The sequence below is a fragment of the Cheilinus undulatus genome, linkage group 6 (assembly GCF_018320785.1).
Source record: "Cheilinus undulatus linkage group 6, ASM1832078v1, whole genome shotgun sequence".
NCBI lineage: Eukaryota > Metazoa > Chordata > Actinopteri > Labriformes > Labridae > Cheilinus > Cheilinus undulatus.
Window position 1 is genome coordinate 28,835,734 of NC_054870.1, and position 72,089 is coordinate 28,907,822.

General features: G+C 39.4%; 1 protein-coding gene across 2 annotated transcripts; it reads right to left on the reverse strand.

The window, feature by feature from the left end:
• Positions 1 to 630: 630 nt before the first annotated feature.
• atl2 (atlastin GTPase 2) lies at positions 631 to 25,488 on the reverse strand. Of its 2 annotated transcripts, none has more exons than XM_041789445.1 (14): positions 25,319 to 25,488; positions 15,827 to 15,993; positions 15,061 to 15,273; positions 9,952 to 10,083; positions 9,747 to 9,851; positions 9,599 to 9,649; positions 9,453 to 9,509; positions 8,620 to 8,712; positions 8,266 to 8,404; positions 5,984 to 6,111; positions 5,762 to 5,818; positions 5,602 to 5,673; positions 4,795 to 5,226; positions 631 to 2,536 (listed from the first exon to the last, which is right to left on the reverse strand). In XM_041789445.1, exons 1-14 carry the CDS (start codon positions 25,389 to 25,391, stop codon positions 2,417 to 2,419), a joined length of 1,839 nt encoding a protein of 612 aa, XP_041645379.1. In that variant the 5' UTR covers positions 25,392 to 25,488; the 3' UTR covers positions 631 to 2,416. The 2 variants fall into 2 exon arrangements, with proteins under 2 accessions (XP_041645379.1, XP_041645378.1); XM_041789444.1 differs by having other exon boundaries at positions 9,952 to 10,086.
• Positions 25,489 to 72,089: the final 46,601 nt, after the last annotated feature.

Below are 72,089 nucleotides of genomic sequence, written 5' to 3' on the forward strand. Positions count from 1 at the left end.
AGGAAACTGTCATTCTGACAAATAAGCTGAAATTATTAGGGTATTAACTTAAGAATCATTTTTAACAAGAAGTGTCTTTAGAACCATTTCTCAGGTAGATGTTCATACAGATTACAATGTGCAAAAGAAAGACATTAAAGTAGGATTTAATTGAACAATATATTCACACCATCCTCTTATTACTTCTCAAAATAACACATTTAATCAAACTGTGGACTAAATCTACATTTGCCCCATGATGCTGATATTCAGTTGTGTCTCCTTCTGCTGGATAACAGTCTGCAGTCCTTTGTTGTAATTTTAGACAAGTCTCACACACATCTCCTGAGGAATCCCAGCCCATTTTTCTTTGGCCAATCTCTTAAACTCCTCCAGATTTGTCGATCTTCTGGCAGAGACCTTGGTTTCCGGTTCACCCCACAAATTTTCAATGGGATTGCAGTCAGGGCTTTGTGCAGGCCAGTCAGTAACGTTCACTTTGCTCTTCTGAAGGTAGTTCTTTACCAGGAGCCACATATGTTTTGAGTTGTCATAATAATTTGGTCCTCATCTGCATGTAGAAAACTTACATAAAGATAAAAATGTTTTGAAGTTCACAAACAAAAACAGACACCAAAATGAGTCCAAAGAATTGTTTGGATGATTTTATTCTTCAGGTATACATTTTATTCAAAAATAAATTATCAGTGATATCTTTAAAAGGCAGACAAACATCATCTCAACCCACTCGTCACAATCAGAAGTTCCTATTATAAACCGAGTATTCACATCACGTTTCTATTAACATCAGTCCTCATGAGAGGGCCAAACTAGTGTAAACCCTACAGCAGCAACTTATCTTAAACCAAAGACTGTTATGCTGATCAAAACAAGAAAAAAAACAGCCTTTGTCATCTGATCTCTATAAAACGCATACAAAGTTTATTTAAATATTTAATCCAACATACACATGCCCAATTTGTTGTGTTAACACAGAAAAGAGAGAGGCTGTACAGTAAGAGACATCTGAGGTGAGAAATGATGTGGATGGAATCAATACAGAAGATCTCAGCAGCTAATGAAGCTGTCAGTGAACACGGTGCCTCCTGCTGAAGAGATTATTAAACTGGTGAAGGCAGGAGGATAAAACATCACATGTCAGTTTATGAGACAAAGGACATTTACAGATATGCTTTAAAATACTTTGTTGCAGGGGTGGATAAGAAGAGTACAATTCTTTCAAGTCTGCCAGTTTATCATGAAGCTGAGACTGAGAACAGGGAGAGAACAGACAGGCTGGCTCTCTGAAAAAGGTAAAATCTACCCTACAGTACCTTCATTAGTAACCTGCTTGTTTAATTTAGATAAACTATCTCAATGAAAAAAATGACTCAGCAGATCAAAATCTAGCTTTTAGACTCTAATTTGTGCATATATTTCACAAACGGACTTTAATGTGTTAAAAATTAAACTTCAAACATACTTGAGGTCCATTTTTAACAGCTTAAGTCTAGCTGTTTGCTATTCCCTCCACATGAAGTGCATCAATCTTCTCATCTAACACCCTGCAAGGAAACAAAGATTGGGGTTTTCATGGTGTGAAACTTTCCTTAAATTCTTATATCTCTAAAACAGCAGAAGCTAAAGGCTCCTAAAGAAAGAGAAGAGAGCTAACGCTTCTTTAATGAAGGCAGCTGAAGAGAAAAATGTCTTAACATGAGAGGCGTGGCTTTAAAAGCTTGCAGCTAACATTATAACCGAGGGACACCATGAAGAGGGCTGGACACTGGCAGGTCCATTATGAGACACTAAAGGCCTGATCACCTTAAAAAGCATGACAGTTTCAAATTTAAAACAAACACCAGCTGAGAGGCCTCAGATCTCTGAGATAGTTTTAAAGGGAGAGACGTTTCTGAGTCGCTTAGTCACTTGTGCTTTAAAGAAACAAACACAAGAAAGGTAAACTGAACCATCTGGCCTTTGAGACAAAACAATTAAACACACAAAAATCAGATTTTAGTTTGCATTCATTGTTGTTACAGCTGTTCACTGCTGTGTCAGTTTTCCCTGAATTACAGCTTGATATTCAAACATGTCAGCGTGTCTACAGTACGCACTACAGCACAACATGTGTCTATCACAGCATGGCACACTGGAGGAGGTGACAGTCTTTTAGCTCCTGCTTTGGCTTCTCTGCTCGCTCCTCTCATGAACATGCAGTTTCTGCTCTGAGGCACTGGGGGGCAATGAAGAGCAGCAACAGACAGCAAGCCCACAGGTCCATTACAGCAAATAAAGAGGGGGCAGCGATGTGAAGGTGGAGTTTAGGAGGAGGGAAAAAGCTTTGGTGTTGAATGAGTTCCACAGCTGAAGGACTGAACACAGAGTGTGTGGGCAGGAGACAGGACGAGACGAAGAGGGAGGAGGAGGAGGAGCGTCATTGAGTCTTTAACTTGGTGTGCTTTGAGCCCTGTTCTGTCAAGCTGGCTTTAATGGAGTTAACCACCGTCTGTCTGACGTTGTCTTCCATATAATGTTCGCTTAATGGCTTCAACACCTACAGGAGAGGAAAAAAAACAATGACTGTCAGAATAATTCCAGGTAATCAGTACTAAAAAACATCTATAAAAACGGACAGAGAAACTGAAAGAAAGCAGGTTAGAAGAGAATCACTTTAAAGGTAAAATAAAGAACAAAACTGAAAGAAATCTTGAACATGCTGACCACAAAAACACATCTCCAACACAAAAATTAAAAACCAAACAAAACCTCTTCAACTGAAAAAACAAAGAAGAGAAAATCAACCATCAAAGGTAGTCAAAGAACCATTTAGTTGGACATCTGGTCCCAGAAATCCTGAGGTCGATCCGGCCTGTCACTGTTCAGATGCATTAAGAGGGACTGGTAAAATCGAAGAATCCATGCCATTTGGTTCAAAACTATTAAAAAAGCGAGCAAGCTGCAGAGGTTTCTATATGAAAGAGAAGTTTAACAGTCTAAATTCGCCAGCAGCAGCTAGTAACTCCTCTTGTAATTGTTGTTGAGAGGAGTCAGCACTCTGAGGCCAAGCGTTGCTCCTGACGGGAGTGAAGGGAGAACAGAGACGGGCCATGCCAGGTGCCTCCTAACAGGCTCCGAAAGCTTGGCAAAGACCTGAGAGAAAGCAAGGGAGGAATGGAAGAGTTAAACAGGGAGTAAGACAGGGAGACAGATGAAGAAAAGAAGAAAAATAAGACAAATGACCAAAAGTTTAGTGGCAGAAGAAAGGTAAAGAGAAGAATTACAGGGTTCTGTGTCTTGAAGCAGGCAAACAGAAGGAATACAGAGTGAGGTGAAGGAGGTAAGAAAGTAAAAAAGAAAAGAAATGAGGAAGGATGTCGACAACGGAAGGCTGAAGATCAGAAAAGTGACACCTCTCACCTTTCCAACCATCCTCTGTAGAGCACGAGGAAAGAGGGAGGAGGAGAGACAAAGGTAGGGGAGGAAGGGAGACGTCAGAGGAGACACAGAGACTGTGTTCACGGTAAAACAACATTTAAGGAACACACACACTTTGATTTCACATTTGCTCTCTGCATTTCAATCAGTCTCTCAAAAACACAAAACAAAGAGAAGGAAGAACATAAACAGAAAAATAAGAGTTTCAGTGTGGAGGAGGAGGAGCTGGAAAAAATGGTGTTTCTTTTAGATTTATGAGAAATGGTGGGACGTGAAGACAGAAGAAAAACTAAGTGGGCAAAAACTAAAATCAAAAAAAGGAATCATGTTAAACAGCTTAAAATAAAAGATCACCTGAGAATATCAAACTTAAAATCATCAGAAATAAACAGCTGATGAAAGTTAATGAAAAAAGTCACTCACTCATACACTAATTATAACTTTATTTTCAAAAGCTATGCTAACAAAACTTATCCATGTTTTTTCTAAAGTAAACCACTAATCAAGTCAGATCATATTTTATATCTGCAGTGAGGCTTTAGCTCACCTTGACACATGAAATAGCATAACCATATAAACCAGCAGGAAAACCAAGAAGAGTTAGATATAGCTCAACAGTCACATGACCATGATAGCTCGGACGGGGGGGCAGGAAAACACCAATTGGAAATCACTGGGAATAAACACCAGACTTTGCACCTGAGTTTAAACGTTCTGGAGAGATATAAATGTCAGGCACTATCTGTAGACTGGCAAAAATGTATGCTTCAGATCACAATTTACTCTGTAGATATCTGTCTTATGGTCCCTGAGATATTGTAAACAACGCAACCGCTACCGCCTGGGACTGTCAGCGAGGGTTTGAAGGGTTAAATATTGCATTTATCTAGTGGTAAAACACAAACAACAGAACAAACTCTACTCACAAGTTTTTACAAATTTCAACACTCTGGTCATGATTTCTGCTAGCTGAATGATTGGAGTCTTAATTTTCATGAAAAGTAATTTCCCATAGCAACACTGTCGGACTCTGCTCCTGCAAACTTTATCCACATATATATTTTTTTACCCATGTCTGCTGCCATTTCTCTGTAAGCTTTTTAAATTTTCACCTTTATGTGTCACTACTTTGGTCTTTTCCTGATTAGACTGGCTGGCACAGCTATAAACACTAAACTTTTAATTTGCATTTTGACAGCACATCTATCTGCAGAAATCACTTCCTGCCTCAGATCTGGAGTTCTATGGGTGACATGAAGTCATCTGCAAACCTCCTACGATACATCCCCTTACACTGCTTATAATGACTTATTTTCTGCTACATAATCTCACACACATGAACACACACTCTCCCCTCCTGTCACTTTCACTACCCACCTGTTCCCAGAGTGTTTCGGCCACCAGGTCTATCATTGTCCCAACCTCCCGGAACTCTCCAGAATATTTCACGTATGCCCAGGCGCAGAGGGCCAGCAGAGCCACGCCCATCACCAGGTTAGCCAGCGCAGCTAAGGTGCTCAGACCGATGAAGCCTGTCACCCCGGAAACAATGTAGGTGACAAACATGACTGCGAAAAGTGTTGCTGGCGTGCGTGCTGCATAGAAGATGTTTTTGCCATCATTGTGTTTGGAGAAGTTGACATAGGCCTCGTCAAGCTCCGCCTCCAGTTGGCTCTGGTAGCGCTGGCAGAACTCCTCACCGCCCATTTTCTTCACTGAGCGGAAGTAACGTACTGAGTGCTCACGAAACTCCCCATGGCAGCGCTCTAGGTCCGATGGGGCGATGTATGGCTTGTCCCCACCACAGACCTGAAGGAAAGGAAAAATGGCTGACGATTTAATACCTTATTACTCCAACATGATGCCACTCTGCCATGTTTTGCAGACTTCATTTGATATTATTAAAGGGCTTTACAGCTTTTAGGATAGTCAAAAATTATCACCACTGCTAAATCATTAGTTTGTGTTTTTGTCAACTCTAGGCACCACCTGTAGAAAAATTCAACCTCTTCTTTCATTGCTGGGTTTGTCCCGTGCATGTGTTTAGGTGCAGTGTTTTTATAAAGGAGGCATCATCCTGCTCTCAGCCAACAGGATCACTTTTCAAGAATAAATCCAATAGTGATACCTGGTGGTCTCAAACAGAAGAAATTATTTATAACTACAACAGAAGCGTGTGTTTACCTGCTCCATGCTCTTGCTGTACATGTCTTTGGCTCCTGCCACCGCGGTTAGGTTGTTGGCTTCTGCAGTCGCCTGACAGAGAGACACAATGTTATTCAAAGATAGTATAGATCAACTAAAGAGAGATAAGATTTAAGTGCAGAAAACATCAGAGACTAACCTGCAGCATGGACTTTGGGTGAGGCAGTTCCTCCCCTTGGTAGATTTTTATGTAAGCCTGCAGGAAGATCAGAAACAAAGGCTATTATCATCTTCAATCTTCTGTCAGCTAACAAACCCTAAAGCTTTTGTTATTTTACACTTCTATAGCAAGATTTGATATCTCTATAGTCTAACTAGTGTGGTGTGAGAACCACCTGACTTTAACAAAATCATTGTCAACCTTGAAGTACTCCAGGAGATCTCTGCAGGTCACTTTGCTCCCTCCGATCTCTTTCTCTACCAGTCGCGCTGGAGACAGCAGGAGAGGCACCAGCTTGGTCAGATGTTTCTTGAAGTCTCCATCGATGTCTGAAACATAAACATACACCCTGATTGTCCTCTGAGGATGACAACTTAGGGGACTTTCACTCCTAACCTGTTTGGTTCAATAGAAATGAAATGAAGTTCATTTGCAGCACTAGTTCGGTTCGTTTGTGCTGGCGTGAAAGCTGACCACCAGACTCTGGTGCGGATCAAACAAGTGGACCAAGACCACGGTGTTGTTTGTTTGTGGTGAGAACACTAACCAACCTTGATCTGGCCTAACTCAGGAAACATTGAACTGTTTTGGATTACATTAGCTGCTGTAGCCAGAGAATGTGTTAAAAAGACAGAGCCGAAGTGCTTCAAAGAAATGTTATTTTTCTTTGCTGTCTATGAGAAATATCACAAAGGCAATGGACATCAATCATTTACAATGCATAAACTTCACCAAGATTTATATTTATTGGTTTACTTTTGTATAAAAAAGGCTATCTGAGATGAAGTAATGAACGGGCACTGTGTTTGGTCTGCCTCTTTGACACACACAATGACAGACGCACACACAGACTGTCCGTTGTGCTGAAGTGCTCGTACTCTCAGAGCTCTGTACCTCTTCAGAGGGTCAGATGTCTCTGTATTTTGAGGCATCATTCCTAGAAAGGCTACGAACACTTGATTCGTTGATGTATTAACAGAGAAATAACGCAATTTGTGAGAAATTAATAAATCAACACTAATGTGACCTCTGCTCGCTCCGACACACTTTGACAGCCCGAATGCGCACACGGTGCAGTTAAGCATGTTCATTATGGCCCTCCCAGCCTAGGGTCCTCCCAGTCACAGTTTTTGCAGGAGAGACCGAAGCGAGAGGAGATAATTGGACCTGTTGATCTCTGATGATGGCGAAGCAACGCTGGAATCATTATTCAACCTCATTTATTTCATATCTGAGACATTTGGTGAAAATAGAATGACGGACAACATTTAAGCTCATAAAAAATGTGACCAAATTTCATTTTAGACATGTTTTCTGCACTTACCTATTAATTTATCCATATATATCACTACTTTTGTGAAGCTAAGACTTTAGTAAACCTATTTCAAGCTACAAAAAGTTAATCTACGAGTGAATGTGTGTTTTCACATGAGATTCAAAACTGGGCAACAAATTCAGTAAAAATAACTCTTTACACAGTCCTCTAGGACAAAAAAGGGCCTCAGTAAGCATAAAGCTGAGATAGTCTTGAAAATGTTGATATAAAAAACTTGGGTATTGTGTTATTTTCAAGTACCTTAAAAAGGTGGATTAAATAAAAAAAAGTAAAAATTGAGAAAATACCCTTAGACCACATAGGGTTAGTAAGTATAAATATATAGTTGGTTATTACCAACATTATTGGCGTTGATTAAGATCATTTTAATATGTAGTATTAGACAAGGTTCGCTCCTCATGCAGTTTTTTTCATTAGTCGTTTTTGCACAGAGATTCCGCAATAAAGGCAAAAAGGAATGCCAGTCTCTGTTCTGCAACGAGCAATTCACACAAAGGTGTCACAGAGCCATGCACGCCCGAGCTTACACACACACCCTGGTGTCCTGTAATCAGATGGCAGCCGCTGCCTGAGCTGCTGCCGCTCGATTAAACCGCGCTGGTTTTTAAATTTCCCGTTTATGGAGACAGCAGCGCACACTCACCGTTGCGGAGTGCCGTGACGTCCTTTCACACTCGTTGCTGAAAAGTCTGTTACAGCTCTGATACTACCTTTCGATACAGATCAGAGGTGGGGCGAGATTGACCCCCATTGCTGAACGGTCGCTTTCATACAGAATGGCGTTGTGGAACCAAGGCGTAACAGACACGGAAAAGAGAAGCAGTGAGAAAGTGGCTACAGATTCAAGATGTATTTGTGACGCTGAAATATTTATTTCAAATGTATTTATCTCAGGTCGAAGTGTAAAAGTTAGGTGTATTCACAACCCGCAATAAACTGACCAATCAGACAGTATTTTCCTCACACATCACAGGTTTTGGTCTGCCTATAAATGCCCACATGTGAACACAGACCAAAGTTGACATCAAATAAATAATACAACAAATTGGTCCTTGATTCAGACCAGATCAACCAAACTAGAGGCCTGAAAAGGTTAATCTAAATCTATCAAACCTTATCATTTTACTTGTTTTATCTTCTCTCTCACCTTTCAGCCTGCCGTCAAAGTATGGGTTAGTGGCCACCTTGAGGCCAGGATGGGGCAGCAGGAAGCATCCGATGTTGGAGAAGCAGGAGTGGATGTGCTTCCTCACATTCTGCAGCTCCTCATGTTGGTTCTGTTTCACCTGTGTCAGCAGAAAATAATGTATTCCAGCTTCTTATCATTGATTGATGATTTACTGATCAAACATGACATGCACAGTAAATTTGCTCACACATGAACAGACGTTGGCATTTCGTGTTTGTACTTTTTGAAGAGTGATGGGTTGTCTAACAGGCGTTACAGGTGTACATGCGGCTGTAAAAGAGAGCTTTAACTTGATTTAGAGACTATTCTCACCTGTAGACGTCTCTCCAAGAAGTGGTTGCCTCCTTCCAGTCCATATTTGTGTTCATACGGATAACTCCAGTCACGAATCAGGAACATCAAGGACTAAAACACAACACCACAGACACACAATCAGACATGCAGTATTAGAAGTATATATGGGAAGAGTCAGAATCTGTTCTATTCACATGTAAGGCTGCCTTTAAGGGAGAAGGGGGTAAAGCTTTCTTGGGCCAAAAGTAGTTCAGGATAGCAAAGACATGGTCCATCTTAAATTCAAACAACAATAACCATTACGTAATACAGCAACAAAAACATACTATTAATGTATCATTGCTTCTTTCAGAATGTAGATCGCCTCTTATTAAGATGGTAGGAGCCTTTATTTTAGTAATATTTATGTTGTCAGCAGCACACTGAAATCAACGGTTCCAAAAATAAGTTGAGCGTGTCAATCCAAACAGAGACCTGTAGCAAACATTTGCCGTTTGCTGACTGGAGCCAGGCCAAGGAGGAGAATGTTAGCTAGAACGCTAGCTCTAACACCGCTGATATATTAAATGACATCTGGGGAGGGCCCTTTCACTCAGTCTGTCAGGGGGCCCACCATTTCGGTGAGCAGTGCTGTTCATATGTGGGTTCTTTCCTTTCGAAACTATGCATCAAAAAATGACTGGATGTGAAACCAAATATTACTTTTTCTTCTCTAATTTTTCTTATAGGTTTGGGTTTAATAATCGGATTTTTTTTTTTTTTTTTTTTACAGTGTGTAGGTATTAGAGTACCGAATAGTAAAAAATGAATGTTTTAGAAGAGTTTTTTTCTTTTTAGTCAGCAATGAGCACCTGGAAAGGTTTCTGGTAGATCTCTTCCATCGCCAGCCGTCCATATTCGGTGAAGAGCTGAACACGAGAGAAAAATAAACCCTGGTCAGAATGAAAAAGTTTCTGTGACAGGCTTTGGTGCAGCAGAAAGAAGAAAAAAAACCAACCTGCAGGTGCTGCAGGTCGTCCTCCTGAATGTTCTGGGAGAGATTGTACACCTGAAAACATTAAAAAATAAAAGAGCAAAACATGAGACTTAAATGTCCACTTTTATAAGAGTGAAGAGAAGGGAATTTTCCACCTGTGAGTTCTCACCTGCACAGAGCTGGTCATTGTGCTGAGGGCGAACACCGTAGCACAGTCCTTTATGGTGGACTGGCTGTCGAATGCTCCCTGGGTGTCAACGAGGAGCACGGCCACCTAAAGAGAACAGAAGAGGTTTCAGAAAGTGTAACACACTCCCAAATTCAGCATATAAAGTAAGATAAATAGGTTGAATTAGTTTGGATGGCTTTGATACCTTGCTGCCATCAGGCTTGTCGACCACAAAGACTTCACTCCAGATCTGAATTCCTGTGGTCTCCCTCTCACAGCCTCCTCTCCAGGTGAAGCCTGTCAGCGGCTCATCATCACCTCCGATCCATGACTCACTCTGCTGAAGAGAGGAGGGGGGTGGAGGATGGGATGAAAAATGGGAGGAAGAAGGGAGGATCGGTAGGGCAAGATAAGGGGAGAATTTATAAGGATAGAGTTTTCAGCTGAGGTGCATGAGGCATGGAGGAGGCAGAGATTGTGGTGGATAAATTATTTTACAAGAGACAGGAGGAATAAAAAAAGATAAAGCACTTAGTGGAAGAAAATCCTTGTCAAGAGCAACCGTCTTTATTTAGAGTTTAAGTGATGCATCTTTTTGTTGCTTTGTCAAGTTGTGTTTGTCTGAAAACCTCAATGTTTCCAAACTCTGATCGGCTGATTCTCATTTCAAATTGTCGATTAATACTCCAGCAAGTCCACATTTGACAAACCTTATATAACGATCCTACTGTCTATCAGTGATAGATTGACACAGAAAGTCAGTTATCTGAAATGATCATCAGACTGTGGTCAAAGTCTGTATTCTTGGCTTCTTTTTAGTTTGCTGATCTGTAGTTTTTAATCATTTGCAGGTTACAGTTGAATCATGATCAACATGTGTTAAACTAGGATTTGGTGACAAACATTTCAATAGATTAGGACATTTTTTAAAAATCAAAATCTATATTCTCTCTTAAACTTTCTCCTTGGCTCCCCTTGGACTCTGTAAGTACAGAACAGACTGACCAGAAACATCACATCAGAATGAGAAGAATTTAGTTCACCTGCACACCTGCGTGCTTTTTCCTCCTCTTTTAACAGGTGTAAACACACACTTGCATTTAAGCAGGTATGCAGTGAAGAGCAGAGGCAACTCTGACTACTCAGTGCTTCTCTCAAAGACAATAACTGGGTGACCCACCAGGTATATTTAGCTACTATTTCAGCATTTTTTTTGTCTTTATTCACACAAGATTGCCATCCATGAACAATGAACTAGTGGACAATCTGTTATTCTCTGTACTCTTCATGTATATGCTGCAGTCATGTCATTAACAATGCTCTTTTACAAGAGCTTTGATCCACAAGAAAAATCTTAACATATGCTATCTAGGTATATGAAATCAATCAATCAATCAATTGACTTTGATTTGTAGAGCCCTTTACAACACATTAAGTGACCAAAGTGCTTTCCAATAAAATCCAAACATATGAGTAGGAATAATAAAACAATATAAAACAATATAAAAATCAATAAAAACTACAATAAAACAAATACAAGTAATGTGTCACCAATGAATGTTAAAAGCCAGTTTGAAAAAATAGGTTTTAAGTCTGGATTTAAAAAGACCAAAGTCTGTGATAGTTCTCATGTCGGGGGGCAGCTTATTCCATAGTCTGGGCCCCGCCACAGAAAAGGCCCGGTCACGCCAGTGTTTGTATCTGGCTCTGGGCACTTCCAGCAGGAGCTGGAAAGTTATCAAAAGATAATCATCAGGTATAGAGCTCAACAGTGCCTGCCCAGCTCTGGTTCCTGAAGTAAATTCACCATTCAAATCCTCCACTGATATTTTGCAAAACCCTTACATTAACACGATAGTGCATCAGCCAAGCCAACCAGCTACTGATATACTTGTGACTTTCAAACATTTGATTTGATGCAAAAGCAGTAGAGAAAGGGGTCAAGGTGCAACACTATTAACACATTTTTCACAAGGATGAAGGAATTATATATCCTAAAATACATTGCAATTCCTTTTATTCATTTTGGGGATAGTCTTTAAACTTTCATGTACCTGTTTTCTACAACTATCTTTATTGTAGTTTTTACATTTGAAATGATAAATTTGGAATATAGTGTAGTTTAATTTTTACTATAGCGGCATAAATGGTTGTCAATCATCGTTCGTGGACACGGTAGACATTGTCTACATCGCTGGGTCACTCCAGGACTGTGGGAAGTGTACCATTTTTGGCCGATATAACTGATAGACACTGTTTATTTTTTTAAGGTACAGTGTGTAATATTTAGCTTTGTAGCCTTTAGCAGAAAACACTGTGCAAAAATGTCCCCCTGTGGTACTGTAGAAACATGCAAAATGCAAAAATCCAAGACACGGCAGAGTCCTTGGAAAGGACCTCCCCATGTATAAATAAAGGGCTTAATTTAAGTTACTAAAGACAAAACAATTTCACATGTATAAATTTTTATGTCCCATTTTTACCATCTTTGCTCAGCTAACTGCTAGTAGGCTAAATATTACACAAAGTACCTTTAAAAAGAGGTTGATAACTTGTGTATTTGAGTCTTCTGCAGGAGACTCTCCGGTAGGTCTTCGCAGGTCTAACTTGGATATTCCTGATTGTGCGGCAAACAATAAAACCTGCCTTTGAGAACATTAATGGGATTATTAGTTTCCATGCTGCTGAGCTCTTAAGAGACAACGGGAGGAGGAAGGTCAGGCCAGGCTGAGATGGAAATGTGTGGTGAGCAGAATTGTTTGTTAACAAACGCTAAAATAATGTCAACATTAAGGCCTTGTAAACAAAATACATAATCTTACCGTTTATAAATAGGGTCATGTATACTATTTAACTATCCAGTTTGTTGAATGAAAAGCTATGAATAAATGACAAATGTAAACTTTGTACTTAATATTGATATAGTATGATATAATACAGTACAACTTCTGTTAAGTCCTAATTCTGATGATAATGCCAGTCACATAAATCGGTCAAGAGTTTTCAATTAACTGATGATAATTTATGTTTGAAAAATCAAAGATTTCACTGGGACTATTATTGACTAAGTCTACAGAATGGGCACCAAGAATAATCAGTGAATAATTCCCAGTGAAAACTGAAGAGGTTATTTGGTTAAAATGCCCATCACTACCGTCCATCCCTTATCTCTTCAGCTTATTTGTGGCACATGAATAGGGGGATAGAGGGCAGACTTCTCTGTATGACACCGATTAAAATGCAGCTTCCAGATTAGTGCTGCTGCAGCACAAGACTTCAATTTTAGACTGAACTCTGTAGACACTGCAGCTCAGAGCAAAGATAAATTGTTCATCTAGACAGTCTGCTCTTCTTCATAACCCCTCATCATAAAATATTTGCTCAAATCTGACATCAAACTCAAACAGGTGAACATAAAAGCCACATTATGACCTTGTTTGTTCTTCTGCCGTGAGGGAGTAAAACCACGGACCCCAAACAGGAAAAGTACATACAGGCCTCACAGGCAAATAGCTGATTTGCAATGGAAAGTGTGCATAGCCCCCGATTACTTCTACATTAAATCTGTGCTTAATACTGTGAGAACAAATAGAGCTATATTGAGCTATTTTGTAAGAACAAATAGCTCAATAACATCAGCTGCTGTGTACATCTGTCTTTAAAAAACAGAATCTGAAGAAATAGAAAGAGTGATAACATGAGCACGTGCTGATCTGGTCAGACCTGCATGAAAGCTCATGTTTATGCTGTCAAACAGCTGTGAGACAGACAGAACATGCCTTTGTCTGTCCTTAAGCCGTGTGCATGTGTTAAAGAGGGTTAGTCTAAGTGTGTGTGTAAGCTGATCCTGGCTGCTTCTGTGTCCGGCTGCTGTCATAACACTTGAAGGACTAGTTGTTGATACTTTATCAGAGTAAGCAGGAATAATAAAGTCGATAATGTGAGTGTATTTATGCGGTCTCTGTAGTTAGGACATTACGTATACTCAGGATTTTTTAAAAAGAAGAGAAAAGCTACAGGAAAATAAAGAGTATTAAACTCAATCTTTCTAATTAAACCAATCAAACTAAAGTGTTCTCACTCAACTTAAGCCACCCTTAAACTGTGTGAGTAAGTGTCTCAGTATGAGATCAAACAGGAAACACTGGTCTTTGCCCGTCACATTCAGGCACACATGCCTGTGCTGGTTGTAATGTCATCTGCAGCACTATTTCATACTTCAATCCTGCTTCCAAAATCTGTTGCACAATATTAACAGAAAGATGAGCTGTTATATGTAAATCTAGAGTGTGTAAACATGCTCAGCAAGGCTTTCTAAGTTAGCTGGAGTGTGAACAATTTCAATCAGGGGTCACAGCGCCACTGAACTCAATATGGAAGTAGATTGGCTCAGATCACCTCAAACATTGGTTTCACAGGTTTCAGTAAGTTTGTTGTTTCAGCATCACCCCTATGGGTAAGATGGGAGAAGTCAGTAGTGTTCTGTTAACCCATGCAGGTTGCAGAGGTGTTACGGTGGTTGACCTGCTGTTGTTGTCATTATTAGTAGGGGACATGCTTCCTCTTGTGGATGAGGATTGAGCTGTATCAGACTGACTGAATGAATGACTGAAGTCATCAGCTTCACTGTTAATAATACACCTACCATTTATAATAAAAAGTACAGAAAGTTTCAGCAACATTATTTCTAACTGGGTGTGATTTTATCCCTTATTTTAAAAGGTTTGATCATCATTTGGTAGTGACAGGCAAAAATAGTTCAAAAGCTTGCACATCCCAAAGAGTTAAGTCCTGGGTGCTGAACCAAGGTAAGTCACAGGAAAAATTGAAGAATTCAAGTCTGCACATCAGAAGCTGCTTCAAAGCTTGTTTAATGAAGATTACCACATATGCCACACATGCAACGTTTCTGGCCCTAGCCCCTCATTGGACATGACTGATATCGGGGTAGCGCCTGAAACATCACATATGTGGTGATTGTACACACACAAGGCCTTATTTATGCCACTGCTATCTTAGCAGAGTGATATGTGAAAGACAACAGCTCACTGTGAGTCTAGTAATCAGACATTTTTTTTGTCTAACACTAAAGAGCAACCATATAATAAGCCAAACTTCGCCTGTTTGTGTTAGTTAAGGGGCAAAAAAAACCATACAGTGGTAAAATTTTTTTAGGCTATACGGCTCAGCCCTGTTATCAAGCATCAAATACTGAGTACTTGACCTCATGTCCTAACACTAGACTGAAGAACTTTCTCCTCCTCTGCCCTTTTAAGTTCATAAACTGAAAGAAAATTACAGATTATTATCTCACCTGATTGTGCATGTAGCGTAGCATGAAGTCCAGCAGGAAGGACTTGCCTTTGCGAAAGGCCCCAGCAACAGAAACGACCACCACATTCAGGTCCTTCACGTGATCTTGCAGCAGGATCTTCTCCAGCGCTGCGGCGTCCAGCTCAAAGCTGTGCTCATCCTCATTGGCTAGGACGATCTGGACAGGTCTGGCTTTTTCCTCCTCGAACCAAGGCTGAGGACATGAGTTGGCAATTAAATGAGGGCCTTCCTTGGCAGAGAGCCAGGTGATTAAATTGTGATGACACAGGTTTCAAAGGAGAATGGTATTAAAAGTCTGAGATTAGCCAACAAAGTGCCAGGGAGAAAATTAAGTTAAATTTAGGAGCCTGGAATAAATGAAAGACTCTTATAAAGTAAAGAGCTGCAATGCTTTCTTCACTGTCAAGGTAGCACTATCATCACTATCATGATGATAATATAACGGCTTTTAAACATTTCTTTCAGTTATCCTTTATGCTGGGAGTTTAAACATTTATAGCTAGTCTGTCTTCAGGATTCATGTGATCAGTAATGCCGTTAGAGCTAAAACAACAAAAGTTTTTTTTAAAGGAAATATCTAACTGTACAACTAATCCTAAATCCAAAGCTATGAGTACAACATATTTTCATATTTATTTTAGTATTACTAGTGATTGCAGACAAAAAAGAGTGTCTACATGTCATCAATATTACTAATCATATTTATGGTACAGATTATTGTGATTAGGACAGAAAATATGACAAACCTCTTCTTCTTGAATCTCTTCCTCCAGTGGGGGGGTGAAGGTGGCATTGATTCCTGAGTTAGGGGTCTGGATTCTGGGAAGCAGTTCATCCTCCAGGTCCTCAGCCTTGGCTAAAGGAGGTATCTTCTTATGACAAAAAATGGGGTCCTCTTCTACACCACTCAAGCCTTTACAGTAAGAAGAGGGGGAAAGATTAAATTACACAGGTTAGATAACATCCGGTTGTATGTTAGTGCACAGACAAAGGGTGTAAAGGGAGAAGATGCAGACAGAGGAAGGGAAGTAACTACATTTTAAGAAGCAGTTTTCATGGTAGATGTATTTCTGCTTCACAAGAGGCTAGGTATTGTTTTGAAAGGTTCAACAAAAAGAAAACTACCACATAAGTGGTTAAAATGTAGACAGGGATCTTTCCAGCATCCTGTGCTGGACTAAATACTGTTATCCACTCTGGTCCACACATCTAGGTCAAGCTTGAAAATAACCATGTGCAAAAAAATTACAAAGGGCCAGAGATAGGACATAAAAAGGAGGTTGAGAGGACAGAGTATTCTCATTTTTCTTCTCAGTCATTTTGGCATTACTGTGGAAGTTTGTGTTAAATCTAAAGCACATGTTTCCTGTTAAACCGCAGGATTCCTGTCTTCATGCCACAGAGCCTCAGCTGCTACACAGGCAATGTGCTGAACCCTGAACAAGAATGCATACAGATGAGGAAAGTGTTTGCATTTTTGTCAGGTTGCAAAAATATTTTTCTCTACACTGCAGATTTTTTTGATTGATTGCTTTGTCAGGAACTTCCACACCTCAGACTGTATTCCACTTTGGTTTCCTTTTAAATTTTGTACTATTAAGTTGGAGGTTCTGAGTTTAACCAAAGATCCCTCTCTTTTCTTATCCTATTTTACGGCAGTAGTCTCCTGTAATCCATAGACTTGGTTTTCTGTGATTATTTTTTGTTTTATTTTAAATGACCAGGATGTTTAGAAAGTAAAGTACTGGTTAAAAAATGCATAGACTGAACAAATATTTTAGCACCAAATTGTTCAGAGTAAGTTTGTATAATTTATACTTTGCTACCTCCTCTGCTCTCTGTAAGAGATATAAACAAAACTTCCAGACAAAGATCATGAAAAATGTCAGAATTTGATGGCCTTTGAATATCACCACTGTTCCCTCCCTGCATTATTGTTAACTATGACTAAAATATGACTCAAGATCGGTAGGGCTTTTTTTCAAACTTTTATACTTTTTGATATCATGATCATAAAGATGTTAACTATTAAAGTACAGTAACGGCAGCTTAGAGAAAAGCTGCATAAAGAGAAACCAAATTAAGACATACTGAAGTCTATTCATTAACATTAACGCTGTCTTTTATATGTACGCTGTACAAAGAAACTAGATTTCTACATTTTGGAAAAACTTTAAAAATAGATTTACATGTAGGCTGCCATTTGTGATCAATGCACTCCGGGTATATGAAGTCATGTGGCTGCATTGTTCTTCATCCCACATCTTTCTCATCTTACCCACCCTGACCTACAGTACGTTACGGTAATTTCTTCCATATTGCACTTATACCCAAAACTGAACTTGTTTTGAAATTTAAAAGGTTTTCAGGACAACTCTCCATAGGAAGAATAAAACATTCACATGACACTGTTACCCAGAGTGCATTGTATGACAATGGCAGGATATATGTGAATTGATTTTTTTCTATTTGGTCAAAATGTAAACTCTGTTGTGTTTCACTGTAAAACATAGATATCACTAGAGCTGGGCAATTAATCGAAAAATAATCTAAGCTGACATTTAGAGCCTCTAACTCACATAAATCTGCCATGTCAATTATTGCACTTCTTTTGCTGTTTTCTTGAAATTTTACTTTTTATGAAAATCATTTTCATCTCAGCTGACGTCTGTTTTGATTTCAAATATTTCAATAAATAACCATAAATTGTTAATCTGTGTCTGTTCCTTTCAGATGTTTGTTTTAAAATTATACAAATATTTACAGAACAAACAGAGTCGGAAGTAGGGGGTTGGAATAATCGTTCATTAATCATAACCAAGGTTAAAAGTTTAATTAATTGTGATTTTGATTTTTGCCGTAGTCGCCAAGCCCTACATATAACAGACATCATTTCATTTGGAGGCAAAATGCTTTTATATGCAGGATTCCTTTTGAAAATGCCTTTCACACAGATTTTGGTTCTCTTCTCCCATCTGATTCCTGCACGGATATACAGATCACTAATAAAGAGCAAGATTATCATTTTTTAAATTTTTATTTAACCTTTATTTAACCAGATAAAAATCATTGAGATCGTGATCTCTTTCACAAGGCTGACCTTTCCAAGAGGTCAGCAGCACACGTCATAATAAATAATACATATTCGAGAGACAGATAATAAACAATAAGTTAAAATGAACAATAATTAAGAATTAGAGCAACGTCACATTTTAAAGTGCAGGAATAGGTGTCACAATAATGATTTAAAAACACAAGCACTGTTCCATGGACTCGCGTTGTCTGTCATTTAAGATAGAGCGAAAGTTTTCCAGTGAGATGAGTTCAGACAGTCTGGAGAGAATTCCATACAGAGGGGGCCGCAAAACTGAACGCTCTTTTCCCCTGTTCAGTCCTGACACGAGGAACAAGAAGGTGGAAAACATCACAGGAACGCAAAGCATAGTGGCTTTTAGTTCTTTGAAGAAGAGTTCATAAATAAGTAGGAACCAAGCCAAGAAGATCAGAGTGAGCCAGTGAGTGTATCTGCGAGCACTCAGAGAGGGCCAGCCAGATTTGGCATAGAGTTCACAGTGATGTGTGAGGCGACTACAACCTGTGACAAACCTCAGCGCACAGTGATAGACAGTATTCAAAGACTGTAGACATTTGGCTGAAGCAGTCATGTAAGACGACACACCTTCAAGTGAAAACTCACAGTGGCCAAATACCTGGTTCACAGTCCACTGAACAAGTATGACAACATGTATTAAGTATTAGTCATTCACTTATTTACTTATTTTGTATACCAGTAATAGCCATTTAAGTTTCTGTACCACAAACACAAACTTAATACGTGATGTCACATTCGATGTGCAGACACACAGGGACACTCGCGACCTCGCAGATGCGTCAAGCATGTAACAGGCTTTACAATGTAAGATGAAGCTAAATGTAAAGTTACTTTTTAATTCAGCCTCTCATTTAACACTTTCAATACCTACAAATCAATGAGTCTCTAGGTCTGTGTTTGTGTGAGAGAGCAACATGTTTGAAAGTGACTAACATCTCTCAGACAAGCTTGACGCTGAAGTGACATTTTTGATTTAAGTGTTGCTAAACAGTATGGCAGGAAGTGCACAGCTAATAATGCATAACCAACACATTGCTCACTACTACAGAAACACTGGCAGTGCAAAGCAATGAGCACACTAATCAGATTTCCATTTCCAATGGGGAAAAGACTTTTCTACAAATGCATTGTAAAGTTTCAAATAGACACCAAGAAGTCAGCTAATACACCAACAATGCACTGTAAACAATGCAGATGTTTCATTTGCTGCAACTACAAACCCAAAACCTGGACTGGTTTGAGTCCTGGGCTCTACGATAATAACAGCTAGTACTGACCCCTGTCGAAGTCCTGCTCTATGTCAAGACAAAGGGAGAGCAGTTTTGAAAATGTTAGAGGACATTTAAAGATAGACCCAAGAGAGCTGCAAAGTATCCTATCTCAAATCCATCAGCAATCTCCCATCATTTTCTGACAACGCTCTTCTGGAAACAGATGCATAATTCTCAGTAATTCTGATAAAGCCAGAGGTCAGCATACTTCAGGGGCTCTTACATGTGCAACATGAACACTGTCATTTCATTGTCCATAACATATAAGAGGAGTGCTGCTCATCTTTTCAGTCTGAGTTCAACAGCAGAATCTAAGTTGTGGCCTAGAGCAGCTCACTTGTGCTCATTGCTGTGGAATAAGTCATAAAAGGACACAAATACCAATGTGATTTACCCACAATTAAGAATAAAGTTTGTCAGAAAAACAATGTCACGATGTAGATTTGTATAAAGTAAAAAGTATGGATGTGCAATAATATGGATGTGTTGCTTGTAGTCCAGTGAGAAGTTTCCACAGTCAGTGATGATTTGGGCTGCCATGGCATCTGCTGGTGTTGGTCCACTTTGTTTTCTGAAGTCCACAGTCAATGCAGCCATCTACCAGGACATTTTAGAGCACTTCATGCTTCCCTCTGCTGACAAGCACCATGGAGATGCTGATTTCCTTTTCCAGCATGACTTGGCACCTGCCCACACTGCCAAAGGTACCAAAAGCTGGTTCAGTGACCATGGTGTTACTGTGCTTGATTGGCCAGCAAACTGGCCTGACCTGAACCCCGTAGAGAATCTATGGGGTATTGTCAAGAGGAAGATGACAGACACCAGACCCAACAATGCAGATGACCTGAAGGCCGCTATCAAAGCAACCTGGGCTTCCATTACACCTGAGCAGTGCCACAGGCTGATCGCCTCCAAGCCACACTGCATTGATGCAGTAATTCATGCAAAAGGAGGCCCAACCAAGTATTGAAGGCATAGAAATGAACATACTTTTCAGAAGCCTGACATTTCTGTTGAAAATATCCCTTTTTATTGATCCTATGTAATATTCTAATTTTCTGAGACACTGAAATTTGGGTTTTCTTATCTGTAAGCCATGTGTAATGAGTCTATATAATATATGGGTTTCACTTTCAGAAAAGAGTGACAAAAAATATTGAACTTTTTCATGATATTCTAATTTTTTGAGACACACCTGTAATATCACTCATGTTTTTCAAAAAACAAAGAACTATTCTGACTTTATAACTGCTTTTATAGTTAACTTTTTTTTTAGTTAAACATTTGTGTACGAAGTACAACATACACAAACAACTGACATAGGTTTTCCCCTTCTCCCTTGAAATGAATTAAAGTATCTTGACAAGTGGTCCAATCTGACATTTCAATCAACAAAACAAGAATTCAGCTGACTCATGTCAAATCAGACATAAAACCAAATAATAACAGGCTGTCATGCTTAACAAATGGAGATGCTTGGGGGTCTTTTGTTTTGCTGCTTAAGTCAGAAATAAAGAGACCTGATGTTTTACATAAAGATTAAAAATATGCACTGACATAAGTTATATCAGAAATAGGTTAAAAATGTAAAGACCACCGTAATCTGTGGCTAAACTCCAGTTCCTAATGTTGATCAGACTGAATGAAACCACATCAAACAGAGCAGGCCAGGGACATGTCTATGAGACTAGCAGTGGATCAGGAGACTGTCAGACTGATTTTGTTATTATAATGTTGCGCTTTTTGGCTCTGGCAAACTTTCTGCAGTTTCCAATGCCTGCTGATTCAGCACTCTGCCTGATATTAGCCGTTGGCTCGGTCCTAATGCCTGCGGCTGGCTAGCAGCTGCTACCACTGTGTTTTAACATAGTTAGGATAATGACTTTTGTGACTTAAGATTTGTTGAGGACTTCTTTCCACTCTTCAGGACCTTTGCAGGGCAAATTCTACAAACAAATACTGAATAACTCCGCCAGTACCGCCGTGTTGTTAACCTCTTTTAGCCTCTTTGCACTAAGGCTGCTACCTCTTCTTCTCTGGTGCTTAACAGCGGGTCTTTTACTGCAACGCCACCTGCTGTTTTGGAATGTGTATTCTGGTGAGAAAGAAAACAAACGCCTTTATTATCGGTTGATTCTATCAGTTAATATTTTATTACCGGTAAAATAAAAACATGTAAAATATATGCAATATCGGCCGATAATTTATCAGTACCGATAATCATCGTGCATCCCTACTGAAAATCAAGATCCATGTGTACAGATTTTAAACATATAGCCTAATCATAGAATTACATAGAATCTGTAAATAGAGATTACAAAGTGCCGAGTTATGGCAGCAAGTCTTGGTTTTGAGGCGGTTCTCCTAACAGCACAGGGCAGACAAAGTAATCTGCTCAGCACACAAATCAGCCGTGCATATTTCCTCAGCCTGTGGAGGTGAAGGGTCCCCCCTCAAGTCCAGAGCAGTACTCAGTAGGATGAAGTGGCAACTGCACTGCAGCCATAGAGGGGGACCCACACAAAGACACTATTCTGCTGGGACTGCAAGGACTCTGCTGCAGCAGACCGTGTGTGAGGGACATACACAATCGACACACAGGGAAAACCATTAACTTAGCTGTTATGTGCACTCAGTGCTACAGTAACACTTCATAATAAAGTGGCTAATGCCCTGTCCTACTCCTCAGCTTGCAGGAAAATGAGGGCAGAACTAAAATTAGCCACATTTGTTCTTATCGTTCAGTGGCTTTGAACAGATGTTTACAGGCCTACATGTTTTCATTTTAAGACAAACACGCTCACATAAAGAGGGATGGGGGAAGTTTGTACAGTGCATCGCAAAACAAACAATTATATTCAGGTGGCATCCTCTCTGTTCTCTAGTAAGAGGGCTGGGGGTCTATCTTTAACTCTGCAAGGCAAGAATAGTATGTGTCTACCCTACATCTCAGCACTGCGTCCCAAATCTGCTCTGCCCTCCCTGGACTCCTGCGCTATATCTGAGGCAAACGTTGATAAGGACATGGTCCACTTAGCTCCACCAGCTGTCTAAATATGGGAGGATTCATACTTTTTAAAGATAATTAAGAAAAAAAGGGTTTTCGAGTAGAACTGAGTCAAACAAGTTAGTCAGTAACTAAGATTGTGCAAGTCAGATCATGCTGAATGTATGCCGATGTCTTGTTGCTTACAACATTTCAGATTTGGACTGCAAGAGAGAAAAATATCACACAAAAGTAAAGAAAAACTATAAAAGTGTACTTTTGCTGTTGCAACAATGGCTGTTAATACACAAAACAGCAGAATTGAGGGTGTGTAAGAGATCAGGAGAGCACTGTAACCAATTAAAATGCAGACACACTGACATCCCAGCAGAAAACAACCTGACACATTCTCTCTGGACAAGAGTCAAGAGGGGCAAATGTTCAGTCGCAGCAAGAGGACCCATGGGGGAGTCTGTGAGGACAAAGTGCATATTAAGAGGTGCTGCTGTCAGTGAATGCTGCTGCCACAGAGTCAGCTGGCCTGTATGAAAGTATAGACATAAAGGTTATCATGACAAGAGACTCATGATGTTATCTCAGTAACGAGTCTTAAAGGTGGACCATTAACTATCCTTCAAAAGGATTAGAGAAATATAACCAGTGGTGTAGTGTTGCCTGAAGTGGGTATACTCTTAATAAATGCCACACATTTTTAAGCAGCCCATCCAGCAGAACCTGTGATAACACAAAGACATGTATGATCATCTTATATATTTAGTTCACCTAAAAATGAGCAGCAGGAGAAGAGTGGGTTTTACTGTCATCATTGGCCCAACAACTACAGGCTGAGATAGAGACATGATAATGCATTTAAGTGAACTATTCCATAATTCTTCACAGCGTTGGGGGTAATGCATTACAACAAAACACACCAGTGTACTCTGATTACTTTTCTGTTGCCTTTGCCATCCCAGGAGAGGGGGTTAACACTCACCCTTTCCATAATAAAACACAAACAAGACTATCAGCCACTGGATGACAAAAGAGCTGAAGTCAGAGTTATTGATGTTTGGCTGACAGAAAAATAAACACATTGTTCCAGACCAGAAAGCCACTGAAGGCCCAAGGGGTTGAGCATGCAAAGAACGCTTTGTAACACAGGTGAAGTGGCTCCTTCCAAGCTTGTAAAACAGAAGGCACCAGATCAGGACCAGACTGAGCCCAGAATTAACAATACCCACCCTAGCACCTGCCAGCAGCTTAACCAACCAGCCGAGGATGCTGCAGAAGGCAGACATGATAAGCAATAAGGCACAGAAACAAAATTGGACTGTGTTGGGTCTTACCTTGTAAAAAGTGGGTCACAAGAAAAAAAAGTTGGGAAAACACTGCTTTAATCTGCATAAATAATTTTGCAGTTTGCAAGCAATTTTCATTAGCAAAACGCATCACATTACTCAATATTGGGCAACTTGTACTTCTATTTATGTTGCTGTGGTACAGTGCAAATGTCATTTGATTTTCACCAGAATCATATAATTTATAAAATTAGGCATTTGTAACATCTGTAACTGATTATCAAACAGTATTGCAAATGTAGATAATTCTTACTCAGCCGACTAGACTGGTCTAGATCTAATTATGAGAGCCACAATAGCATTTCAGCCAACAAAGTGCTTCAAAAAACAATCTTATTTCTCACTGTTATCACAGTTGTATCACAATTTAATCCCTTACCGAATTCTAAATCACATCCCTTATAACAAGTCAGGCAGCATTATTAACACTAAAAATGGTTTAACTCGCATTAAACTGTTTTATCTAGACAGTTGACACTGGTATATAGCTAAATCAGTGGCACTTATGAAATCTAAGTACTTTGAATGCAGACTTGTTGATGGAGGATAAGAAACATTGAAACGAAACCCATTTGATATGACAAATGAAGAGTTCAATCCTTATATAAGTTTCAGATAAACTTTATACACACAGCGACTTCTGATTCACCCTTTACCTCCTTTAAAACCGCTTCATTTTACTAATACTACATAGAAGCAGAACAGGAAATCGTGTTCCACTTCTCATATGGACACAAGTGTTTTGAGACCAGCTTTTAAATGTGTGCACTTTCTCTGACAGGTTTTAGCACTTAAATGCACATGCAGTGATGTTTTTGTGGACACATTTAGCCTTTTAATTGCGTAGATAAGTCTTCTTTCAGACTGAACACACTAATAATAGAGCATTTAAATATATCCCAGTCATTAGGGGGGATGAGAAGATTAACGTATAGTGAGGCTGAAGCCCCGTCACAGGAAACTGCTGTACAGCGGACAGTTTCAAAGTTCAGAAACCAAGCTGCCGAAGCCAATACACGGTGAATGTGCAGCTACAGGCAGGTTTAGTGAACAGACAATCCCGGGCGAGCTGCCGGTTTTCGGCCGTCCAAGTGAAAGTGACGGCCAGGACAAACGAGCCGACAGGTGTCGCGTTCAATTTCGTATCCGGGTCAGAATCACTTTCAAACAACAGCTTAACATAAAGTTACTGGATCGACAACATGGTTTGACACATTCAAAAAAATAAGAAACTTAAGAATCCAACTTTAACAAGTTCTCATACAGCTCAGACTTTGTTGACAAAATAGTTTCGAAGTAGAGGGGGCATCCTGGCTGGGGTGCCACATTTGGCAGAACACCGCGGGTCTCCCAACTGAAAACAGAAGCGTCTGGCTAACGGAAAAGCGAGAGTTTGCGACTAACAAAGACATAGGCGACAGGAGCTAAACTACCTTAAATTTGTTCCTGAGCCTCGTCCACCCTGTCGGCTTACTGTCCTACATCTACCAGACACGAGTTAGACGATTTACCTTCGTCAACGACTCGGCTTTTGCAGTTGGGCTCGATGTGATTTCTGCTCCTCAGCCCGCTCACCTCCGCCATCTTGGACTACTGAAAACTAACGTGGCTGACGTCAAAGAAGCTTTTTTTCTTCTCACGCTGTCTGTGAAGTTCAGGACGCCCCGAGGCTGCCACAGCGGGGCCAAGAACACTATACAAGTATGTCAACTATTTTTTAAATTTCCCACAGGCAGAACACCTTTACTTCTCATTTACATAGAGCACATGTTGTTCTCAGACTAATGCAGTTAAGTCTAAAAACAGCGTCAAAACAGCGTCTTTTCTGACACAAGTCCGGAGCTTGACTCCTACATGACTGACAATTTGTTTATCACTGCATGAATTAAAGCCTTTATTTAACATGTGCTTTTCAGAAATGTTGATTGCACGGACAATCTTAAACTCAGTTTACTGATAAACCAAAATGGGGTAGGGGCATTGAGCTAATAATAAGAATGGGTCTTACAGGCTTTTAACAGGACCCTTGGATTAGTTGGATTAGTTTTATTTGGATTAGTTTAATTTGTTTAATGCAAACAAAGACAAAGTAATTACCCAGTCTATTTGTTACCTTAAAAGTGGCATGCATGCCCTTCTTTTACTGATGAAAGAGACAGGTAACATGGGAAAAGAGTAGCATAGCTTTTCACATTTTGATGTTTAACTCTCTCCAAATGCATTCCCATTTTAAGACAAAAATAAAATGCATTCGTTGACAAGGTGGTGTACTTTTGTAACTGCAAAGTCAGCTCTATGACCCCAGCATAACCTCCTGTTCTTGTGTGATCACAGAAGTTATTTCTTCTTCCTACACTGTACCACATGTTCCAGTATTATCATCCACAATGCTGGTCTCCATCCAAACAATGTGAGACAGGAATCTGGGAGGACATCGGATGTTTTTCCTTGGTAGCCAGTCTCTTAGACTGCCTACACTCACTGAAGTCTGTGTTGTTTGGCTTCAGTAATAGAAATGGCACACAATTAATAACAGGCTTTGAGATTTTTATTGTTATTTTACTGCTGGTTACAATAGAAGTTGGAATTAGGTCTAGGCCAGGTAAACGAAGCAGTATCTAACATTATAAGTAATAAAAATGTTGAATTTTTTGTTTAACAATTACTTACAACCACAAAACATTTGGGATGCTGTGCAAAATTTGAATTAAAACAAAATGCAATGATCCGCAAAGCTCATAAACCCATATTGCATTCATAATAGGGCATAACTTTTCAGATGTTAACACAAACATTTTATCACTACATGAAAAATAGCTCATTTTGAATTTGATGGCACCAACACATCTTGAAAAGACTTGAAAAGCAAGTTGTAATGAAAAACAGCTGGAAGCACATTCAGCATCTAGTTAGATTGGATGGCAACAGGTCAGCAACATTACTGGGTATAAAAGAAATATTTTAGAGAGGATCAGTCTCTAAGAAGTAAAGATGGGCAATGGTTCACCAATCCCCAAAAAACTGAGTTTAAAAATCGTGGAACAATTTCAGAAAAATGTTTCTCAGTTTAAAATTGCATAGAAATTGAATATCCCACCATATCTTCCTGAGACACTGCATGCTCATATGAGGACATTTTGACTTTCCTACAACATAGTAGTAAATTGCTACACAAGAATTTTATAGATTATTGTCCAAAATTTCCATGAAATTTTGAGTAATTTGCTTGGAATGTCTGGACAATTCACTTTGAAATTTTCAGGAAATTTCTTAAATTTTTTTTAGGAATGTGTCAGTATGTTTTGGAGAGTTTTATTTATTTATAATCAGTATGCTTTGGAAATTTCTATATTTTCATGAGAATTTGAGAAGTAAGTATTATTTGTACATTTTGAAAGTTGTTTTTAATAATTTTCCATGGAATTTTCAGGGAATTTATTTGATTTTTTTGGTGAGTTTTAGGAGAAATTTTGAGGGGATTTGTTGAAGTGTTTCAGGACTTTTCGTGGAATGTTTGTCTAAAATTTCATGTAATTCTTTTGGCTTTTTCTTTTTTAGAAAAGCTTTCTGAGATGTTGGGGAATATTTGACATTTTCGGGTATTTTTTTTAGGGATTTCTGAATTTTCACAAAATTTTTGGTATTGTATTTGTAATTTTAGGGAATTTAGGGGGATTTTTGTGCTTGGGAATCTCTATATTTAAAAGGGATTTTAAAGATGTACACATACATCTTTAAATGACAGACACTATTATTTACTGACCGAATGCCCCCCTACCAACTGTCCGAAAAACACTTAAATTGTAGTATTTTTTGTAAAAAAAAAAAAATTGTAATTTTTGTGTTGTAAAGTAAAATAAGGCTGTTCTCATGTGCAATGCAGAAATAATTTTTAGTGAAAATTAATTCCTGTTCAAAGACAAGGCTTAGGTTTTATACTTATCAGGTCCTACTGATCGTTTGTAAGTTTGAGAAACTAAAAATGAATTCCATGCAAAAGCTCGGCTCTCAGAAGGATATACAATACAGAATATCATCAAAAGATTTCGAGAATCTGGAGAAATCTCTGTGCACAAGGGATAAGGCCAAAGGTCAGTAATAGATGGTCATGATCTTCAGGTGGCACTAATTAAAAACAGGCATGATTTTGTACTGGAAATCACTGCATGGGCTCTGGAACGTTTCCAGGAATCATTGCCTACAAACAAAGTTTGCAGGGCCACACACAAATGCAAGTTAGAGCTGTAACATGCAAAGAAGAAGCCATATTTGAACAAGATCCAGAAATGCTGCTGTCTCCCCTGGGCCAAAGCTCATTTGAAATGGACTGAGGCAAAATGGAATACTGTTTTGTGGTCAAATGAATCAAAATTCAATGTCTTTTTAGGGGATCTTTGTCCTGTGGACTAAGAGGAGAGAGACCATCCAGGTTGTTATAAGCGTACAGTCCTAAAGCCTGCATCTCTCATGGTATGTGGTTATTTTAGTGTCTATGGCGTGGGCTTGTACATCTGGAAAGGCACTATCAATGCTGATAAGTTTATAGAGGTTTTAGAGCAACATATGTTCCCATCCAGACAATGTCTCTTTCAGGGAAGGCCATAATGCTTAATGCTTAACCACAGATCACATCCATCACAACAGCATGGCTTTGCACGGTTTGCATTGAAAGAGTCCAGGTGCTGAACTGGCCTGCCTCCAGTCCAGACCTTTTACCAAAAGAAAACATTTGGCACCTCGTAAAATCTGTCTGGCAAGTCTGGCAAGGAAGACCCAGGACTGTTGAGCAGCTACAATCCTACTTCAGAACAGAATGGGACAACATGTCTCTCCCAAAACTCCAGGAACTGGTCTCCTCACTTCCCAGAGATTTTCAGACTGTTGTTAAAAGAAGAGGGGATGCTACACAATGATAAATATGGTCCTGTCCCTACTTTTTTGAGATGTGTTGCTGCCATCAAGACATTTGAGTGAAACTTTGATCAGCGGTTAGATGGACTGTTATAAAACACAGGACGTGATGCAGTCCTAAAGCTGATTCATTACTATATGTTCAAAATAAATAATTAGTGTAAGAGCCAGGAAAACAGCTGTTTAAAAATTTCTTAATCCTTAGCCTATTTAAAGTGATTACTCTGAACAAAGTTATAGCTACATACTAGGTCTCAAAACAAGCCTGATCACCTGATATGTCACCTGTAGGTGGTGCTCATGGTTATAGATATTTTAGCTGCAGCTTTCTGGTGGTAGATGCTCCATTTAGGACAGCAGCCGAGGCTACTTCAGTGATGGCAGCAGCTCACCAGCTTGCCAGCTCTCACACTGCAGTTTTTGAAATTACCATATTACATTCTAATGGACAATACTAATTTATAATACCTGCAAAGTCAATTGCCTTTAAAACTGAACTGTGTGTTTATTATCAGCTAATATTAGCATGCTAAAAACCTAGCTCAGTACACCAACTTAACACAAACACTTTTTATGTTAGCATGCAGACATGCTAGCATTTAGCTTAGAAAATCACTGTGTCAAAGTAAAGCTTTACAGAGCTGTTAGTATGGCTGTACACCTTTAGAAATATGACTCAATCAAGACAGTCATTAATTAATTTGCTGACTCACTCACTATCATTGTAATTACGTCTTGCGTTAAATAGCATGCTAATGTCTACACTTAGCCTAGCTCCCTCCCTGATCATTTTCCTATTAGAAAAGGACCGCCCACAGTAAAGACAACACCAGTCTCCTGTGTTTATCCAGATATCTGTGATGCACTTGAGATATGTTGTAGCTCGCTTAACAACTTAATGATGTTTAAAGGGCTCTCAGTGGCCAAAGTAAAAGTCACAAAAGCTCTTAACCTTGATAAACTTGTTTTATATGTTTACCCAACTGTTCAAAGACTGTTCAGTGTTATGCAGTGACAGGATGGAAAGATGATCTGCTGACAGAGATCCGTCTACAGGCGTGACTTTTCTTTGAGCCTTGGATATTGGATGTGTCTTGGCTGATGAAGGCAAGCATTTACTTAGGTGCTCATGTCAAGGATATGGGCTTGTAAAGAATGAATATGTAATAAGATAATAAAGTATTACTGAGAGGTGTGCTAGTTGTTAATTAATGTTCAATGTGATTATGCAGTTCGAAAGTATTGTTACCATTTTTAGCATCTAAACTTAACAAAATTAAAATGCTAAGATTAAGGATTTATCAAAAGTGGAAACCATTTTGCCAGTTTTCTTAAAGTTTTGCCAATATTTGTTTAGAAGTCAAAGCACTGGAAAAATGTATGAATTACATTAAAGGTAAAGGGATTCCCAAATGGTCTTTAGGCCATCTAAAGGAACTGTTTTGTTCTTGCTTTTACTGAGTTGATTCACACTGCTGTTTCAAGGCATGATATTTACACCCTTGTGATGTCTTTCTTTCAGTGTGAACGTCGTGGAAGTGTAAGGGGGAAAACACAAGATTAAGTCAATTTCAAGACAGTCAGGCTACAGCACGTTCATCTCTAACGGCCACTCACCTGACCGTTCATCTGAGAATGGACTTACACAATTACATTTTTCAAATACAGTCACATCAGACTTCTGTTTATGGTGAGGGTAAGGGTTAAGATACCAAAGGTCAAAGTCAAAAACCTGACCTTCAAACTATACTGCAAAATGTTGAATAAAGCCAAGTGAACTGTCTGCTTACAGGAAAGAGCTCGTCATCCATGAAAACATTCCAATGCAGCCGGTGTAGCTTACATAGCTAACAAAGCAAGGCTAACATAGGTATGTAGCTGTTCGGAAGCACAGTGGAAGAAATTTAGTGTCATCTTCTGTTCAAGGTGAAAAGTAAGGGGAGGCCTTGGCCGCTGGTGAAACACCCCTGCCCTTATGGGTTTTTGTTGCTGAGAGAGGTTGGGAGGCTACCCCCGGGGGCCTTTTTGACTCTGGTATCAAGCGCCTGGCCCAATAGTAGCTGGTGGGGAGTTAGACTGGTATGTGTGAGGGGTGGTACTTGACACGCATCATATGACCCAGCAAGACACTGCAGGGCCAGTCAATTTTGGGCTTTAGTTAGTGTGGATTTTGGCGCCTTCCTGTGAAGCAGTGTTTTTTTTTTTTTTTTTTTTTTAATTTTAAGAAAAAATCATCCTGCCTTCCTAAAGTCAGTGATAACACATTTTAGGAACCTTGTATTGCCAAAATGTAAAAACAGGTTGTTTCAGCATGGTGCTGTTTGACACTTGGTAAGCTTTGTTGATAAGACTTGTATTGCTTCAGTAGGTCATAAAGAGGCATCCATATAAATGTAAGTCTGTGTCATAGCCAGTAAAAATGTCTTTACTGGAGCTTTAAGACACAGTCAGTCGTCTTGCTTTGCACTGTTTACACTGCAGGAGTGATGTATGTTGACTTTTGCATAAAGCTAATCTAAGCTTAACCCTTAGCTAACAAAGACACTGTTAGGAGAAAGTAACTTTGCAGCTCTTAACTCTTAACTGATACGACCTGGACACACCAACCCAGACACATTCACCCTGTTTACATTCAGCCAAGGAGACACACAGAGGAAGTTCACCCTAAGTGACCCAGCACACCAGCCAATCAGGCTCAAGTTGGCTGTCTGTGATTGGCTGTCTGACCAGTGCCGGATCAACACTCTCTTTCTAACAGGACATCCCCACATATGCTGGAGATTTTTCTCCATCCCCTGGATTAGATGTGACATTTACAGAAGGACTCTCCTGTGCTGCTGCAAAGTCAAAGGAATAGATCAGGTCAAGAAGACTCACCAGGAAAGACAGAACTACATACAGTTATATAGATCGCTGTCTAGCCTGTTGTGATCTAAGTTTAGATCCCAATTACACTTGTCTACTCTCCAACAGAAGAGGTCAGCAGTTAAACATAAAAAAGGTCAAGACACACGCAGAGAAGGAGGAAGTTTGGGGTCGTAAGAGTGACAGATGGAAAATAATTGGTTTTTAGAAAGAGTGAGAACGGGCGAGTGAGTGAGAGAGGGAGCAGCAGTGTTAATCTGTGTCAGTGCCCTTCTATTCTTAGCCGGTCCCAGCAGAAACATGAGAGACACACGTGATGACGAGCCCCGATAATTTTAGAGAGACGGTCAACAGATACAGAACCCCCGGACTTTGACTCCAGATGTGAGGGTCTGTATGAGTACAGTACGTGGAGGAGATGTTCAGGAGTCTTTTTACCTCTTCTTTTTTCTTCACTTCTTTTAACTTTAAGTTTTCGCCTCCTTTAACTTAGAGTTAACGGTGATATTATTCGAATAATGCTTATCAAAACGTGCAACGATTGTAAAAATATTGCAACATGGCGGTCCATGCAAAAGGCTTATGCAATATGGGGTTCTTTGCATGGCAAGGTGGAAACCCCTGATTTAGATCACCTGGCGTCACAGTCAGATGAGCATTTCACATCTGCAGAACTCTTACATGAGTTAGACGTAATGTGGGTGAAAGGGACACTTGTAGGATTGCTCCCTCTAGTGCATGTAAAGGAAACTACAGGTGCATCTCAGAAAATTAGAATATCATGTTTAAGTCCCCCCCCACACCCCCTTGATTTACTTCAACAAGTGAAACTTTCATTTCTTCTAGATTCCGCTCATAGTTAAATATTTCAAGACCATTTTTTGTTTAATTAATGCAAAGTTTTTCTGAGTTTTTATTCTCTCACTCTGGTGCTCACATGCACCAGACATCACCACTAAGTGTGAAAGGACAAGAAAAGATGAAGAGTCAGATCTTGCCCTCAGCTTCATCATCACAATGAAGAGACAGAGAGAGACGCTCACTCTTTTTTTTATCTGCTAAAGAGGAGTCACAGGAGAACAGTTTGTAAACAACTGTGATAATCAGTTTGACTTTTGGTTCTCAATCAGATAAGCTGGAGGAAAACCCCAGACATGATCTGTAGCATAAAGAAGAAAAAAAGGTATAAGTGAAAATGAAAGGGCACGGGACAGATTAGACAGAGACATGACTGTAAATGTTGGCCAAAATCAGTCCAATCATTATAGTTAAAAATAAGTATCAAAAAAGAGGGAAACACTAATAAAGCAAAGCAAAAAACACAAATAAAAAACAACCTACCCATCATTCTCATGTTTTACTACATCAATACTCCTGGATCCCAAATTAGTAGTCTATATAAAAGTTTACATTGCTCATTGATCAGAATACTAAATACTCACTAAAATGCAAAATTGGCTCTTAAAGTCAGGAATTCAGCATCTTCAGAAAATTCAGAGATATTTAATATTTAAAGAGAGCATTTTCCTTAGAATAGAAATTATGAAGGTACTTAGTATTAAGTAGGCTTATCAAACAGAAGACAGCTACAGACACACTGGATAACTAAGAAAAATAAACATTTTAATGTATCATTACAGCCACTAGGTGGCAGTATAGACCGGGTAACATTTTATGCAGTCAGATCACAAAAATGAATTGTTCAGAGCAAATAGGCAGTTGAAGATTATTTTTGTTATTATTATTAATAGTATAATTATTCTTTTTACCTGTTTTCCTTAAATACATGAAATTGTTTGCCTGTAAATGGCATCATCTTCCTGCTTTTAGACTCTATTTGAATAAATGAATTTTCTGGTATTTAGTGACAGGACCTCTCAGGTGTATTAATGTGTTAGGTGACATCCTCCTATGACGGGGTTATTATGAGGTTCTTTTGTCCCACCTGTGTATTTCATACATACATGTATACCTTTGTCTTATTTTAATGGTCTTTCTTTTGCTCTGAAAAGGGAACAGAACTGAACTAAATCCTCATTTTTTCACTTTCTTTATCTGGGTTCTCTGGTTTTGCTTTTATTCAAATGGGGAAGTCATTAAACACATAATCAATAAATAAAACAAATTGGCCAATAATAAGTCAACAACAAACATTTGTATTTAGATGAAAACAGCACTCAGCACTCTTTCTGTTCATTATTAGAAGTCATAATTTTATCATGGTAGTTACTAATACAAACAGTATGTGGCTTAAATGAAACATACATCTACAAAATGTGGAAGAGGGGATCTACTTATTGTTTTTTAAAGATCCTGAAGTTCTTTTAAATATCTCTGAAATATCTGGTGTAACATGTACCACTACATACGGCATTAACTGGCACTCAGACATGTTGAGCTTAAATAATTCTTTCAGGATGTTGAGACTAACTGATACTAAAAGCAACAACATCAGAATAAGGATTTACTTTGAAGCCATGCATTTGATTTTAGAAATGATATACTGGCTTATTTTTTACAGGCCAGGGCCCTTTGTGAAACAACTACAGCCACTGAAGTCTCTTTTCATAATGACTTTTCAGCTTTTCTAGACATTTAATCGACATCCATGAATTCAGAAGTAAAAAAAGGTGTAGAAGAAAAAGTTCTCAAAGTTAGTTATGTTGAGTGACGTATAAGCCTACGTTTTTCTGAACCAATTTAAAACATTTTATAGGGTAATACTTGACAAAAAAGGGACTGAATATCCTTGATGCCCTCAGGACCTGTGTTTGCATTGCCTCTCCTAAAAATTCTGCTGTACTTTTAAGTTGTTCTATCAATTAGGTAACCAGGGATAGTGCATATTATTATAACCTAAATCTCAGTTCAGACAACAAAATACGTGTACCAGATAATCTTATTAGGCTTGAAAAAATGCAAATAAAAGGCAGCAGATATAAATATTTCAGTTCAATGCAGCAGTTTCTTGTTCTAAATTCTATTTGAGTTTTTTTTTTTTTTTACATGAAATTTAAGGACATTTAAAACCTTGATATCTCTTTGATTCTAAATGTAGACTCTCTCAGATCTTTCCATAAGAAAGTCAATAAGAAATAAATGAACAAATCCCTAGAAATACTTGAAAACTTTGGGCAGATATTTTCCTGTTATTCATCTGCAGGTATTAAAAACTCCTTATGTCGTACAGGCCTTTGATCCTCTGTCATGTCTCAGTGCTTCCTGAACTCAGCAACATGTTTATTGCCCGCTCTCTGCAGCTCCTCATACAGTCTGGGGTTGTTGAATCAACAGCATTGCTGCCAGGTTGTCATGGCGTCTGATTGTTGAGTATCATGTCACGCGCCCCGTCACAGCCGGACGTCCCTTTCGAGGCTGCAGCCGATCCCATGGTCACCCTAAGGTTTACCTTGGCAACCACAAGAGGCTGGGAGAGACAGAGGAGAAGATGGTGGAGTTATATCACTTCATGTGGAGGCTCCCAACAGGTTTTCAACAAGATCCTGAACTGAGATGCTGTTACAGCATATTTATCAGTTTATTTTAAGTTGAAAGACTTATCTCATGTTGTTTTTTTCATTCAAGTCAAATATAGACTGATTAAAAGTTTAGTCTGTGCATAATTTATATAGTTGATTGGATGATGGTTTCACAAAAATCCTCTTTAAAACAGTTACCTCTGCTTAGCCCTTAGCCTTTTAATTCTTTAACTTATTTATAACACTCATTGTGGTGAAGTATGCAAAATGTTTTAAATGAAATTTGTCAAAGATTTGTTGTTGCTCTTGCAGCCTTTCTTTTGCTCTTACATCCTTAATTAAAACACACAAATATTGTGAATGAACAAGTTAGAGCAACAAAAATAAGCTTTAAAAAATAAAGTACCTTTGCCCCCCTTTAGTGATCTTTATTATACTTATGTAGTAGTCTATATCGCAGATTTATTTTTTTATATTTTTGACTTAATCATTAATGCACTGAATATATAAACCCTATTTAAATCCTCCCTGAAAAAAAATAAGAAATTTAGATCAAAACTATGTTCAAATAAAGCACTACAGTGTAAATGCACTTGTTTACTTTCTTCCACTGATAATAACAGAAATAAAGTCACAGCTGGATGGGGTTTAATCTGATTAAATGCCTCTGTAAGCCATTTTCAACACCTACATTGTTTTTTATTAATAAGAAACCTGTTTTGGAACAGCACACAAGTGCTCGACATCACTTAACCATTAAACCAGGGCCCGGGCCTCTCCAGGGTCTGGGGCTCCGAGCCCTCAGGGCCAGGACTCTGAAAGAGAAAGCAGGAGAGGAGACTCTGAGGCCGGGCCGGCTAACACAGCAGCAGGGGGTCTCATCACTCTCTCCACACTTCTGCTGTCAGGCCTTTTGTTTCAGCAACATTACTCTGTGACACGGCCAGCCTCCCAGGTAACTGCACACTGCTGCTGCTGCTGCTGCTGCTGCTGCTGCTGCTGGAGGAGAAAGTCTGAGTAAAAGTGCAGACAGCAGACAGCGGCAGATGATAAAAAAAAGTGTGATAGTTCCTCAATTGCAAGAGCCCTTTCTGCTGCACCTCTCCACCAAAATTAGATTATAATTACAAAAATAACACCTGCTTCTGCAATGTTCTCACTTTAACATTTATTTTTTGTCTTTTCTGTCTTTATTCAGATAAGACAGTTGATGGAGTCAGAAACTGGAGAGAAAGTGAGGAATGACGTGCAGGAAAGGAGCCCTAGCTGAACAGTTGCAAAAACAACAATCTGTGCATTTAAACACAATCACACCACTTTATCCACTGACAATCAATTTCACTGTGTAACGCTACTATAAGGAACTTTAATGACACCTTAAAAGTCAAAAGTAATAGTGTCGAACACTTTCTTTTTAGAGGAAAATACAACCACAGGCTATTCCTGTAATTCACTACACCTGACACCTACTGAAGAGATTCAGTGAACAGTAAAATCACAAGGTTCAGATGACTATTAATGAAGAGTATTATCATTCTTTTCAAGTTCTAATATCAATTTTCTTTGGACCAAAATTTCAAAAAAATCAAATACTTAATGGCTGAATTGTGTGGACTGACTTAAAAATGCACATGAATGCAAGTCTTAATCACTGGAAGTCATTTCCAATGCAAAGCTGGAGAAAGTATACAACTATTGCACTCAAGTAAAAGTACACTTACTCTGGTTACAGTTTACTCAAGTAAAAGTAAAAGCCCTATTCTATAAATCCATTCAAGAAAAAGCAAGTAGTATTTAACTTAAAGTTTACTTTAAGTACAGATAACTGAGAAGCTACGGAGAAGTTAAGGTAAAATATGATCTTTCCTTATTGGAAAGAACAACTATAGGAGAGATCTCCAACCAGGTTTTTCAGGTAAAGGCACCTCTATAATAAAGTAAAATACTGACATTAACTAAACTCATACAGAGCTAAATTTAACACCTTAAAAGTGTCTATATTTGTGCGCACAACATACAGTTAAACTACACTTTTGAAAGTCTTAAACAACATGACAGAAGCAGGAACTCTAACTCTGTGGATAACTTCACTCATGATGCAAATGTGTTAAACATCAAAAACAACAAGAAATCCCAGCAGAACCAAAGCAGTGATCACTGTACAACAGGCAACGTCCAAACACAAATAAACGCGAATAAAACACATCCAAACACTGCCCAAAGGCAGTTCTGCCCACACATCCCCACAGATTTGAAGTCTTAGTGGGCGGAGCTTAGATCACTTGACTCTGAGGTTGAACACTGATGGATGAACACAGTCAAACAACTCAAACACTGAAGAGCATTTCACTCCGAATGGAGTTAAAATTACGCTTTGGGAGTAGAGATGAACTCAGAAATGTTTAACCCTGAGATATCAACACTGAGACATCAGCACACCTGTGATGCCTTTACCTTATGACCTGTTATATGCGTAGGAAACTGCCAACCTTTGCCTTATGCTATAACACCTGAGGGATGTTTATCACATTACTGGTGGAAAGTGTTCTAATACAAATGTGAGTTTTGGTAAGTGAAGGAGTGAGACATCAGTACAATGGCTCTTTCAGCTGATCTCAACTACACAGACTCTAGCTCTTAATGCTCCATACATCACCACCCATCTCAGGGCTAATTTGACTTCACTTTTGTGGACAAGAGACACATCCCTCTTCTTTTTATGCTGTTGATGATCATACCTATGGGTGGGAGCCCACAGCTGAAACCAAAATGATTAAAGATTGAGCCTTGTGTAGTTTTGATAAATACTCTTAATGGCAAAGTATGAAAAACAGCCACACATCATCAATCGCCAATGAGTCATAACTTCCTATCTCAAAAATCTCCACTTTACAGAGAGGGGGATGAAAAGCTTTGTTTTTTGAATAATTTAACACTGAATGGTCATAGTCAGCATTATGTTTACTTTTTATTGGTGTAAATGTGTACAATCCACTGACAGATGTAAAGGTTGACCTAAAGCGCTGATTTATGACAAAAAAATGGAGATAGGAGGATTTCACCTGATGGCAGTGAAATACAACTTACAAAAATAAAACCTTTAATTCATTCTTTACTAGAGTGTAAATGTAGAGAAAAACATAGTTTTCATCAGTGACATTAAACTTCAGATACTAAAGGAGCTGTTCAAAAGGTAAGGCTACTTCCTATCTCAGTCTCTTCTTAGAAATATTTGTTTGTTTTGCATCATTTTGTGTTTCTCTGATTGGAAAAGTTTGTGTTTACTTCCGCTCAGACCCGTGTGGTATAATCACAGGGTGCAGATTAGATTTCTGTCGTCTTCCACAACAACACACCTATGTTTGTGTATCTGAATCTCTCACAGACTGAAGATGGATTTTAAAAAGAGTCTTCTGCTTTCCTTCACACCTTCTCCACTTATTTTCATTGACTCTTAAAATTCACATCACACCCCCTGGTGTCGTGGCGTATAGCAGAAAAAACAAAGAGGTAACATGTTGAACATTCTTGCAGGAATCATGCTGTGTTTTTTAAATGTTTCAGTTTTTTCTCTTAAATGTTTTGGCATTTACTCAGTAATTAACTTTGCTTTAATTCTCATCAAACAAATTTGAAATACCCTGAGAAAAATATGATTGTTTACCACGTTTTGCTGTTTCAGGACGCTCATCAATCATTTCCAAACAATTTTCTCTTTTCTTGCCAAAAAAGCAGAAACTTCAGAGGGGAGCGACGAGTTTGTTGATTTTTCACATTTCACAGCAAGACATCTGGGAAAATAACAACACAGCCTCCTTAGATTCCATTTTATTATCACACTATGTAAACTCACATCATTATCTCGACTTTCTTTGTGCTTTTTAATCTCTGTTGTTTGACAGGGGACTTGTTTGTTTAGCAGCAGTGTTTGTTCAACCAGGAAGTCTCTTGAGATGCTTAATCTCTTTCACAAGACAAATCTTGCCAAAAAGACCATTCTACAGTGCAACAGACCAAGTTATATAAAGATATTTTACATTCCTATTGCACCATAACAAAGGACGTGAGAGGAATAATGATTAAGGTAAGACAGCTTTATTTGTATGGCGCATTTCATATAGAATGAGCCCATGCTAAGTGCTTCACAGATAAATAAAACTGAGAAGTAGGAGATGGAAAATTAATTTAAGTTATACAGGGAAAATATGAATAGCAGAGTAGTTTAGAGCACTGGTTCTCAACTGGTCTAGAGTCAGGACCCAAGACCACCTCCTTGTTGACTAATTGCAACCTAGAATTCTGAGAATATTTAACATAACCAAGTGTTTCAGATGAAAAATGCTGCAATTTGGACCTTAAATGGAAGAAAACATGAACGAACAAAGAGACAGAACAAAACAAACATGTTTGAAAAGTGCATCATTACACTCAAAAAAATAACTTGCTCAGTGAATGTGATAAAATTATGGAAGTGGTTCCACCCAAGTAAAATGCGTTAACTTAGCCAGAAACAATTTTGTTGATTGACCTAAATGTAAATACGTTTGGTCAACATGATGTATTTGGGTTGCTGTTTCTCAATTACCCCAGTTCAAGCCAACTAAATTTGTTCTTGTAAAGTGTCCTTGGGTTTCTTAAAGCCCTATATAGCACCCAGATATTTTTTATTATTAGGGGTACATGTATTGAACTTTCATGATATTGAGGCAATCTATGATGAGGAGTGGCCCATTACAAGCTGAAGAATTTTAACAACTACTCAAGTATTAAGCATGAGTAACCTTCTTTTGCTTAGAACACAACTACACACGTACAGGTAGTGTAGTCTGCAGCATTAACCCCCTCACTCATGGTGTCATACTTGGAAAAACATTTTCCCCTAAAAACATGAACCAATAAACAAAACATGCATAATTATAACTTTGCAATGAAACATGAACATTATAGAACAGTAGAAGAGAGAATTCTTTTGCACAAAATAATCCCAGAAGTCCCTGCTCCAGGCGACTGCTTCCTGATCGCCACAATATGATTATGAGTTGAGTCAACTTTGCCAGGGAGGGGGGAGGGACACACCTTTCACCATGGTCTTCAACTGATATAAAAGAGGGGTTACCCCTAATCAAGAATATACACATTACTGCCACCTACTGGTCTGGAGTTGTAAGCAGAGGTGATTTGTAGTTTTAACTCAGTGGAATTAGGTTGTGTTAACATAAATTAGTCTAGTAAATTTTAAGTTTTTGCACGTTATGTTAAAACTACATGATTTAAAAGTGTTCAACCATAAAACCTGATTTTATATAGTAGAAGCTACATATTAGACTTAGGTTCATGTAACAGACACCCATGTTGGTTTTTTTGAGTGTATAGGTGCACATTTTATTTTATTCAGTTTTTCTCAGAGTATGGAAATTTGGTGATTTCTGAAAGAATTTCCAAGTAATCTTTGAATAAACAATTTTATTTTGGGAGAAATAATATAAATAAGTTGAAACCTTGAGAAAGAGACCTTCATTTACTCATTATCATTGGAAAACCTAATAAAAAAATGTAAGGATGTCAGGATGTCCACACACTTTTAAAGACTATTTGCCACATTTTTTACCTACCACCCTTTCACGACCCACAGGAAAAGGGTTTGCAACCCACTTTTGGGTCCCGACCCACCAGTTGAGAACCACTGGTTTAGAGCACAAAGATTAAGGCCACTTTTATCAGCTTTTCTCCATTATGTAAAATCATAACCTGACACTCCAGATAGATTCACACATCCATCTGAAAAACATCCATAGACAGCAATTGGAAAAAGGCAGAGCCTTTGAAAAAAAAAAAAAAACTGAGGGTGATTGGATGAACATTCTGTCTGTCACATCTTAAGGGCCAACTGGAGCAACAAAACACATGATGTAGCCACTACTGAGCTGCGCCCCTAATGAAGGAGTAAACTCCATAGAGAACTGCATAACGTGAACCATGGCAACTGTAGACATGTCAGTGCATGACCTTTGTTATTTTTGAAAAGAAAACAACTCACTGCTGTTCTTTGTTCTTCTTTTAACATAGAAATGTCATCAAGTTCTGATAAACTGGCGCTTTAGCATCATCCACGCTAATGTCTTCCACCATATCTGCACCGGCCTCAGTTGCTGCTTGCTTATGTCACGACTCCGCTGAGCCTGAAAGTTCTGCCCCTCGTAGCTGATTAATCCTGTCACTTTCTAACCGGGCCAAAACGGTTCAGACAGGAGCTTTGCAAGATGGATTTGCTAGAGAGAAACACGTGTATCCATCTGCTTTGCAAGGTTAGTAAAATCAATCATGAAACAAAAACAATAATTCACTATTTTGTAAACACACCTTGTAGAGAGCTGTTTCTATTAAACAGAGTCCTCAATTCAAAATAAGAAGTAAGCTGCACAGGTAGGCAGGGCTGAGCACTCAGTGTGTTATTGTTTTCATTGAGAGCCCCCCAGTGTCAGAAGGTTTCTAAGCTTTTTACACCCCCACACTCCTGATATTTTCTGGAAATTTCAGAGCAAGCTTCCCCTAAAATCTTCCTTAACCTGCCTGTTCATGGGTGCCAGTTTGTCTCAGTAGAGCAGGCGCCTAGAAGCTATAGTCCTCAACACACTGGTCTCTTCAGCTATTCTCTCTAAATAAACACACCCCCCCCCCCCCCCCACACACACACACACACACACACACATCCACACACACACACTTTATCTAAAGCTAAAAGAAAAAAACAAACAAACTCGTACACACATGCATCTCAAAGTCTAATGGTGCTTACACATTAGGCCTGATTGTTTTGAACTGTGCCACTGCGCCATTCCTCCCCCTCCCTCGCATGTACTCAGTCCGATAACCCAGGTGGCAGTACGCATGTAGCTGGTTTACAAACCCACCAAGCAAAGACTGTTTATATTTTAACCCGGCAAAAGAGTCTATCCTGCCACCATGGATGTTTTTAAAATCACTTTTTGAGATGCCATCAACGTCAGTCTTGGTATTTACACATCTATGTGCAGCTCAGAGGATTAAATGCGCGGATACAGAGGTTTTTGAGGTGACAGCGGACTTTTATTGCCTTTACATCTCATCTGACTGACTCAAATTTTTATTCATCCGTTAGGTGAGTCATAACAGACCGTTTATTGACTTGATTCTGATGATTTCTGCCTTTTATTGAGGAAAAAAGTCAGCAACTTAACCACTAAGCTATCCAGCCTGACCTATGCTCCTATGTCTGCAATAATATTTTGTTTTCAGGTTGTCTGGTCTTTCGTACGTCTTTCCAGGCCATTCTTGTGAAGGAAATATCTCAAGAACAGTTTGAAGGATTTTCTACAAGCTTACCAAACATGTCCATTCTAACTCAAGGATAAACTAATTTGATTTTAGAGGTCATCAGTCAACATCAAGGTCATTAGGCGTCATTTTCATCCCTTGCTTGTGAGCACGGTATCCGAAGAATTCTTTTAGGGATTATCTTGAAACTTAGCATCAATGTCCACTCTAATTTAAGGATGAGCTGATTAGATTTTGGAGTCATAGGTCAAAGATCACATGGTTTCAAAACTTGTACACAATGATTCAAGCAGCATTTTAAAATTGTTTGCACAAGCCTACCTTTGGACTAGAGGGTGAACAGGTTAGATTTTGGGGGTGTCACTGTATAGTTTCCTCTGAGGTGCTGTTCCCTTTACACGCATGTGAAAACGATATAAGCAATTTCAGTCTGTTATTTTTACTTCTCTAGACTTATGCAAACATAACTAGCAAATAGTGATGGGAATTACAGGTCTTTTTAGTGATCCGTGTCATTTGGCTCAGCTCAGCAAGAAGAGCCGGCTCTCAAATGACTCTTCATTTGTCAGTTGACATAATTCAGGGACGCCTTACAGACGTGCGTAAGTGGCAACTGCCACACCAAACTTTGAAATACCTGCCTGATTAGCAACAGAAGAAGAAACTTTAAAGTGGAAACAATGGATGCATCTTCTTCTACTGGTGGAACAAAACAAGGCTTACTGAAGTGCAGCTATTTTATGTCATTGACTCAAAATGGTACGTCATACTTGTGCAGAGTCAAACCCAGTAGAACCAAGCCGCTCAACATAATGGAAAAGCCCCAGTGTCAGGAAAATCATGGTCCATTAAAGTAAATGTGTGACCATTTCTATATTTAACAGGAGTAGTAACCTCAAAAAATAATTTTATTTATTCACACTGTACTTTTTTTTCAAATTTTAAACCCCTTTTCTGAAAACAGAATTACCTTGTTTGCTAATGTAACCACTGTGAGTGGGCACATTGACTAAACCATTTTGAAAGTAATGTCAGACTTCATAGTTAAGCCATGATATGCACAAACGTCAGGGTGTCAGAATATAAAGTAGATGGAACTGAAAAAAAAATTAAAAGGGAAAAATATTAGAATAATAACAAAAAAAAGGAGAAAGGAAGGCTGAAGTTGTCAAAATGGATTAAAGTGGTATAAACTGTTGGGAAATGTCTTGAAAGTGGTTGTAAAGTTGCAAAAATGGTTAATAAGAGGCATAATAGGATGAAAGCTTAAAAAAAATGGGTTAAGAAAGGTAAAAAAATGGTGGGACAATTGTGAAAAGTGGTTAAAGAGTGACAAAACTCAGTTTAAAGGGGCAAAAAATGGTGATGTGTGCAAACAAGGACAAAAAGGGGTTAAAAAGTGGCAAAAATCCGTTTGAAGAGGCAAAAATGGTTTAAAAGTGGAAAAAAATGGGGAAAATGGGCAGAAACAGTGACGAAAATGGGTTAAAAAAATGGCACAAATGAGTAATATTAACCTCAGAGACCAAACACAGCTTTAAAGTGAAGTAACTATTAGCCAGGACACTTGCTCCAATGCTAATCCAACACACATGCTTCTGACATTAATCAATCACAGCCGGGAGGGGCCATTCACTTGGTCTTATAGGGGCAATCCTGTGGGCGCGCCTGGTGGAAGCCACACTACCTTGCAGTACTGGTGTTTCCTGTCTTGACTCTTTATAAATATATATATATATATATATATATATATATATATAGATAGATAGATAGATAGATAGATAGATAGATAGATAGATAAATAAACAATTTGCCCCCATATATGAGCTGCAGTCAGCTTTTTAGATGAAAAAATTTGGTATAAAAAGTCTGGCTTTATAAATGGGATTTTGCAGTAAAATACACTGCTCCCACCTTGTTAGCTTTGGATAAATTTTCATGCTAGACTTCCACATCTGCTCATCCCCATTTCTTTTTGTTTGTGTTGGTGCTTTCACACATAAACCAGACCACAAAAATGCACTAGCGCTCAACAGTTCACAACATAGGGCATCACTAATAACTGTCTCCCAGAACAACAAAACATTATATCACGCAAGAGGACCCTGACACTTAAAAAAAAAAGACAGTTTCTATTTTTATTTTTTATTTTTTGGCATTTTACTAAAAAACCTTTCTGTTGATTTTTTTTTATAAAGTCAGGGGAAAATGAATTGCTCTGATGATTGGTAGATTTTCATGTTAGGGCAAAGGGAGGGTAGCTTAAGTCTTAAAATTTCAAATCCAGGTAAAAGTCCTCAGATTGAAGACTTGAGTCCTAGCAGCTTTGATGACGACTGTTTTTATATACCTGTATTCTGTGTTTAGTCTTAGTTTGAAGAGAGAGAGAGAAAGTGTGTGTTAAAATCAGTTCCACCTCTCTCTCTCTCTCTCTCTCTCTCTCTCTCTCTCTCTCTGGGTGTAGCTTTGTGTGCCATCAAAAGGCCCTGAGCAAAGAGACATGAGCCTTAATTGTTGTGCTTTATCAGGGGGATAAAGGCGGGATGGGCATCAATTTAGGACGCCTTTATTAGACTACAAAGTGTGACAGACTGACGGAGAGATAATTGGCAGAGAGGGGAAAGGAGGACGGGATGAAAAGAGGAGAAGGACGGAGAGATGAGGAGGAGCGGGGAACGTGGATGGAGACGTGTTTGATCAGGAGCAGGAGATTTGGAGGAGTGAAAATGAAACTGATACCAGATGAAGTCGCTCCTCTGTTGAAGCTGCCCAGCTTGTTTTGCAGAAGAGAAAATAAGTCCCCCATCAATAATTAGAAAATGCACAATAAAGCCTAAGCTGTGGCAGCTTAATTATCCAAAACATCATTTCTGCAGGAAAACAAAACATTCACACAAGTTTAACGTTAGGGCTGTTTTCTGAGTTAGCATGTGAATCCTGTCCAGTGACCTCTTTCTATACAAGAAAGAAGTACTATTGGTTTTGTTGAATGGTTAATTAAGAGATAAAGTGTTTGCCATAAAGCTCAGATGTTTGCAATGACATTTGAAATGACATCCTGGTTTTAAATGTTTGCACAGTTAAGAGTTGGAGATTTCTGTGGGGTGTTATGTTGGATTTTTAAGGGCTGGTGTAATGTCAGGATGCTCTGCAGCTCAGTCAGTGTTCCTGCTCTCCACAGCTTGTTAATGTGACAGGATAATGTCGGCCTCCTTCTATCACGTACGACTAATGTGTTTGTGTGATGAGACTGCGGCTCTAAAACAAAAGCTTCGCATCATTTCCAGTCTGTCGTCTATGCAGCCTGCTGATGACATCATTTAGATTTGATGCATGTTAGAAAGTGAGGGAAATGGTTGGAAATATAAACTAACTGTTCAAATCAGGGTTCATACTGTCTATGTCACACACTAGCGGTGCAGCCCGGAGACCCTGTCCCACTCCTCTCCTCTCCACCCCTGACATGAATATATGAGTGTTTTTATGTGTGCAGTGAAAAGGCGCCGCTGAGTTAAGTGGCCTTGTTGTATTCTGCTTGGGCTCTAACGGCCTCCAGCGGGGGGTGTGGATGAGAGGGGAGGTGGTGGAGGTGGAGGGGGTGGATGAAGGAGAGGCCTGCAGCACCATGCCTAATCAGCCTTTCTCGCCAGGGTCAAGACTTTCTGTCTGGGTCCGTGGTGCTCCCTGCCACCGAGGACTCGTCCATTCAGGCACACAATGTCCCTGTCAGTCCCGACAACACTTCCTGCCTCCGCTGGCTCCAGCCCTCGCAGGGATACACAATATTTCACAGCTCCCAACAATGGCCTGTCTGCCTGCACCCACCATATGGTTACTATGGGCCACAATATTGACACACATCACTAATTATTCAAAGAGCCCAGAGAACTGAAGGAGATGAGGAAGGCGTCTGCTGCTTCGTTTTCTCTCTGTAATGTAATGTGAGATTACACTAAGAGTTATGCAAGGGTGAGGTTTTTTTAATGGGGTACCTTTATTGGAATTTTGTTGGTAGTTTTGTTTGAAATGTTATTGAATTTGTGTAATTTTGGAAAAGAAAAAAAATCCCCAAATCAGAACTTTTAGTGGAAATTTTGTTCATTCCTGTCTTAACAAATCAATGTTGTCTATCATCAAACCAACGACAGCATACCTCTCTGAATGACTGACACCATTTCTTACTGACTGTAGATCCCAATCACAGCCCAACTGTCAAAAATTAAAAAAAAAAGGTTCCTAAACTGATCCAGTGCTGTATTTTCTGCAGAAACAGGAACCTCAGGAGATTTGTGGAGATAATTTTTGGTCAGACTAAAAGATAAGGCTGAACTATCAAACTTATCAGGTCCCACAGATCTCAAATAAGTGGGAGAAACTAAAACTGTATTCCAAACTACAGCTCAGGTCTCAGGAGGTTCAGCCTAAGTGCTGCATCTTGTGCTAGTTGGAGGTGAAAGAGAGCTTTTTGACTGATACTGGAGAGGTATGAGTTACAATAGTTGAGTCTGGAGAAAATGTGTGAGTTGGTTACAGTTTCAAGGCCTTATTGGGTGCATATTGTTTTTATTTTGGCCTTGCTACATAAGTGGAAAAGGTGATGTAAGAGTCAGAAAGCACTCCTAATTACAGGCTGTGGTCTGATATTTTCTGAAAAAGTACCAAGGCTGGACTAAATTAAAAAAAACATTTCAGATTGGGTGTTACTGAGATGGAAATATTTAGGCTATCGAACCACAAATGTCTCTGAGACAGTCATTGACAGCAGCTATGAATCCTCAGGTCTCAGGTGAAAGTAAATCTGTATGTCATCTGCATTGCAAAGAAACAGGACTTTGTGGTGCTCAATTATTTGGCCAAGAGGCAGCAAATAAAAATCAAATCAGACCTAAAACTGAACCTTGAGGTACACCATGGGTATAGGTAGATGAAGACATGTTCTGTATGGTGACTGTGACAGCTACGAATTACACCAACCAGTTGCAGTGTTGCTTATGACAATTTTTTAAGACAATCAGTTAAAAAAGCATAAGCAATCAAAGGCTGGGCTAAGATCTGAAAGAATCTGGAGATGTTTGATTTCTTTTTTCAGATCAAACTAAGCTTAATGCTGGAAACAGAATAGAAAAACATGACGCAGGCAGCGATAAAAATGAACAAAAAGTGAATCAGTCAGTTAAACATTATCGGATATTTCAAAGAGGTAAAAAAGAATATTGCTTTACTACTTGTAATATCCCAGCTGACTTTCTTTTCCCCAGAGTGTACTTTAACACAGCAAAATAATGAAAAGAAAAAAAAATCAATAAACTCACTAGTAGCACTTTATTTTAGTGAGCCCTAATTACCTAGCGATTTTATTGTAATATGTGTAATTATCTGGTAATTCCACAGGGATAAGGTAGAAATTACCTAGTAATACATTGATATTTTAAGTTTTTTTAAGTAATAACCCAGTAATATTAATACATTTTTACTAAGTAGAAACTTGTTTTAAAAACTGTGAAATTGTTTGAGAGCCTCTACATCAACACTTTAACCTGGTTTTCTTAGCTTATCACTGCAGTATATTCAAATAAAGAAAAAAAAAGCTTGATATTTTGTCAAAAAATAGATTTCAAAGGCAGAGAAATGAAAGAGTTCATTGACTAAAGTATACAACTGTATTCTTTACTTACTCTGTGGTTACTTTGCTTAAAAACTTGAAGTTTTGTGTTTATTCAGTTTAAAGAACAAGTGCATGCTGATGTGATCCATATTGAATGCACTCTGTGAGAACAGGACGACATCTGGGCTTCAGTCTTGAGGCATCCAGCGCACCTCTGTCCAACATATGTCAGTTCTTATTCCCACAGGAATGTCCTAAAGGTGGAGGAAACAATACAACCACATTAGAGACATAATGTTGGACAACTGCTGAGGAGCAAAGGTTGCATTTGTACTGAAAGCAAAAGCAGATGGAAAATTTAGCTGACGAGAACAACATTTCTTTTCAAAAACACAACACCTGCAAAAAAAAAAAAAAAAAACTAGTAAGGCTGGCATTAAAACATTAAAAATTCAGAATAATGTTTCTTAATCTGGCTCCTATAATGTTGTTAATGTTTCTTTGGATTTGTAGATGGGCTCATTTCTGTGTGGTCAAGTTTAGGCAATAAATTACTTTGATTAAGAGAAGGGAAAACCTTTTTTAGCTGATATTTTCTATCCCCCAAAAATGAACAATTAAAGCAATTTCATGATAATGTATTTAACAGCAGTGGTTAAAGTTTGGAAAGTTAGCTGATTTTGTTGTTTGTTGTTGAAAACTATGTACACTAGCAGTGGGAATCACAGGGTACCTCATGATACGATGCAATACGCGATACATGGTCCACGATACCGATATTATCGCGATACTGCGATAATCGATATATTGCAAAAAAAAAAAAAACAACAACTGTATAACGATACATCACAAAATATGCTTAACTAGAGAATACAAAATAGCTGTAAAATGGTCAAGTGCGGGATTTTTTATTTTTATTTATATTATTTATTTACTGCTATTTAGTGCGAATTTCACAGAATTTGACACTGAGCTGAAGACTGAACATAAACTCTATACAGAGTATATATATAATTATATGTAATTTTAAGTTAATAAGGAATATAACAAAATAGAATTAAGCTATTTAAAAAAAAATGTAGTCCTGCATCATCTCGCATTTTAACAATCTTTGTGCAATTTGAAGATGAGGATTTTCCCAATTTGCTGCACTAAAGTAAAATGCTATCAGGATTTTTTTTCCAAGAAAAGAGGACTAAACCAATATAGAGTGAATGTACTCCAATATTTTATATTTCACCGTAACTCTTAACGACACTACACAGTGCAGGTCCTTACAAATAAAACAAACTATTGACTGTGATTATGTTTGCATGAGTAGAGACCAGCGGTAGATTCAACAGGTTTGTTTGTTGACGTTAGCCGTTAGTGGTAATGCCAATGCGACGCTGCCTAACTTGCAGATTCGTTGTGTTGTCTGAGGGTTTTACTCTGGCGTAGCATATCTTGCAAACGACGGTCTAACTCCTGTCTAAGTTTGTGCTGTCTTTAATGTTTTGGAAGCCAAAATAAGTCCACATATCCGCTATGAATGCAGCAGAAGTTGCTCTGCTGGGTAGGCATGAGCAACCAGCTCGCTCAGACCGACAGTCTTGTGTGATCTCACTGACTAAGGAGAGAAGAGGCAAGAGTCAACTGCCAGCTGGCGATGCCTGCTGCCAACTGGCGGTCAGGGTGTGAAATTACACCATAAAGTGAATTATTAATTAATAAATTATTGATACTGCATTTTAAAATACTGATACAGTCTTGTGCCAGGAAATATCGTGATATTTCAGGGTATCAATTGTATCAATTATGTACACTGCTGCAATATTTTGTTGATATCTTTCTGTGGTAGCTGTGGACCAGTGGTAGGCTCCCAGCTCCTGTAGTAACTTGCTGATGTGTCTGAGACACTTAACCCAAATTGCTCTCATTGCTGTGTTAGAGGCATGTGAATAAGTATCAGTTGGATAAGTTAATAGTGGAAGACACTTTACATTAAAAGCTTTTACCTTCAGTGTGTGAACGTATGACCTGCATTCTTAAAACTGGTTCGAGTGGTCAGACAACAAGAAAAGTGCTAAGTAAGTTCAAATCCATTTAACTTGTGCTCAGCATTTATGACTTACCAGACATTTTACAAGTTTCTTCATTAAAAGTCACTGTTTTTTATAAATGTTATTTCTAAAAGAAGGACTGTGTGGGTTAATCTTGTCAGCCTGACAGGAATCCAGACCCAAGACCATTACTGCAATTAAAACCATAGAGGTGAGTTAAGCATGGGCATAGTCTACCCAAGCATTATGAAGCCCAACAATGGGCCAAACAATTCTAATGAAATGCTGAGTTATACTCCCTATTAGTGCAATAATATCCTCTTAGCAAGCAACTACAAAGCACCCACCTGTCAGCCAGCTGAGTAAAGTATGTATTACTCAATAGAAACAAAATTAATGCTGTAAGAAAGATTCAACCCACACTAAAAATGAACTATTCAGCAAAATCTGTTTCGTAAAAGACAATAGAGATGTGTAATTCTGCTTTAAACATAAGCATTTCATAAACATTATGAGGACGGAAGTATTTGGCCACACCCGTTAATGATTGAATTTAGGTGTTTCAATCAGACCTGTTGCCATTCATGGATAAAATCAAGCACCTAGCCACGCAGTCTCCATTTGCAAACATTTTGATACAAAATGGGTTGTTGTGAAGAGCTCAGTGACTTCAAACTTGGTACTTTGATGCCACCCTTTCCAGTTTGTGAAATATCATCCCTGCTGGATATTACAATCAGCTGCAAGCTATATTATTAGAAAGTGGCAATGACAATGGCAAGTATCAGATGGAGTGGTGCAAAGCACAGCAACACTGGACTGTGGAGCAGTGGAAACGTATTCTGCGGATGGATGGAGCATGCTTCTGTTCGGCAGTTTGGCAGGTGGATGCCAGGAGAACATTGCCTGACTGGATTATGCCAACTGTGAAGGTTGGTGGAGGAGGAATAATAGAATGGAGCTGTTTTCCAAGGTTTTGGACTTGGCCCTTTATCTCCAGTGAAGGCCAATCCTAATGCTTCAGCATACCAAGAAATGACGGACAATGCTATGCTTCCAACGTTGTGGCAACAGTTTGGGGAGTGCTGATTTCTATTCCAACATTACTGTGCACCAGTGCACCAAGTAAGGATGATAAAGACATGGTTGGATGTGTTCAGAGTGAAAGAACTTGACTGGCCTGCACAGAGCCCTGACCTCAACCCTTTGGGATGAACTGGAACGCAGATTGCCAAACACCCCTTCTTGTCCAACATCAGTGCCTGACATCATAAATGCTCTACAGTGTGGATGGGCACAAATTCCCATGAAAACACACTCAATTCTTTTGGAAAGCCTTTCAAGAAGAGTGGAGGCTCCTAAAGCTGCAAAAGGGGGGCACTTCCATATTAAATTACATGTATTTGAATACAGTCCCTGTTGGTGTAATGGTCAGATGGCTGAATACTTTTGTCCATATAGTGTAGATGTTGATGAGTATTCCTTGGCTTTTGCAGCACGCCTGGTAATTGCTTGGTAACCTTTAATAAAGCTAACAATTCCCTTTTCAGGAATTTCATTCCTCAGTCTATGGTCAAACTGGCCTAATTCAAAGTCTCAAAGCTGCATAAGGAATATTACAGGTGCTGATCCCATTTTCTTGTAAGTGCAAGCCCTTGTGTATTCGAAAGCCAAGACAGTCCTCTAACAGTACTCACTGCAGAATCCTGAGAGACTCTTTTAAACATCTGGATGTTAAAATATATTAGAGTTGTTGAAAGTAAAAAATAAGAAGGTTAATGCCCTTCTTTAGGTGCATTGATGTTTTGTTATCTGGAAAATTGTAAATCATTTTAACATGAACAATCATCAAAGTTCCAGATAATTTTTTTCAATTATAAAAATATAATAATGTATATGCAGAGCATACTACACAGATACTGCATTTCCTGAACGTAACAATGTTGTCCTCTAAAGTGACTGCTGGGATTAATCAAAGCCTCTCAAACCTTTGCTTGTATCTTGGCACAGCACAGGTGATAATTTGATTAATGGTTCCTGTTATCATAACAACAGCTTTAACTTTCTAGATCCTTGTGTCCTGTCTGATAAAACATACAGTTTAGAAAAAGCACAGTTTGCTTTCTCTCACCCTGGAAAGTCAGCTAATTAACTGTTGTTTGTTCTACTGTGAAATTGTTTTCTGATTGTTTAATTGAGCTTCAGTATGTTATTATGGTTTACCTAATCTTGAATACTACGAGTGAAACACAGCACTCAAACAGTAGTTTTGTTCCATCACAGTCTTGGCAGGAGGGAAACTTGTTTTCAGAGTGATTTAAACTCTTATTCTTCTTCTTTCAAATCTTAGAATTAAGTTTCAGATTGGAGGCATTGTGGAAACTTTGGAGTACCACATGTTGGGATCATTAGCTTCGGTGTCAAAAGACTAAAGGTGTTTTATCATGATAGAGGTCATGCAATAGTCCAACATCAACAAATAGCACCTGATATCTCTTAGATTTGTTGGCAGCATCTTCATGCTGTACCGAAAGCCATGTTGGATCATCATCTGTGTGAGGCTTTACTGCTGTGTTTAATGCTAAAGACAGTATGGCAACACAATTAAATGTCTGAATGGACCTGGCTAAGAAGCTGGCGTTTTTCATGTTATCATACTGGTTAAATGTCTTTGCAGCAACGGCTCCTTGGGCCTTCAGTAGCTGTCTGGTCTCTTTATTATTAGCCAAGCATCCATGACTTCGGCTTTAGCTTTTTTGCCATCCAGTGGCTGGGATAGTCTTGTTTTGTGTGTGTGTGTTTTTTTTTTTTATGGTGGAGAGGGTGAAGTTCCCTGTTGTGGCTATATTGTGTATTGCAGTGCCGACATAAGTGTCCCATTAAACACTGTAGCATCAAAATTCTTTACCACAACCCACCCATGGGTCCTGACCCAGACTTTGGGAATGAGTGACATAGTGCAGTGGAAAAACTGAGATATCCTGCACTTGACCATTTTACAACTATTTTGTATTATCTAGTTAGGCATTTGTAATGTATCGTTAAACAAATTTTTTTTGCAATATATCAATTATCACAGTATCGCTGTATCGTGATAGTATCGGTATCGTGGACCATGTATCGTGTGTTGTATCGTGAGGTACCCTGTGATTCCCACCCCTACTGCTAGGTCCTACCATTTACCAAACATAAGCAATTGCCTGGGGCCTTGTGCACTAAAGGCCTCAAGATATAGGCAAGATGTATATCAAGTGTAATATAGACTTAAAATATCTTAATCATAAGGATTAAAATGTAAAAATGGTATTCAGAGTGAATAAAAGTGCATCAAAGTAGAGTTTGATATTCAAAATATTACCTTGGTAGGACCACAGAAGAACTTACACCTGTAGTGCACATATATTGTTCATTGTTATGTTACAACTTTGCTTGGAAAATGTCAAAATACTGAGGCGTGGGAACTTTGAGTTACATTGATTGGTATGAGAAATCTCTGCTAATTGAAAAAATAATCAAAACATTTGTCCTCATTAGCTGTGGTTGCTTATGAAAATGGAGAAGAGCCTCATAACGCTCTTTGCCTGGGCCCTCTTAACTAAAATCAGCTCTGATGTCTGCTATCATGTTTTTAAACTAATACAATTACTCCTCTACTTAACATAGATAATGTACTAAAATAACAGGAACCATGGTTGAGATTTTTAAAATTTGTATTGATTTATTTTTTGCTTGTCCCGTAAAACTCAAACAAAAGCCCAGACATGTCTTGGTTGAACTCTCTGAAATCAACCTTTTTAATGTATCATTATCTTTACAAGGCAAGATTTTAATTACCTATAAAGAAAACTCGGGCAGCAAAGATGGAAATATGTTTTTTTCATAGTATTTTATTGTATGTACTAGCTAGTAAAAGTGGTCTGTTTTTTATTGGAATCTGTGCCCATTAGAGTTTATGGACTTTTGATTTTCTAGTTTAATCGATGTCTCATCTGTAAACATGGAGGAAGCAGAGCTTATGATCGATGTTGCAGCCAGTCAGTAAAGGGAACTCCAAACCTTCTGGCTTCACTTTTGGTAAGCTGTCATATTGTCCCTCTTTAAATATACAGTCTATATTTACAACAGCATGACAACTGAGAAAAAGAAAGAGGTGTGATGTGCAGAACAGCACTGTCAGCTTCTAATATGACCAACAACTTAAAAAAACCATTTAATCTCAAAACTGGTCCTTTATTGATCCTTAGCAGGGGCCTTGTGTTGAAGCACACATTGATATTTTCACAGTTAGCATACAGAGGTAGAAGTGATAATTAAAGCTAGGCTGGTATCAGAAATTCTGCTCCTGTCTTTATTTTGTCAAGTTGTTAAAATCACCTACAATTACACCTTCAGTAGTATGAATGAAGTGCAAGAAGGATGACATTCACAAAACATTTTCTAGTGTCTTCCAAAGATGTTCCTTTTACGTCTCTCTTTCCTGTCTCCATCACCCACGCACTTCTCCATTTCTTATTAACCCTGCTCTCCTCAGGAGCCCCAGCTAGTCCCGGCCAAGCTGCCCCCTGAGTGGTGGGAATGTCCTCCTGTGCAGCAGGCCATGACAAGCCCATGTTGGGACAGGCCTCAGCGCTCCACTCCACAGAGCAACTGATTGACAGCTCTCACTGAGGGAGGCGGGATTCTTCATCTGTCAGTCAAAATGCTCACCGGAGATGAAGATGCAATGTACGGTAATTGCGTCATCTTGTGACATGTAGTAAGCCAGTGTTTCCTCCTCTCTCCCTCTCCTCCCAGGTCCTTAGCAGCTACGTAAAGTTAGCTTGTTGGCTGAGGGTGAAGGTTGCCACAGGTCCAGATGTTCCTGAGCTTTCTGATCCGCTCTCCCGGCTCACTGGGATGTGCTGTGCCACATCTGTCCAGGCAGAGGTGTGCCATATTGCTTCCCATCTGCCACATGGCACACCCACACACAGACACGCAGCGTGCCCAGAAACTGCCCATTTTAACCGGGGCCATAAATAGCGTAATTCATGGGTGTGAAACAGCGGGTTTTTAAGAGCGCTCAGAGGAACAGAGCGGAGCTGGAACCTTTGGCAGCTGACGGACAGATTTTCTGTTCCTGGTAGCCACATGAAACTCTGTGAACTGCAACACACGGAGACGGAGAGGCAGTGGAGCCCTGCTGGTGCACAGAAATGCGAGTACCATCTTTGTCTTTCTCTCTGAATTTCTCCATCCTTGTTTGTCTCACCATCTGTCCTCTCTGGGTCTCCGTCTCACCGCTGTCCTCCTCGTGAGCCAGGGGGGCAGTACGGAAATGAATGTCACCTCTGTCCCAATGTTACTTATGGGAAATTGACTTCTTAGCCTTGGTGCTGTCGGCCACCATATGCTGATGTTTTCATATTCGGCAGAAATGAGGAGAGGGAGTCGTAAAGGATGCTAAAGTCAGAATTACAACCCTGGCTAACACTGGTGAAGAGAGGGAGAGGCTCCTTCTGTCACACCATGAGCGCTGTTAAAGCCCCAATCCCTCAGTCCTAGAAAGTGCCATGGGTTTACGAAGTATCCCATTAACACTGGTTTTCATCCAAAGTTAGACGTTTTTTTTTACATTACTCTATTGGCATACGATTCAACGTTATCCACTGCAAGTGAGGCAGCATGTTCAGCCCTGTTTTCTTATTAAACATTCACAACCGGATGGAGGACGAGGCACGGTTTAGTTGCCCTGCTGATCGTGGCTTTAGGAGACATCAGCGTCCTCCTCAGAGCACAACTCGGAGCTATAGGCAGCCTTTCCAGCTTATCTATATTTAATGCTTTTATCTGCTCTCCACGTTTAATTAGGCAGTTAGCAGCTCATTAAATTCTATTGAGAGCAAACTTTTACCTCCCTGCAAAGTTGTGCTGACGTCGAGCTTCTCAGGCAGCAGAGAATTTTGATGACCTTGCATCCACAGTGTTATTATAAGTTCTTAATGAATTATGGCTCCTTTGTGGTTTGGCACCTGGGTGTTTGTTTTTTAAGGGAGAGTATTCTTGTCTTACATTTTCCTCTTTATTGAGACAGATGGAGGAATAAATGGTGGTCGAAGAAACCCAAGTATTCTGTTTAACGCAAAACTTTGAGGAAATGTAATATTTTTAGAACTTATTGCTGCAAGAAATGACCAAGGTCGCCAATAAGAGGGGTTAATAGTGGTGGGTGGTGTGTGTGTGTGTGTGTGTGTGTGTGGGTGGTAATGCCAATCCCTTTTTTTAAAAGAGAATCAAAATGGGTTTAAAGTTTCAAAAACGGGCAGAAATGGTGAAATTGTAAAAGTAGCAGAAATAGGTTAAAGTTGCAAAAAAAGGTGTTTAAAGTCACATAAATGGATCAAAGTGGCAAAAAAGGTAGTTGTGTTTCTCTTGGACATTCAAAATCCATGATCTTTCTCCACTGTGGGTAATTCTGTCAAAATACAATGCATCTGTTTCTATTCAGCCTGTCAGCTGGAGAAAGCAGGGACCTCAGGTTTGGCAGAGTGCAGAGAACTTAGATTGTACCATGATTTGGTACCAGATTCAGGCAAGAGAATAAATGCTTGGGTAAGACTAAATGTGATGAGTTTTTATGAACTAAAACCAGACTAAAATGTTTGAGAGTTTTTGTCAGCTAAAATTAGACTAAAACTACAAAGAGAAAAATGATAATATGCATCATTTTTTCATACTTAAATGTTTCGGATGATCAAATGTATTATTAGACAAAGGTAACCTGAGCAGATACCAAATGCAGTTTTTAAATGATGATTTCATTTATTAAGGAAGAAAAGCCATCCAAACCAACCAGTTTCACTAGCCACACCCAGGCCTGATGACAAAGTATGACCGGCCACACACTAGACGATTTTTAAATCTGAAATGATTTTAAAACTGTGGGAGACCACAGACTTCAGGACAATTTCCAAAGATTCTTCATCTTTAATCCTCTGAACACACACACTAGACGACTCGGCCAGATTTTCAGGTCACTGGAGACCACACACCTGACGACCTGCCTACGGCCTCGTGTGATCACATGACTTCAGAAGAAAAAAAACATGGATGTCAGTTGATACCATAGGCTGCCCTGTCATGCATTACAGGTGCAGCAAAAATCATAAAACATGGGAAAGACTCAGGACGAAATCCTGGCTGGAATTAAGGTACAGTTGTGTTTATGGTTGTGAGCGGTGAGAACGTATGATCTGTCTGGTGATGCCAGGGGTGGGTCTAGGAAATTTTGTTTAGGGGGGCAATGCAGGGGCACAGACTTGGATTAGGGTGGCACAGTAAAATTCAAATACTAAAACAACCACTTAAAATCACAGTTAATAATACTGTTTCCCCTAAATGATATAAGTATTTGCAACATGGGCATTTCCCTTATGATATGTTGAAGCAACAAAACATGTTAAACATCTATTAAAAAAAAAACTGCATGTGATATGCAGTTAATGCAATGAAATAGTTCATCATATCTGTGTGTGGATCATATGCCAGCTCCTCATTGCCACAACTTACATGCCTTATTACTGTTGTCTCAACAGAACAAACACATACCTTAACCTTAAGTTTAAAGTTCAAATAGGCTATATATAACTACTGCCACGACAGCAGCTAGGAACGTGAAAAATAGGAAAGTGGCCTAATCTGATTTGAAAATATCAGATTCCATGTGAGTTGTACTACTCAAAATACCACAAAAACATCAGATAAAAGACACAAAGGAGCCAAATATTGGATTCAGTTAGTTTAGCCTGTAGTGTAAATTCCCAATTTTTGGTTTCAGACTAACTTTAAATGTTAAATAAATTAAATAATGCATATCAAATTGTTTACAACCCTTTCTGTTTGCAATTATTATGAAAAAAAATGGTTTCCTCAACAGGTTTGAGTGAAATCTGAGACTTTGAGCTATAATACATTTTTAATGCTTATTAGTAAACAGCAGCAGGCATCAATATATATTTTGTTTTGATTGCCTGTATAAAGAAGATGCTGCCTGCGTTTTTGTTTTCCGGCTTGGTGACTGTGGTCCGTTGAGTATTTGCTCCCTTGGAAAATTATCACAGGTTAAAAGTTCCTATCCAGTGTAAAGGTTTAAATGTCTGTGCGATTAGAGTGATAAAGACATATCTACTTATTTGGAAAACATAAAAATAGTTTATCCGACCAAAAATTATATATTAGTTAAGGTTGTAGATTTGTCATTGCTTCAACATGAATGCATTTTAACTTACAAGCTACACGTTCATTTGTCTTTTATGAATCTGGCTGGGGTAGAACTTGGGGAGGCCAGTCAGATTTTAGGGATGGCACGTGCCACCCTGGGCCACCCCTTTAGCCCCACCCCTGGGTGACACTACTTGGTGTGCTTGCTCTCATTGGTTGTTGTGGGTACTCTGTCAGCGGCACTACAACCTAGAATCATAAATATCAAACATGTTTGATATTTATGATTCAGGGTCTGGGAGGCTATGGTGCGCTTTGGAGCAGTAAATTAATCATGTTGACACCACACACATGCAGACTACTTAGGCAAATAATCGTTTGCAACGAGGCTCCAGTCGGTATACATCCCCACAATCGTCAGGGGGGTCAAATCTTGCCTAAAATGGGGCTTAAAATCCTGTATTGTATGGCTGGCCTTAAGTAGGCCAAATCTTAAAAAGCAACATATCGTGCAGTGATCTAAAGAAATTCAACAACAGATGGGAAACAAAGCCACTGAGTTGTGCCAGTCTGGAGAGGCTCACAGAGCCATTTCTAAGGCTTTTGGACTCCAGCGAATGTTGGAGTTGTTGTAAAGGAGGAAAACCTACTTCCCAGGAGTGGCTGGCCAAAATGACACCAAGAGCATGTCAACATCTCACCCAGGAGGTCTCAAAAGAGCTCAGAACAACACCTCAAGACCTGCAGCCCTCACCTGACTCAATTAAGCTCAGTGTTCATGATTCAACAATTAAGAAAGAGACTGGGCAAAAATGGCATCCATGGGAGATTTCCAAGGCAAAAACCACTGCTGACCGAAAAGAACACCAAGGCCTGACTCACGTTTGCCATAAAAAAAAAAAAAAACATCTTGAGGATCCCCCAAGAGTTTTGGGACAACTAATGAGACAGTAATTGATGGAACTATAATTTCTTCTCTCTACCAGAAAATCCTGAAGGGGAATGTGCGTCCATCAGTTTGTGACCTCAAGCTTTATCCCACTTTATTGTAGTTGTTGCCGCCAAGAATGGCACAACCAGTTATCAGGTTTAGGGGGTGAGTATTTTTTCCACATAGGGCCAGGTAGGCTTGGATGGCTTTCCTCCTTTAATAAATGAAATGATCATTTAAAAACTGCTTTTTTTACTCAGGATATCTTTTTCCAATATTGAAAAATATTTGATGATCTGAAAAATTTAAGTGTGACAAATATGCAAAAAAAAAAAGGGGGGGGGGGGGGCAAATACTTTTCACAGCATAGCTGTCATGATGAAAAGAGAGTACAGTAAGGATTTTCCAAGGAGCAACACAAGAGTTAGATCCCTCTGAAAAGGACTGGGTAATGAACACATGGCAAGTGTCAATTTTTACGGCAAATATCAGCATATAGAGCCATATCATTGCTTTATTGTTTAATCAGTATAAGATTGCTGCTACATCTGATAACAAAGAAACAAAAAAGGGAATATTACAATTGAACTACAATAGTAATCCCAACAATCAGCCAAAAATTCTCTATTATAGAAGAGGGGGCCGGCAGAGTCTACACTCGTAATTACCCACGGCGATGAAATCAGTTATGTAAAGGGTTCTGTATCTTTGTTTGTTTGTTTGTATGTGTACGAGATAACTCCAGAACGGAAAGTCGGATCTTCACCAAACTTTCAGGGAACGTTGGGATAGTGACAGGGGAGAATCGATTAGATTTTGGTGATGATCCACACACCCGTTCGTTTTTTCTCGGACTTCGACATTTTGAACACCATAGTAATCAATGGGAGCATCAGTTCCTCGGTGGCGCTGCTTAGGCGTGGGTCTGCCGCCTCAGACGGCCATTCTAGTTCTTACTGAGGCAACGCTGAGTTGTTGCAATTTAAAACGTATTTAAGTGGTTTTGAAGATTTTTAATGTATTTAAAGTTTTCTTGACTTACTCATAAAACATATTTAAAATTTGTCATCTCAGTGTTTTCTCCATCAGACTAAATGTTTGCTGACCACTTTAACAGCCATCCAGAGTGAATGCCCGAGCCACCGTCAGTGCAATATGCTTTTTAGTTTTTCAAGGACAGATAGAGGTACAATGATCCAATTTGAGTAACTCAGAGTTGTAAGTGCCATAAACTTGTAGTAAAAGTCACCTGGATCTCCACTCTAGCCCTGTGTGCAGGATGTCATTCAGGGTTTGGTGTCCTTTGCTTTGGTGTTATGGGCCGCTGTTAGCAGACGGCCTTCCCGACCAAACTGCCAACCTGCTGCTCATAACTAAATGACAAAATTACATGAGCTGACCTTTGGTTTCTCAGAGAGAGGTTCACTGTGCCTCTGTCTAGAGCTCGGTCTCTGACAACTTTCCAATGTGAAGCCTTGTTGGTGGACCTGAGGCTCCCCTGCGAGCCAATCAGGGCTGTTATGTAAGTGCGGGGTGTCTGAAAATGGTAAGTCAGATACGTCTTGTTGCTGATAATCGGCGGTGTGGCGTGGTGCGGCGTGCGGCTGACAGATGCCTGCTCCAGCTGGTACAGGGGGGGTTTATCGCCCGGTTGGAACGCGGGTCCTCACACCCCTCCACAGTGCTGGCCACCGTCGCCGTGTTTAATGAGTCACGAATTGCCTGTTTGTCTTCTGCTCCCTGCTGTTTCTGCACTCCCGCTTCCAGGACAATCCCTGAAACACATGCTGCTGCGCTCCGCAGAGCAGCCAGACAGGCAGGCTCAGCCAAACTGTTATAAAGAACAAAGTTGTCATTTTTTATTTCTCCCGTTTTTGTCTTTTTTTCTTCTTGGGTGTTCATCTAAGAGAGGGGATGGGCTGTTCTGTAATAAAGCTGCCTTTTCAGATGCTGTGCCTGACCTCGCCAATATGGCTACCCCGAGAAACCAGTGCCCATTTGAAGCCCCTGACAAACACATAAATGGCTCTATAATTGGGCCGCTTTGTTGTGCGAGGTGCTGGCTCGTCTGAAAGTGGCGTACGACACTTTGTGGTAAATGGAGTTACATTATGACAACACATGGCAGTTGCTAAAGGAGCAGAAACTGGCACAGCGATAAGACATAAGCAGGTGGTGTTGACACAGAAATGGTTTGTTTTAAGTCACTAGAAAACCATGATTTAAAAAAAAGAGAAAGTTTTAGCGACAACTAAGCAGATCACAAATTCATGTTCCAGCCAGCGACAGAGCTGTGTGACTCAGAGAGAGGAAAGATCTGTCCTGCGGTCCAAGTAAACACACAGAGACGCTTGGATGACCATCAAATGGGCCGGAGCATCCACACATACACACTGACACACATCGGCACTCACAGAAGGGGTGTTTGTAGCCTGTGTTAGGGGATGTTCTGCAAGCTGCCCGGAGCTTTGCCTTAATCTCACCTGTTTAATGTGCAAGGTTGGGCGACAGCTTCTGTAGCAGGAACAGGTGGTTCGAACAACTGCTGCTGGAGAAACTTCGACAGAACAATCTGTAAGAGTTGATTAAAGCCTCGATCTGAATTTTTTAGCGTATTAATTGGAAATTTTACACTCTTTAAATCTTGATGAGGAACTCTTTGATGGAAAAGAAAACTTTTCTGGCCTTTTGCTGATCTTTTTTTAACAGAAATTTGTCTTAAAACACTCATCCTTGTAAACATGGCAGAATACTTTTGCCCTCCCTTTCCTTTTTTCCTTACCTGATGCACTGAAACATTTCTATATCCTTAATCTTTTTAGAACTTTATGAGATAAACACAGATAATCAGACGATTCGAGAATCATCCAAGGAATCTTGGCAGCGTCCCGATTCCGCCCAGTGCCGTGAAATCCTCATTCTGCGTGGCTGCTCTTTGTGGCCAACTCTGGGTTTCTCAGAGTGGCATTCTTCTCATTGTACAGGTCACCGAGACAGAGGCGGCCGGCCTGAAAAGATCCACGGCGGGGGGAAACAATGGCTTAAGGCGGCCCATAAATGTCTCCTGTTCAGCCTCGGCCCATTGACTCTTGGCCTCCCCGCCAAGCAGGGCCCTGTCAGACCAGCCCCTCTCTCTAACAGCTTAATTAGCAGAAAGAACAACAATGTCAGAGCCTGTTTTGACTGAAATAAAAACAAGAAAAGAGTCGAAAGCTGCTCTCTCCGCCTTTCATTGTCCCGGTGCGGCCTGTGATAACAGAGCTCTGACTTTTCTGTTCAACTCAGTACAAATAAAACAACATTCCTACTCTGTTTCATGAGGAGCATGACGACCGGATGACGGACAAACAAGGGGGGAGTAGCCGGCTCTGATCTAATGGGTTTAAAAGGGATAACCCTGATTTATTGCTGTACTTTACTGCTAATTTTCAGCATTTACATTTAACACACTACATTAGCATTGTAGCATTAGCCTGAGAATATGTATTTGGGTGTTTGTTGTGAATTAACAGCTCTTTGAAACCAGAGACACTGAGGGACATCCTCCACATTCCAGAGGGGTGAATCCTTTATTGAAAGCTGTCCGGCTGAAGGCTTTGCTCTGAACTCAATATGATTTTCATTTTTCATGATAATGGTGATGGTGATGATGATAATGCAGTTTGTATTGTGATGATAATGCGAGTTCCTGGCATCACAGGGGGACTCCTTGACGAGACGCTGCACTGGTGTCCACCACGCTGGCTTTGAACCTTTTTTTTACCCTCCGATGTCTCATTGACTGATGGACGCTGTCCATCTGACTCAAAGACCGTGTGCTTCTTTCACGTTGTCCTCCTACTTGCATGTTTCTGTCAATCACTTTGACTTTTCTCTTCCTTTTAATCTCCATTCAAGCTTCCTGAAGACACAGTTTCTAGTCTTGCTCAGATGCTGTATCTGGCCCTTTGGCACCTCTTCATACCTCCGCATTATTTTATCTTCCCGTCCCATTAATCTCCCTGTCTGTTTGTGCCCCGATCTTTCCATATCTCCCCGCTGTCATTCTTTGTTTCGTTTCTTTTATCCGCGGTTCACATCAAACGCTGGCACCAGATTGATTCTCATGTGAACAAGGCTGCAGTGGGGGGCCAGGGACCTCTTCCCCAGGCTTTGAAGCTCTCCTTCTCATCCTGTTCATGGCTTCTTGGACACCCCCCTACCCAAAGCACACTGAAACACACATGCTTTTTCCCAGTCCCATTCCCAAACCAAGTCTCTTATCAAAACATACCAACTTTTACGTTGCTGTTTCAGGGTTAAACAAATTAATCTACACATCATTTTGACTCTCCAGCATGCCATTCAGAGCACCCATGTATTTACAGTTTCCCAAAATCATTGTGGTGACCAAGACTCATTAGATAAGATTTGGACAGTTAAAACTATTGTAGTTTACGATAGCAGTCCCAGTCATTTGGTCCACTTATGTTTCAGCAGGATTTGATTGTATGCCTTAAAACAGGCCATTTAGCACAAAATGCTTTACACATAAACAGAATAAGAAAGAAAGAAGACATGACTCTACCCCAACTTGACACCACATTAAAACTTTAATATAGTTTTAGTTTTGTTTTGTTTTGAAGCTGTCTACTATCTTAGGATGGATTGTGATGGTATTTAAAACTCAGTGATTTGATACATTTTGTTACGTTTTTTGCAGATATTCTGATATAACATTTGCCTTTTTCCCTCATGGTCCACTTGATTATTCAGACAAGTTCCCAAACTGTGAACGGTTTCTTAAAACAGTGATTATGTTTACATTCACATAGATAAACCAATCATTATCTGATTTCTGGACTTACCTAAGTAGTCATGAAAACAGCATGGTGTGATAAGCCAGTTTGGCACTTCGCCACATCAACCTTGGTCCTGTAATGCTCTGGCCTCCTGATGATTATCCTCCAGGCCTGTGCTAGGCCTTTGCCCCATCGCTCCAGGTATCCTCCCAGCTGCCCCTTCCACGACGCATGGTCTTGCCAATGATACCCAAAAAATGGGCCAGAGAATAATTGTCACAAAGGAGTCCAGCAGGCACCTCTAGCCATCAGTCAATGTCCAGGCTTCCCAAGATCATGGTAAGACCAGGAGGACCACAGAACCAAAGACTCTGACTTTGGTCTGCGTGCTCAGATACCGAGTTGAGCTCAAACAGTTGAGAACCGGTCGACGGCAGCCCTGGCAACATTCAAACTACCTGATCGCAACTCATCCCAGAAGGCTTTGCCCTGCCGCCTTCATATGATGTGCATCTTCTCAAACGGCTACAGCATTTGGAGTACTACCCCTGCTGAGATCACTCTTCCCTGGGTGTCTGTGTTTAAGGGTGTGGGGTGAAAAACAACACTAAACTACATATTTGAGCTGGGCTGCCTAACATAAGCTACCCGGCTTTTGTACAAATCGTTACTAGCAGACACTGTGGTCCATAAAAAAGATAAAGACAAAACAAGAGTGGGGCTTGTGGAAATGCTTTTGCTGTTGCCAGAATCATATAAATGAGGACCTTTTCAATAATGCATCACTGCACTGCATGTAAATGCACCAAATCAGATTTACCTAATCATTTCCAGTAATTGGATTAATGTGATACGTGTAAACATACCTACTGTCTATGGAACAATGGGCTAATATAAGATTATACACCAAAAAATGCCCCATTTACAAATTGTGGGATTTGAAGCCTGACTTTATATGGGATATATTTCTGTTATTTAATGTTATCGATGATACTAATTTAAGATACTGAGAAGTTATTTTTTCACACATAAAACGTCTTTTTGGTGGGTTCAAATGTAAAAAGACAAGTCAATATTTCTGTACTATTGTCTTTTTCTGTTCCTACTGTGAAGTGAGCCTCTATTACAAAGCAGATATAAATGATATACAAGTGAATAAATCACCAGCAATGTGTGAACCCAACATCTATACTACTTAATAGTTAAATTATGCTATTATTAACACCCTTCCTCTCGGTAGGGTAGGGTTCTTTCTTCACTTTTGTTTGCTGCATTTCTCCTATTAGTGAGGAGTTCAAGTGTATCATTATAGTTTGAGGTACAAAGAAGTTTGATGTATATAACCATTATCTGAGCATGGTCATTGTGTTGATTTTACACCTCTAGTCTAGCCACTGCTTTGATGAGCCGTCAATAAATCCACCGGAAACAAGTGATGTTGTGACTCTTTTTTTCAGTCTGATGGCCGAGCATGAAGTTCAGCCCTGGGACAGCCTTGTGCCTCACTGCGCCAGTATTGTCAATTTCCTGACTGCGTGAAGACATACAGCCCACATAACTTATTTTTTTAACAGCCCGGCCCTTTGAGAGCGTCCATGGCTGAACCATATTTAACCTTTCTGTGTCAGACCACCCGCCAGTGGCTGGGCCTCTTAAATCCCATTCAACACCTCAGCGGCACCGACAAGCCAGCCGAATATGATATAGAGCCACATCTCAGACCACAGACACAATTTATTCCCCACAAAAACCCAAACATCTTTAGAAGTTGTGTGTTGCTTCACAAAGGCTCTGTAGGCCACAATGCCTCAGCAGCAGTATAAATTAGCTTCAGTTTGAGGAGGTAGGTTTTATGTAGAGAACGTCTACACCCTGATCTTCCCATGATTAAAAAAAAAAGCCCTTTTCCCAGATTATTTCACCCACCGGGGGCTAGCTCAGTAAGTTTGATGAACCAGCAGCTTTATCATCAATCCTGTCATTGATGTTTTGTTTAGTTTTTGTAAAAAGAGCTTTCAGATTGAGGAAACCTTCAAGAAGGAGTTTGGTAATCCCTGATACCTAATAATGTAGTAAATGACAGATAAAGTCAAGATAGTAACACTGACATCTGTTTAACGGGTTGGCAGTGATGACACAGTTGTTCCTATTTCAACAAGGCACAGTAATACAGATTTTTCATATTTAATTTTAAAAAATCCTATGTTGTAAATAACATGAAACTAGCAAATGAGATCATAAACTGACTAGAAACTTCAGTTTGATGCATAGGATAAAGGTGGAAAGAAGTCTGTCCCAAACATTAAAATGCACAGTGCATATAAAAAGTATTCACCCCCCCCCCCCCGGGATGTTAACCCTTTCATTGATTTTATAAATCATTCATGGGCAATATAAGTTGGCTTTATTGACAGAAACCCCCCCCCCCCAAAAAAAAAAAAAACTCTTTAATGTAACAACGAAACAGATTTCTTTAAAGCAGGGGTCATCAAGTACTTTTGCACAAGGGCCACATTTAGTCATGACAAAGCTCTGGGGCCCGGACTCTCAAATAGACAAAAATTAAATAAATATTTTGGTCTAGTTTTAACTAATTTAACCATTTTAACCACTTTTCAACTGTTTTTGCCACTCTTTAACCCACTTTCTGCAACTTTCCTGCCAATAGCTGCCCTTGTGTGCCACTCTGGAACACCTTTTCATTAATTTGCCAGGCCATTTTTGCTGTATTTTTGCCACTTTTAACCCATTTTGATACTTTTTCCCCCTTTTTGCTTCCTTAACCCAATTTTTGCCATTCTGTAACCCAAATTAAACCACTTTTCCTGCATGTCTTATCCCCTTTGTGCCACTCTTTTATCCATTTTTGCCACTTTTCTTCTATTTTTGCCCATTTTAACCCATTTTCTTTATTTTTTTGGACTATTTTTGTCATACATAACCAATTTATGATACATTTTGCCCCCTTTTCCCCCTTTAACCAATTTTTGCCATATTTTAACCTCTTTTCACCACTTTATCTGGTCATTTTTGCAGCAGTTCTGCCAACCCTAACTCTATTTCCAAATATCTACTAATTATGACAGTACATTTCTGTAAAACAGATCAAATGTTAAGTCATTCTCAAACTATTTTTATATGAATTGTTTGTGGGATGAATTTAACAGCTGCAGACATGTAGACATTTAAAGCCAAAAGATACTCTTAAAACCACAGCATCTTCTTTCCTGAAGTTAATGATCTTTTGGGGGCTGGACAGGAAGCTTTGGGGGGCCTGTTATGGCCCCCGGGTTGCCAGTTGATGATCACTGCTTTAAAGTAATGTAAATGAAATACAAATATGTAATCTAAATTATATGACTAAATATGCATTCCTGTCAAGTCAGTATTTAGTAGATGCACCTTTGGCTGCAATCACAGCACTCAGTCTGTGTGGATAGGTCTCAATCAGGCTTGCACAACCGGACACTACAATTTTACTTTATTCTTCTTTGCAAAACTGCTCAAGCTCTGTCAGGTTGCACAGGGATAGGGCGTGAACAGCCCTTTTCAAGTCTAGCCACAAATTCTCTGTTGCATTGAGGTCTGGGCTTTCACCCGGCCACTCCAGGACTTTGCCTTGTCGTCATTAAACCATTTCTGTGTAGCCTTTGCTGTATGCTCAGGTCATTGTCTTGCTTGTGAAGAAACTCACTCATGCAGAGAGCATCTCTCTGGGTTTTCTTATGTGTGTGTGTGTTTTCATGAAAGAGTTTGCATAACCATTTCTGAAACTTTCAATAAGAACTCTAAGTTTACCAGTCACTTGAAGACTCTTGTGTGTCAGTGCTGAGGGTTTTAACTCAGCCATTTTTAGTTTCTTTTTACAAACCGGTCTAATGGCCGTTGCATTTCATGTTTAGATGAAAGAAGTCTTACACTGCTCATTCATTCGAGTGTAGTTGAGTTTAGGGTTATCCTTCACACTGGCCGTTACTGGATAAAATAATCTCATTATCAGTATTTAGTGAGTAATGCCCATTATGACAGACAAACTAGTTTCTACTTGTTAGATGACTCCATTCACTTTGTAATACTGTTTAACAAGGTTTGTTGATAATTGGAAAAAATAGACACTAAGCAGACTAATCCGTTGAATATCTGCACAGAGAAAAGAAGTGTGTAATCAATGATTCACACCTTTTGTTATGAAACAGGTCTCATTTACGGGTTTACGTTTCAGTCAGTCTCTCTTGATCCATTTTTCACTCTCTTCTCCATCACTGTTGTGCCTCGTCCTGACCTTTACCGATTGACACCCAGCAGTCCCAGATGCCCAGCGGGCTGCAGGACAATCCCAGTGGGTTAATAATTACTTGAGTCCACAGTGATGGAGGCCTGACCCCAAACACGGCACAGCAAGGCACAGGCAGCCCACGGCACCACTGATAAATGAACAACAGCCACTGTGAATTCTCTCGTTTGAGAGTTTTGAAAAGAAAGTGGGCAGCATACCTTCAAAGTGTTCCTCTTTTTCATTATTCCTGGAGCACAAAGAAGTCAGGGGGTGCGGGTATGAAGAACAGAAGATAGGAATTTAAAGAGAATTTAAGATTTCTGAAGCTTCCCAAGGATAAATATGATACTGAAAATATATGTTTTGTTTTTTTATTAACTTATTATTTAACTGTTTTTTATTGGTTTGTGTTGTTAGAATAACCTGTGAACAACATAACCATGCAACTGTCAAGTTCACAAGCAAAACTTTGGACTGGAGCAGCAAAAAAAACCCATTATGTCCACCCCTCTTTTTCTGGCTTAAATTGAGGCAGAGGTGGTACCATTCTGATCATGTGCATCCCAAACCTTCTAGGATCTAGGGGCATGCTCCCCTAGGAGAAAAATGTGTACATATTTAAGTAAATAACATTGATGTAGTGCACTTTGAGAGCAAAACCAAGAGGTTAAATCGATGAAAAATGTTTTTCTCTTTAAAACAATGTAGGATTCTTGTAGTACTTTGACCAGAAATGCACAGAGTCCAATTTGGTTAGACTTTGGTAACACCAAAAAGCTTTCTTTTTTTTTTTTAACCCCTCTTTTAACAGATAAAACTAATTTACATCAGAAAACTGTGTCTCACCCTTTACTTTGTTTAACATTTATTCCTTAATTTATGCTGGAATTGTTTTTGATGCTTAAAATTAAAATGTCTATTATCTATTTGAACTATATGTGATTCAGTTTCTGGGTTAAGTTCACATCCTACAAGGATTAACACTGTTTATCCCTTTTTGGAAATTTTTCTAATAAATAAAATCAGTTTCCTGCAGCTGCACCTTCTGACTAACCTGACACAACAGATGGATGTGTTTCACACATCCATCTGAAAAATCCCATAGATGGTGTTTGGGAAAGGGCAGAGCCTTTGAAAAAAAAAAAAAATGATTGGATGGATATTCTGTCTGTCACATCTTTACGGGCCAATCAGAGCAACAAAACACGTGACGATTAGACTCTTGACGAATCCGGTCGGGGGAAGGGCAAAAACATCTTTTCCGCAAAGAAAAGAACTCACTGCTGTTCTTTGTTCTTCTTATGACCAAGAAATGTTGTCAAGTTCTGATAAAACTGGCGCTTTAGCAGCATCCACGCTAATCTCTTCCACCATAATTGCACCGGCCTCTTGTCTCTGCTTGCTTACATCATGACTGCTGCGCCCAGAAGTACTGCCTCTTACTCCTGATTGGTCCTGCCACTTTCTTACAAGGCCTAATCTGTTCAGATGGGAGCTTTGCAAGATGGATTCGCCAGTGAGAAGCATGGAACAGACTCTTTTGTAATGCTGTTGCTTCGTCTTTCACCTGACTGCCTTGCTGCCTCTCTCTGCCTCATTAAAAGGGTGTAAGGGAGTTTTGACCATGTTTAATATCAGCAAATTATCAATACTGATATATATTTCCTGTAAAGTGATACGTCTAATTGATGCTCAATCTTTGTAACCTCTCACAGACTAAGGTTTTATCATTTGTGAGAAGGATATAACTAAAATATTAAATAAATGTAGAACATTACCCAGCTCATGCACGTGTGACAGAGGCAGTGGAAGTGCATGCATATAAAGGGGCAGAGCACTTGTGCACGCTGAACTTACAGCATTCAGTGGAGAGGAACAAGTGCAGAGAAAGCTCTGTGTTTATTCTAACATGTTTAAAATCTCCTCCAGTTTTTGTGTGTTTTTAGCCAAGACACACAAACACAGAGCACAGGGTTTGTCTGTTAATTGTAGTTAAAAATGGCATCCACTTAATGCAGTACTAGTCAGAAATAATAAATAAATCCATTTTCATGAGGTCAGAGCTTTGAGAGCGGCACATTTAGCTGCCTTCACATTAGCATCAATAAATAAATCAAAGAGACAGAGAAGTACATATAAATGCAAACAATGAACAACTTATTTTACACACATCCCCAGGTCTTTGTATAAATAAGAGAAAAAAAGTGAGAACCCCACGATGCTGCTGCACACATCACACTCACCATGTCACCAGCCTTGCATTCACGGCTGGAAGGAGCAGGCTTTAAATCTAAGAGCGAGAAGAACTATGCTCAGTCCTAGGCTGCCAGCACGAAGAGCGAATGTTTATCGAAGCCAAACTTCAACTCTGCTTAAAGTAGTATTAAAAACATGCAGCCTCAAGTGTTACTCTGGGATACTAAATACTTAAGACTTGAGTTAAATCTGGAATATGGGTAAATAAAACCACTCAATCTTAAGTCTCACATCTCAAATTTAATTAAGAAACTAAGATTGCAACTTGGTTTTCTGTACTGGAATAAATCCTGCCTTTCTATGAGGAACAGAAAAAAGACTGTCCAGGCGTCAATACTGCCAGATATAGATTATGGAGACATCCTCTATGCACATGCAGCTGCTTCTGTTTTGAAGCCATTGGATGCCATATATCACTGTGCTCTATTGCTGCTGATAGTGTTTGTACCAGGGATTTCCCGATCCCGATCACATGTATCAGATCAGGGCCGATACTAAGCATTTTTAATTGATTGGCAATCGGCAATTTCATCCGATCAGCCCAGCCAGTCATTTAGGTCAGCTGCCGTAAATGGAGCACAATTTACAACGGGCCGTAAACGCCCCAGTAACAACAAACAGCAGTAGCAACATTAGCTTTCGTGTGTTAAATTGTCAGCAGTCTGGAAATACTTAAAACGTGAGAGTGAAAACAGTCCAACTGCCACTTGCAGCATCTGTAACACTACTGTTTCACAAGGTGGTAGCAGCAGAGCTGCGCTTAACTCTACAAATTTGATCTGTCATCTCCAAAGTAAACATGCAGCAGAATACAGTGACGTCACTACAGCAACAGGCAGCTTCACCCAAGCAACACACTCTGGACTTTCAAAGGAAAGACAAATACCCTCGAGAGAGCGATAAGGCAAAAAGATATCAGAAAAGGTGGTCAAATTCATCGCACTGGACAACCAGCCCATCTCCATGGTGGAGAATTTGGGTTTTTATCGTCTTCTTGAGCTTTTAGACCCACGCTATGCCCTGCCGTCTCGACATAACATTACTTACACTGCGTTACCGGGGCTGTACAACAAATTCGTGACAGCATACTAGAGAATTTAAAAAGGAACTTCACTGCCGTTAGCTTCACTACAGACATTTGGAGCTCAGATGTTTGCCCCTTGTCACTTGCTGAGTCTCACTGCACACTGGACTGAGTCCTCCACCTTCGAGTTAAGGCGTGCAGTGTTACATGCACGCCACTTTAATTTTAAAGTAACAGTGGGTAAAGAAATAAAAGTGAGGGGGTAAAAAGTGATGTAGCAGCTCTAGTTGCACTTTAGAAATTGCACTGAATAAAAGAGTGCTTGTATTTGATATTTGGGTTTTATTGCACTGTTAATGTTTTGGTTCATGTCTCTGATTAAGCTGCTACATTTTAATAAGGATTGTTGTTTTGAATCTGTATGATTCATATGTTTTTGATCCTATTCAAGTCAAACTGTTTAACCACTTTAAATTGGAGTTGGGATGTTTTGAATTCATTCATTTGTTGTTTCTAATAGAGTCAAGTTAACTTCTAAATTGAATTATAATATTTAAAATTCATTTATTGAATTCATGTGTTTTTGTGACTGTTGACTC

What these genes read in the sequence shown, in the direction of transcription:
- atl2 (XM_041789444.1), bottom strand. Translation starts at nt 25,391, where the DNA reads ATGGCGGAGGTGAGCGGGCTGAGGAGCAGAAATCACATCGAGCCCAAC. An exon ending in AAGAGATTCAAGAAGAAGAG is followed by an intron (nt 15,274 to 15,826) that starts GTTTGTCATATT and finishes TCATGTCCTCAG; the next exon opens with CCTTGGTTCGAGGAGGAAAA. An exon ending in TCTACCAGAAACCTTTCCAG is followed by an intron (nt 8,713 to 9,452) that starts GTGCTCATTGCT and finishes GTTGTGTTTTAG; the next exon opens with TCCTTGATGTTCCTGATTCG.